At 34.7% G+C, this 72,089-nt stretch overlaps 4 protein-coding genes and 1 non-coding gene across 7 annotated transcripts in view; 2 read left to right on the top strand and 3 right to left on the bottom strand.

Moving 5' to 3' along the window:
* LOC105178527 (putative F-box/FBD/LRR-repeat protein At4g03220) overlaps positions 1-1,967 on the bottom strand; it is a 2,208-nt gene extending 241 nt beyond the window's left edge. The window contains exons 1-3 of the mRNA XM_011102018.3: positions 912-1,967; positions 219-404; positions 1-109 (exon numbers count right to left, since the gene is read on the bottom strand). The exon at positions 1-109 is cut by the window's left edge and continues 241 nt beyond it. Coding sequence (XP_011100320.1) covers positions 1-109; positions 219-404; positions 912-1,967 — 1,351 coding nt within the window. The remainder of the gene's footprint in view (positions 110-218; positions 405-911) is intronic.
* A 2,782-nt stretch (positions 1,968-4,749) lies between these two features.
* Positions 4,750-9,329, bottom strand: LOC105178528 (cytochrome P450 81Q32-like). Its single transcript, XM_011102019.3, has 2 exons — positions 8,357-9,329; positions 4,750-5,591 (listed from the first exon to the last, which is right to left on the bottom strand). Exons 1-2 carry the CDS (start codon positions 9,272-9,274, stop codon positions 4,983-4,985), a joined length of 1,527 nt encoding a protein of 508 aa, XP_011100321.2. The 5' UTR covers positions 9,275-9,329; the 3' UTR covers positions 4,750-4,982.
* A 15,128-nt stretch (positions 9,330-24,457) lies between these two features.
* LOC105178529 (B-box domain protein 30) lies at positions 24,458-25,254 on the top strand. Its single transcript, XM_011102020.3, has one exon. It carries the CDS (start codon positions 24,650-24,652, stop codon positions 25,100-25,102), a length of 453 nt encoding a protein of 150 aa, XP_011100322.1. The 5' UTR covers positions 24,458-24,649; the 3' UTR covers positions 25,103-25,254.
* An 8,373-nt stretch (positions 25,255-33,627) lies between these two features.
* On the bottom strand, positions 33,628-44,956 carry LOC105178530 (universal stress protein PHOS32). 3 transcript variants are annotated; one of them, XR_849147.3, is made up of 3 exons: positions 44,039-44,955; positions 36,917-37,016; positions 33,629-33,875 (listed from the first exon to the last, which is right to left on the bottom strand). It is a non-coding gene; the product is annotated as a universal stress protein PHOS32 (transcript). The 3 variants fall into 3 exon arrangements; XR_016063206.1 differs by lacking the exon at positions 36,917-37,016 and having other exon boundaries at positions 33,628-33,875; positions 44,039-44,956; XR_016063205.1 differs by lacking the exon at positions 33,629-33,875 and having other exon boundaries at positions 36,799-37,016.
* Positions 44,957-65,192: 20,236 nt separating this feature from the next.
* Positions 65,193-68,282, top strand: LOC105178531 (S-locus lectin protein kinase family protein). Its single transcript, XM_088876633.1, has 2 exons — positions 65,193-67,781; positions 67,997-68,282. Exon 1 carries the CDS (start codon positions 65,297-65,299, stop codon positions 67,775-67,777), a length of 2,481 nt encoding a protein of 826 aa, XP_088732759.1. The 5' UTR covers positions 65,193-65,296; the 3' UTR covers positions 67,778-67,781; positions 67,997-68,282.
* The last annotated feature ends 3,807 nt before the right edge of the window (positions 68,283-72,089 follow it).

Here is a 72,089-nt window from a genome sequence, read left to right as displayed (position 1 = left end):
TCTTTACCACCTTTAGATGGTAAAGAAATGGCTTCAAGGATTGAGTTTGCGATTCCCAGTATCGTTCTTCCCCTGAGCTTGGTGATTGCCACAGGTCCTTGTTCCACTGCTGTAATCAAGATATATGTGTGTGTGTGAAAGCCATGCAGAGAAAGAAAATCAAGTTACAAAAGATGCACTTAGCATGAGGGGAAATAGTAGTAGAGTTCTATACTTACTCGCCGTTCAACGTTGTGACCAGCGATAATCTTGATAATGATAGTATGGATTGTGGGAGTACTCCTGAAAAGACTTGCCAGTCCAGGGTTATTGTGCTTGTTTAAGCCTGTACTCAACTCCAAGGACTTTACTTTATTGAAAGGACACAGTGAAACTCCTGCAATTTCATTGTTTTTTGACAGAATCTGTAGCCAGAAAGGATTTTGAGCATGAGTTAAGAGCACAGAAATTAGAAAGAGACACAAGATTTATGTGGTTTGATTGAATCCGGCTATGCACAGAGACGATGGTGAGAGTATTTTACTATAATAGAACGAGGTAGAGAATCAAGAACACATAAATGGCTGTCAAATTAAAGCTAACACAATAGCTGTGAAGATGCCCTACATAGTGACTACAAATCAATCGAAAATATATGGTTATTCGTTATGATTAATTATTATGATCAAATGTAAAAATCATGTCGAACAGTAATTAATAGTTTCTAAGCAATGGCTATTAGCTGTGGTTTCTACACCGAAAGCCTAAACCATGATTTTTAAGCCATAATCACTAATGTAAAGAATAATTCTATGTTTTTTTTTTGGCAATGAATGTAAGACACTGTAGAGGGTAAAGGTCTGAAATATGAAATATATGAGGTTCAAAAGGCCAACTATTTGAAGATAAAATTAGATGAGGGATAGAAGTACCTCAATGCACTGGCTTTGAAGTGTCAAAGAGTGGCAACAGGAGATTCCAGTGAGAAAGTTGGACACGCTTTGAACCTTTGCTGAGGTTAGATCCTCCTGAAGTAGGAAGAATCCGACGTCCACCTCATGCAGTGACGTTAAGTTCTGTAAAATACATTCCTCAGTGATGGCATTATATGACCACGACATGATTTGGAGTGTCGGGGCCTCAATCATCAGACGGGTACTAATACTATAAGCATCGAAACAGCTTGACACCTTCAATCTCTCGAGTTTTTGGACCGTGATTTCCAGGTGCTCCAGCTGAAAACAGTTCTCCAGGCTTAAATCTTCTAACGCGGGGCACTCAACTCTGAGATGCTTCAGACCGTAACAGGCATCCATATGCAACTTCTTAAGCAAAGGAAACGATGAATCTGTGAACAAATTCACAAGTGTAGGCTGATCATGCAAAATGGCCCGTGAAAGCGACAACAATGACAATGATCGAAAGCCACCCTTCATGATTTCCAGAGGAGGCAACCTGAAACCAGGATGCCATGACTTCAATCTCAAAGCTCGTAAAGTTGCACTATTTATAACGCTGCGTGGGAAGTTGAAGTAATCAGACGTAGAAACCTCGACATCTAATTCTTGGACGTTATGCTTAACAGCATGTCGAATCAAACCAACTAATCTAGAGAAGCTCAAGAAAGCTCGAAATCTTAGGACCCTTATGTCGGAATGCTTCTCGAGAAGGCTCAAAATCTGATCAACGTATTCCGCGCCTTTTAAAACATATGAACGAGCCCTTTTTCGCACGGTTGAGCTCATAACAATGGAGTCATTCGAAAGAGAGTTCACGGTGGTAAAGTCGAGATCAGGGAATGAATACCAGAGATTCTTCCACCGTTTCGAAAGCACGCTTGTCTGTGCGATGGATTTGATCGGCAGGAAGAAGAAAACGTGATGAAGAATGTCGTCCGGGAGATCACTGATGCGGTCTTCGGTATCAGTTCTTGGCCTTTCCTTTGCTGCATTCAGAAGTTTTTTCCTCTTCGCCGATCTTGTTTCCATGGATCATAAATTTGGCGTCTGTTTTTCCTGTGATGATGGATCACCGATGTCAATCATGATAAACATTGTGTGCGGCTAGTTTTAGGATTTCTTTTGAGTTTGAAGGTTTCAAATAGCTAACTCCGCTCTTAACACGAGATCAGTGCTAAGGTTGTTGGAATTCAATCAAAGGTTATTTGTTTGATGCAATCATGCAATTGTGAGAGCCCCTCTTAGAATAATTGTTACTTTAGCCCTCAAGCTTGAAAGAAATGTCGTTCTGTCTCCTATAATCGGCATTTCTACAACAAGGGAAAAAATAAAAAATTGGAATGTTGGTAATTTATCCATATTTATAGATAATAATAAAAAAAAAGAGATTATGTTTATTTTTATCAATTGTTATAGAATAGATAAAATCAAAAGAGAGGTTTGAATGGATCATATATTTATATAGGGTAAAATATTTTTTTTAGTCCCATAAAATAAGGATATAATTTTTTTTGGTACCACAACTATAACATGTGATGCTTTAAGTCCTATAAAACTCAAAATTATGTCTTTTTAATCCAAAAAAAAAAAATGTGATTGGGCTTTTTTAGTCCCAAAATTACAATATATTTTTAGTCCCACAACCACAATGCACGTAATTTTTTGGAATAAAAAACACGTAATTATGAATTTTATGGAACTAAAAGCGACACCTATCATAGTTGTGGTACCAAAACAAATTCTATCCTTATTTTGTGAGACTAAAAAAATATTTTGCCTTATTTATATAATTCTATTATATATAAATATTGTAGAATCCACTACCCAAAAAAAAAAAAAAAAGAATAAAAGGCTGATACATTAATTCTTTACTAAAAAAAAATGCAAAAAATTTTATACCTCAAAATTCTTAGCCAAAGATTTGGAGTGTGCCTATTGAGAAAGATATTGGTTGTATCTCAAGATGGATGTAGAATTCATTTGTTAAACTCGAAAAGAGGTTAGATCCAAGGGTGTTTTAAGACATATCAAAAGGAGATTTTAGGGTACTTCAAATTGTACAAGATTCCTAATATTGATGTTCTGCTGCCCACATTAAATTATTTGATGTATTATTCTACATGGCAGAATATGAATTATGCTGTAAATTACAGGAAACATACTTTTTAGTTTTAAAATACAGGTAAATTAATTTTAGAGCATGTATAGAGGTTGGCGAGTTAAAAAAAAAATAAAAATAAAGAATCCTCCACTCATCATGAGATGATTATGAATCCCCTATATCTACAATGTGTATCCTTTTAGTTCATGATCATAACAATTGATCAAGTATAAAATTAAAGGAGTTTCTTGTTTTGATAAATTAGAAATATAAGTGTAGAATGGATACATATTTGTTGAAGTTCAAGATTGAACACCAATCTAATTCTGTGCCCTAAATTACAATCGGGAGATTAGCTGATGAAAGGATCGTATTTGCATTGTATTTGTAACTCATAAGTTCATGAGTATCATATTTTCTCTAGTGCCTTGGACTAGATGCATGGCCACCCATATGCAATTTGTACCTTAAATTAAGAGGTTAATTTCAAGGTGATTAATTAATCTGCACGATATGATCGCCAATTAAATTGTATATGATAGGAAAAATCTCATTTTTTATCCTATAATTTAAGTCATGTTTACTTTTGGTCCTAATGATTACGGAAATATTACTTTAAGGATAATATCTTGATTTTGGTTAAATTAGATTTTCTCAAAATTAAATTTGCCCAAAATTAGTTTGAGAATAGCTTCCAAATAAAAAAAGAATTTGAGTACATTGCAATTTCAGACATATGATTTTCTACTTTTAATTGTGTTTGTGATAATATTGGATGTCATTTCAGTTAATAATAGATGGTCTGTATTATTGTAGCATGATTATGTGGGATGCATAAATGTGTATAATTTGTTAATTCAATTAACAAAAAAGGATGATTTCAAAGCCCATTGATCTTGTGCATGGTTTAGTTTTTGTTGGGTTGGGACATCTCGTACTTCTTACTTTCTCTGCTCTCTTGTTTTTAACTTTGTTATTAAAATCCTTGCTTTTCTCCTTATTTATGTACTTCCCCCAATTTTTTTTTGGGGTTTTTTATTTTTTAAATTGTTATAAGAGTAGATAGATGGGGGTAGTTATTTTCTTTTTATAAATTAAGTATAAGGAGCAAACCCCATAGATTGGCCATATAGGATCCATGGAGAAGAGGCCGGATCCCACGACGGAGAGTCCAAGAAGACGGAAAGGTGTTACAAGGCCCATTATTTATAAATGGGTCAAAAATCTAATGATAGTGTAGGCCTAACCTAGATTGATCATAGACCCATTGCGTGCTCCATGAATCACATAAAATTGAGTTTATGATCATCCAACAGGACGTGCTAAATCAAGGAGCTAGCGGCTGAAGACCTGGCTGCAAGCCTGTCTGTAAGCCAAGAGAGCTACCCGAGCCGAGCATTCCTGAGTTTAAGAAGGAATGCAATAAGGCTCTATTGCTCTATACCGAACTGCACTATTTCACGAAGGGAAATAGAATAGCAGGTCTACCTATCTATCTTCTATGGACTCTGAGCTATGAGTTCTGAGCTCGATGCTTGAGTTAGCTGCTCTGAGTTCTTGACTTATTGAGCTATAGAGCTATTGAGTTCCTTCTTTATGAGCTATGCACATGGGTCGGTCATGATGTGCATACCATTAGAGGATACATCGCTTTGTCTCTGCTTGAATGGTTGGATGAGAGCTCAAACATCGAAAACTCCACACGCTTCAAAGGTATAATTCATAGTTAATTTAACATTTCTTATATATACTATCCACACATTTATTTTTTTACACATTTGAGTGGTTGAACGCCCAAAAAAGGAGGATTCGACCCCATTGGCTTTAAAATCAAATTTGGCCAATATCTATTTCTTTGATGCGTTACTAATCATGTGCAAAAATTTCAGCATAAGCATCACATCATATTCAAAACACAAATAGTGCAGTACCATATTAGTACTTCAAGACAGAAGATCGACAACGAATGGACGTGGAATACATCGAGCCCTCAATGGTTGAACCTTTGGTGTAATAACCCCTTTACCTTCGGACATATCAATTTCACCAATACTTTCCCACTCAAAGCACTGTATGAGAGACCCCAATGCCAGCCCAACCATTTGCTTAGCCATGTTTTCACCAGGACATCCCCTCCTCCCCCACCCGAACGGCAAATATTTGAAGTCATTTTTACCTTCTTCAAGCCCTTCAAATCTCTCAGGCACAAACTTCTCAGGGTCATCCCATGTTCGAGGATCATTTTGAATATCCCATGCATTTACCAATAGTATAGTTCCACGTGGGACATGGAACCCTCCGACGATGCACGTCCGGGATGAACTATGAGGTGTTAGAAGTGGTGCTGCAGGGTGCATCCGTAGGGTTTCGTTGATGATGCCGCGGAGATATGGAATTTTGGTAATGTCAGAATCCCTTATGAGACGGTCTTTCCCTACAAGGTTGTCGATTTCGGCTCTTGCTCTTGTTAGGATGTCTGGATGTTGTAGCAGGAGAGAGAATGCCCACTCCAGTGTGTTGGATGAAGTATGAGATGCTCCTTGGACTAAAACCTATTTAGGTAGGAAGATGAGTTTGAGAAGGAAAATTGTGAAGATTGTAGCTGAAATCAATATATGTACACAATGACTTTGCAACTAGGCAACCAAAGATTGAAATATGGTTTGATTAAAAAGTAGGCAAGTACTGGAAAATAGTATTTTTAATCCCATAAGTTAGGCCCTCATATCATTTTTTGTTCCATTCATTACAGGATTAACACTTTTAGTCCAATAAGTTATAAAAATTAGCACTTTTGACCCTTATGCACTTTTCATATACAATTTAACGATTTAGGTCACGTGTCTAGCACGTTACCTTTAAGTATTTTTGGTTGGAGGAAAAATTGATCATTTTTTCAATAGGAGAAGGATATGATTCAATTTTTGTTAGAAAAGAGAGAAATCACTATGCTTTTTTGCTTTAATTTCCTTCAAAATTTATTTTTTTCCTTCACATGTAGTTATATTTTTCTTCAAAAATGGTCCCAAGTTGAAAACCAAGTCAATTTTCTTTCCAACTAAAAATACTTAAAAACCACATATTAAGCACGTGCTCTACACTCTTAAACTGTAGATAAAAAAGTGGATGTGGACTAAAAGTGCTAATTTTGTAAGTTATGGGACTAAAAGTACTAATCCCGTAATGAATTGAACTAAAAGTAAAACAAACCTAACTTGTGGGATCAAAATATTATTTTCTTGCTAAGTACTATCATGTGTTCATGAGCAATCAACACTCTGTTTGCACAAATCACTATCAAGTATAAAAATTGAAGGAACAAGCCATCTTACCTGATATGAAATATGTGCAAAATATTTACCTAAAGAAAAAAAACCAAATTACCTTTTTATATTTTTTAAAATAAAACAGTTTATCCCCTTGAAAACGATGGTGTATAGTACGCGCCTTGGATACGATTATTTTATAAATAAAATATAGTTTTGTGTTTAAACATATATATATATATACATAATATTATATAAAACATATAATTTTATTTTAATATATATTTTTATTAAAAGATAATAATGAAACCAAACCCTCTCCACCTGCCTCCTACACAACATTCCCCGTCCCCCCACTGTCTTTGTCGCCACCACCTTCTGCCATTCCCGTTGCGGCTAGGGGTGGGCATTCAAGTTCCGATCTGACCCGATCGGATTTGGGTATTTTTTTCAGTTTTTTATATAAAAATATTTCAGGTATTGGAAATTCAAGAACTCGGCTAGGTGTTCGGGTAGGATTCTCATATCCAATCGGATAGCCGAATTTTGTATATAAAAATACAAATAAAAATTATGTATCTTTTTATGTCTGAATCTAGGATTACATTTAATACTATCCTTCTCTTTTCGACTTTCTATTCTTCTTCTTCTCTCCCAAGTCCCAAAACTCCCAACTCCAGCAAAAATCCCTCTTCTTTCTCCCAATTTTAAAATTTTAAAATGTCATAAGAAGCTGATGGAATGGAATTAGACTATCGAATTCAAAGGTTACTATTAATTTTATTTTCTTTTGTTTCTTAGTTAATTATATTTTTAAATTTTTATTACTTATTAAAAACTCAAACATTTAAATTTTAATAAAAATTGAAAAAAAAATCAACAAATTTTATTAATTTTATTAACAACAAAAAAAAGAGGCAAAATTTTGCATCTATTCGTCCTCCATGAATTCAGAGGCAAATTTTGCCTCTAAATTTTTATTTTAATTTTTTTTTAAAAAAAAAGTTTTGGTATTCGACAAAAAATAAGTTCAAATATTTGATCCGAACTACCCAAACTTCCATTATCCAATCTGATGCCCACCCCTAATTGTCACCCCTCCCTTCTCCGTCACCCCCCTCGCAAACAAATAGATTGGGAGTAGATTATTATTTTTATAATATGAAGTTATTAACACCTTTATATGCATTTTAATTACCAAATATTACTATAAATGTAAAATATTATATAGTAGCATATATACCGTATATTATTGTATTTTATGATATGTATGCTAAAGTATGTATACAATAAGTATATATTAAAAAAATTTAATATATAAAAACATCCAACAATATACATTATAAATTTATAATTAATTAATTGAACATTTCAAAATAATATTTTTTATTTAATGAGACATTGCTTAGGTTTTTTATTTTATTTTTTGGTTTTATTCTTTACATATTAAATGTATAAATGGGCAATTTGAAAATTTTTTATTCAATTCATTTTTCATTCTTTTCGTATACTAAACAGATGAATGATATATCAGACAGTAAAGAAGTACGAATAAAAATATAATATTCAAATTTATATACTGAAACGGAAAAATGCAAGGAACCCCCTTATGATATCACAAATGAGCAAATTATCTTCTTATGAATAAATATATACCGATTTATCATCCTATATTTTTTAAAATACAACAATTATCCTCCTATAATTTTTAAAATGAAGCGATTTACCTCCCTATACAAGGAGGTAAATCGCTTCATTTTAAAAATTATAGGGGATAAATTGCTATAATTTTTTTATTAGAGGATAATATACTCATTTTCAATATCATAGAGGATAAATTGCTTTTCACCCCATACTGAAATATTACAAAAAAAAACAGATGAAATGATATATCAAAGTCACTCTATTACTACTTTTATTCCATTTTTAAGTTTATTCAGTCTCCAAATTTCTGAGTACATACCAATCACCCCTGAAATGAGGATAGTACTCAGGTTCTTTACAAAATCTAAAACACGTCACAGCAAAATCAAAATTGAGGAAATTCTTACCAAGAAAAGGTTTCTTATGGTTTCATCAGTATAGTACTCAGGTTCTTCCCTTTGCAAATCCAACAGAACTTCTATCAAGCTTTTCTGCTTTCCACCACCGTCGGATTCCTCCTCCCCGCGACGCTCCTCTATCACATTTTCCATAAACCTGTCTCGCTTCTCCTGTACTACACTCAACTTTCTCTCTACGTTTCCAAACCCAAACCACCGCATAAAGGGCAGAAAATCGGCGACGTTAGCTTCCAGCGTCACCCTCGACATCTCCGCCACAATGTCCTGAAACATCTCCGCTTCCTTTGAGTTCTCGACTCCCACTTTCCCTGTGATCATTCTCGTCACAATGTTGTAGGTATGTTCGAAAAACAGCTTTCTCATGTCAACATTTTTACTGGGATTGTTATTCTCCAACAGTTTCAAGATCAGGGTTCGGGCCTCATTGCACGGAATGCTCGAGAGCAGGTTCAGTTTATGGGAGGACAGGAGTTCCAGAGCTGAAATCCTGCGCAGATTTCTCCAGTGGTCGCCGTAGGATGCCCATGCAAGGCTGGTGAAGTTGTAGCCGAAGTGCTTCCCGTTCAGGAGATTCGGGCGGTTGGCGAAGATGATGTCGTTCTTGGTGAAGCATTCGTGGGCTGCCGAAGGAGATGAAATGAGGAGGACAGGCCGGGAGCCTAGCCGGAGGAAGAGGATCGGGCCGTGCCGCCTGGAGACCTCTGACAGGGCTCGGTGGAAAGGTGTGGATTTTGTGAAGAAGTAGATGTGGCCTATAAAGGGAAGGTTGGGAAAAGGGGTTGGTGGAAGATTGAGAAGTTTGTGAAGGAAATGTTGAGTAATGGTGTAGAGGGCCAAGAAGAGCAGTGGGAGGAATAGGAGGTGAATGGCATCCATGTCTAAATGAGAAAGGGATGCACAATTCATGGATTTGAATTTCTTGCAATTAATATATCTTTTTATCAGCTTAATTAAGATAGGCACCTGGCCGTCAATCAATTGATTGAATTGATATTACTCTTTTTATAATAGAGAAAGTCGTGCATTCAAATTCAAATCGTCCCCATCCCCGACCCCATTGTACTAAAAGAAATAAATATTTAAAGATAGACACCAATATTAAATTAAAAAGTATATGTTAGCAATGATGTATATATATATATAAGTGGCGATGTTAAATTATAACTAACTAATTACATGTATTTAGTAACAAAAATATTTATTTTATCAATATAATGATTAGAGAATTTTATAGTGATAGTATTTAAGTGAATGTTGTCATTATAAAGTTTTTACTAGAAACAATTAGTGATATATATATATAATGACAATATTTATAATGAAAATAAATATAATTTTAATTATATTTATCTATTATAAAATTATTTCTGTAGATATGTTATTTGAGGTGGTAGCAGTGTGGGTCACGGAACCCACCCAGCCAACTCCAGCACGGACTTGCTCCCGTCTAGTACAAAACCCGTCTGGAGGGGTATGGTCTGGTTGACCTGTTTTTCATTGTAACACGATTTAGATAATTCAATAAATTATATCTTTTCACAAATAAAAATAAGGATAATTTAAGAATATATTAATTACAAATAAGATTGTTCCATGGCACAAATATAATAGTCCAAAACTTTTATCTTCCAATCACTAAAGTCAGTATCTTTTTATCTCCGAGATCGAAGTATAAAGAGTATTGTGATTCTAATTATATTTTCTGAGATAAATGACATGTACGTATCTATTGCGTTGGGCATATTCTTCCACTAGGTATCGTGTATTTGTTTTTACGTTGCAAAAGAGGTCATTTTATTGTGATGAAATTACAAAGAAAGAGGGCTAGTGACTAAAAATCGTCGCAAAGGGCTGACAAAACTTTGCGACAAATGTAAAGTGGTCGCAAAATTATGCAGATGTTTGGTGAGGGAGATTCTGTTGCAAATTTGTTGGATGTTATCACCAAGTTTGTTAAATTTGCGAAAATGCAGTTTCGTCACAGGTCATAATAAATTTTGGGGGAAAAATACAAACAACCTCTTATTATATTGCAAAATGAGCAAATTATCCTCTTATGAAAAAAAAATAACAATTTATCCTCCTGCACTGTTTAAAATACAACACTTTACCCTTTGTGTTTTTTAAAATGTAGCAATTTGCCCCCAAAATTTTATAATGAAACAATTTACCTCCTCAGATAGGGAGGTAAGTTGCTTTATTTCAAAAAACACAAGAAGGCTAAATTGCTATTTTTTTATTAGAAGAATAATTTGCTCATTTGCAATATCACCAGAAAATAAATTGCATTAAACACTATGTTTTGTATCGACAAGATTTCTGTCGCAAATTTCCAATAAAATTATGATGGAATTTTGCAAATATATTGATAACAATTTAGTAATAAATGAAATTATCACAAAGTCATCACAAAAAGTTATGACACTTGTGATAAGGGAAGTTAGATAATTACAAAAATACCCCTATATTTTTCAACACCTTTTTATGTATCCATTGACTGCGCGTGTGGGGCCCATTGTACAGGTACGACATCGACAGCAGCAGGCTTTTACAGTAGATGACGTGGCTCACTTTCAGTGGGGCCACATGTCGCATACATAGAGGGTACCGTACAGTTATGAATAGCCTCATTTATGATTATTCAAACACGTTTTCATCACATCCTTTTACCGCCATATTTGTGATCTCATTCGATCTCATTATCCTATTTTCGACCCCACTTTTCTAACTTAAGCATCGGAGGGCCATCGCCGAGGGCTACTCGGCTAGCCTCACGTTTGCTTTATTCTCGGGATCCACTACAGGTAGTTCGAAAGAGGGATTTAGCGACCCAAGGATAGTGATCCGACCCAAAGATCCTGATTTCGTGCGACTACATCAATTTGCCACCAATGTGATCTGTCGTAATTGTTCACTGCTAATTAACTTTTAATTTTTTGCTGCTTAAAACCTGCAGCGAAATTGGCAATGAAAAAGTTGCAGTTGCAATAGTCATGGGACGGATTTGCAACGAATTTTCTAACGAAATTGTTGTTGTCAAAAATTTCTGATAGGGGCATATGTACAAGAAATTACAAGTAATAAAATATTTAGGGGAAAGTATTATTTTAGTCCGCTAAGTATGCCTAATTTTAATTTTAGTCCGATAACTATGTCTATTTTTGTTTAGGTCCAGTAACTTACAAAATTACTTACTTTTAGTCCTCTGGCAGATTTTCGATCAATTTTACCCCTATGAGTGCATATGGACTAAAACTGCCTTTCAAAAATTGCATAGGGTAAAATTGTCCGAAAATCTGCCAGAGGACTAAAAGTAAGCAATTTCGTAAGTTATTGGATCTAAATAAAAATGAACATAGTTATCGAACTAAAATTAAAATTAGGCATACTTCGCGGACTAAAATAATACTTTTCCCAAAATTTATAACACTACAAGAAAATAGAAGAATAGTGATAAGAAAGTCAAGTGACAATCTTAATATTCTTAGGCCATGTTTACTTGTTGTGATGGGATTAAGTGGTAAAATATTAATTTGTAATTGTGTGTATGATTGGCTTCAAATTAACTATTTAGTAATTTGTTTACTAACTTAAGATACTGTCAATGATCAAATTCTTTTGTGTTTACTTGTCTTGTGTTATTTAAGTGATTGAGAACTGCAATTATAAATTTAACCTCAAATAGGAAAAAATTGGGTGTCCAATCAGTGAAACGGCTCATTTCTCCTTCACCTTCTCTCTCCCTTTTTTCATTTCATTTCATCTCACCTTGTGGACTTCCGGCACGGAGCTTCATCGCCGACTGTGCTCCCTTTCATCTCGTGTGCTAAAAATTATATACCAAAATAATATAACTAACAACTGCCTTAAAATGATTTCTTCAATCATAGACGTCATATTATATCTATGTTTACTCTGCTTTTGATTTAGATTTTCCGACCACCACACGAATAAGAAATTGTATGAATTATTTATCTGTCCCGATGTATTCATTGTTAAAAATACCTTATTTCAGTAAAAGTGGAGTTCCCATTTACCTCTGCGAATGGATATAGTTCTGGGTAATAGTATATAAGCTAGATCCTAAAAAACGCATTACAAGTTAGACTAGGAGCGAATGCATGACTTAATCTGCAAAACATAATATCCTGCAAAAATACATATTCGCCCCAACCTAACATAATACCAAATATAATATATCACTTGTCCATTAATTGTGCAATAGCCTAACAAAAGTGTGGTTCAAAATGGAGACTCTGTTCCATGGTACCAATTCTTCCATCAATTACCAGAAGTAGACTAGAGGCAATTGTATTACAATTCAATAACATTCAGTTCAGGCTCCAACTTAAAGCTTGCTACTAATCAAGCATGGCATTTAATATAAAAAAGTATAGTATTTTAAGATCAGAACCTAACCCTCAATATCAATCTCACTAAAAGACCGCGCTTGTGGATTGATAGCCTAAAGAACAAGTCCAGATCTTTAGGATTGTTATGCAAGCGTTGAACGATAATCAATTGTTCATTTTCATCTAGCCCATCAACCTACGAAATTGCATCTTCCACTTGGTCTCTATTTTCGCAATTTCCAAATTCCCTTCCCAGAACCTTTGTTAGCGCACCGATTCGTGAATTTGCATCTTCGCAGAATGTACTTACCATGTCTACCAACCTTTCCTCTGCATCAGCTTCATTCCTCTTTCGCTTCTTTGCGTCAGTACTACTCTCTTTCGGAACATTTGGTGAAGTGGCTGCTGGGTCAATGTTCATATTCGGCGCGGATGAAGGTTCTTCATGGTTTAAGATGAATCCAGAGTCAGGGTTCTAGTCAGGAGTTGGGACATAGTAGTTTTCGGTTTCCTTTTGTGCTTCGCCCTGGCGGCCCTAGCAGTATCCTCGTCATCCTTTGCTTCCTCTCCAGTTGCTCGATCTTTTCCACATATTCACGCCATGCGGGGAAGTACGACCATGATTTATACCGAATTGATTTTTTTGATGGATCCACCTGCGATATATGGGTTATCAATTTTTGTCAAAAGTGTTGTAATCCAGAATCTGCCATTTTACTTTACGTACTAAATATTATTCACGTAATGAAGGAGTGTGAGTTACCTTCGTATACTCATCCTAGATACTGTTCTCATCAACTGTGATCATGTTCCTACTTTCATCCCATCCGGAGCCACTTTTTGCCTTCATACTCACAAGCGTGGAGTATTGCTTCTTCCAAATGTGGACCTTTGAATTGATATGTGGCTCAGCACAAAGTTTGGAAATGCATTTAGCATATAGCCCTCAAGTTGGAGTAAATACCCGTTGCAGAAGCCATTATCGCACTTCCATCCGCTGGTAATAATTGATTTCAATGCATTCACTAGAACTTCCTCTTCCCTAGCCGTCCAGGTCCTTAGAGAACCAACTTTTTCATTTCCTGCACCACGACGTCGTTGTTTACTACGACCCTCATCATCATTGAGGTTCATTTCGTACTACAGTTTAACCAGTTGTATGTCCACAAGAAACCATATAGAAAGTTGGTTACTAAAATCAATGTAGTATTCAACAAACACAGAGTCATATGAACAAACATACAAGATATCGTACAAAGAAACGTAAGGGACATGCCATAGTCATATAAACAACCATAAGGGACATGTCGTTATGGTAGTTTACATTACTCATGGAACGCGTTTTAACACACAAACTCAAATTAAAAAACAGAGAATAAGTGCAGTTAAATCTTTAATTTAATGTCATGCCATAGTGAAATAAATTGGACAATACTTGAGTGAAGGCAATACAACTTTCAAACAAAAATCAAGTCTGTTAAATACAACATAAATCTTATGAATTGGAATTTGCGGTAAAACCTGGCGACCATCTAAAAGTTTTACTAGTCATTCGTAAGAAGTCTACAATGGTTTCATCCTCTATGAGTCAACCATTCTGTGTACATGGTATTTGCGAGCTCATCTCTCCAACTAGTCCAAACTGAATTGGTTTCAATCGTTGACACATATGCCACGTTCGAATCATTGAGTGAGTCGTTGGGTTCTTGAATTTCAACTTCAAATGGATCTTCAGGCATTTTATTACAAATAAAATTATGAAGGAAACAACAAGCCATTATGATTCTATTTTGCACTTTGATAGGATAAAATAATTGGCTTTTCAAGATCGCCCATCGAATTTTAAGGAGTCAAAATGTACGCTCAATGACATTTCTAGCAGATGAATGCTTCAAATTGAACAACTCTTCTTTATTTTGAGGACTTGCGGCGTCGCCGTCCCATTATCTCAAGTGATACCTCACACCTCGGTACGAGGTGAGGAAACTGTCTCTATTAGAATAACCGTTGTCGCATAAATAATAATTACCTGATAAGAATTTTTGAAAAAATAATGATCAAGGGATATACGTATTATTATGATTGGTCAATGCATGTTATATTCTTTTTACAAGAATGTACCTGCGGGGGACACGTAGACCATTGGGCCTGTTTATAGCATCACGTAAAACTCTACTATCAGCAGCACTACCCTCCTAACTAGTCAAGACGTAAATGAATTGCATGTTCATGTTGCAAACTCATAAGACATTAACTGCAATATGACATTTTCATGTACGATAATGACCTTTGTCTTGTTTAGGGACCCTAACATCAATGTACATTCCAAGTGCACCCAAACATCTCTAGGAAGGACCACATAAGACATGTTACACAAATTTAATGACTTAAAAGTTGATCCCATACATTAATAGCCAAAACTATAATTTTACCTTGAACGAACGCCATTGGGAGTCCGTATAATTATCAGTTATAGGTGTTGATCAGGCTAGGAATGTACAGTTAAGTCTGAGTATTGCATTGAGGAAATTGTGGAAGGATTTGCTAATGTTACAACCAGATCGGATGAAATCATATTTGACTACCCAATTCTTCTTGTGATGAGCTATGATACTTAGGAATATAGCTACTTGCTCACTCACAGACAAATTGTTGGTATCATTTAGCCCGGAACTATGTCCCAACAAATAACACAACCGTCCAAAAGCATTTCGTTTATTACGTTGGTTTCTTAGGCAAGATTAGTCGTTGTCGATAACTAGTCTATGCAATTGTTTTACCTGACTTGGGATACGGCTAGTAAAACTATAACGGGGATTACGTTTAGCCATTCTTCTTCTACGTATACGTTTCAAGTGTATATGAACGCATACAAACAACATAAGTGCAACCATTACCTTATTCATTATTTGCTCAATAGCAATAACAACCATAATTATTCTTCTTGAAACCATCCTATCAGCCAAATGAAAAAAAATAAAATTTAATAGAGAATTAAGCTTGTTGTTGGGTAAAGAGTTGTGTACATAACACAATTTTACAAGTTAAAAGATGTCCCATTCAGCATACTGCAAGGTGGTGACAGAATATTTTTAACAATGTGAAGCGCAGTAGATTCTGAAAATTAATTTATTCTAGGTCTTTCGTAGTATGCCAAATAAAAATAATTATAATAGTTTACGAGACAGAAATTAAATAAATTTTAAACACATAAAGCATTAACACTTTACAACTAAATGAAAAAATGTTTACTTCCAATAACGCGACTATCAGATAACTTTATTAACAATTATTGATGAATAAAATTGCTTAAGGTAACACTTTAGAACAAATAAAATCAATATGTTTAACATTTCACAATTAAAATGGGGGAAAGAATGCATTACTTACCTCCCAACAAATAGCAAGCCCCAGAAGTCTACTTATTCACAATTCGCTTTTACTCCACAAATCGCCAATATTGGCACCGATTAAAAAAATAAAATTTAAAATCATTCATCAGAATCGGTGGGTGACAGTGAATAGTAACGCAGACTTCAAAACAAAGTAAAAGCGTCATTTTTTGTAGTGGTGAAAAAAAATGATGGAGAAGCCATTTTTCACCTGCTCTTGGAGGTTGCCGTCCGCTATGAGAGAAATGTTGGGAAAATGAGTGGAATTGAGTAGTATAGCAACCTTTTAATGCACCTGACACATCACCTTTGTAATAACAATAATTAATGAGGGCAACTCGAAAATTGCCTCTCATAGAATCGAGGACTAAAACAGGAAGTTAGGAAAAAGGAAAAAATGGGCCATGTTGGTGACTGTCTAATCAGCAGAAATTTTCAATCACTCAAAAATCACCTCTAATACTGGGCCAGCCTAGGTTATAACGGACTGGCCAAAAAGCAAGTAAACAAGTTACTATGAGAGACTATAAGGGATTTTAATCTTTATCACAAGAAGTAAACATGGCCTTACTAATTATATATATTTAATTAGTGACAAGACAATTTATTTTGTCACAATAAGAAATTTCATGATTTTAATAATTACTATTGATTTGTAAAAATTATTATTAACATGAGTTAATGACAAAAAATATCCACAAAGTTGTCACTAAATATAATTAGTGATTCATATGTAGTGATGATCTAGTGTCAACAAAGAATAGCTGTCACTCTTTTATGTTGTCACTATAGATGTGCCACTAATTATATTTAGTGACATTGTTATACACATTTTTTGTCATTGATAATTATATAGTGATAAGATAAAATTATTGCCACTTAAAATATATTATTAATGATAACTTTAAAATTATACTTGATAGTTTGTCACTAAATATTATATTTTCTTGTAATGTAAAGATTTTGTGAAATCAATCACAAAATTCTCTTCAGATTCAAGAATTTTTGTTTCACCACTCATTTTTGTGATTACATTAACATTTATTTTTTATTTTTTATTTTTATTTTTATTTTTTAATCTACACATGCGCCCACTCACATATGCTTTAAATAGATTTTGAACTTAATATCTCCATAATAAAATATTAAGCCCCAAGTTATTAGAGTCATGTCCTCTCAGAGAGGACATTTACACTAATAAATCTTTTCCCACCAAATAAAAAAATTGATCGATCTATTTATTGGATAAAAATAAATATTAGGAGAATTAAATGTAATTTTTTAAATTATAAAAAATTTAAATATAATTATACCAAATTTCAGGGAAGGGTGGTAGAATTATCTCTTTGTTTGATGTAGTATAGTGCTCTCAATATTTTAAATATATATCGATTAATTTTTCATTTAGAATAATTAGATCATATTTTCTAAATATAATAATTCTGTGGGAGTGTTTGCGAGTGGTTTATAAAAGTGTTTTTCAGTTTTTGGTACTCAAAAAGTATTTTTGACGTGTTTGAAATGTCAGTTTCTAGTTCTAAAACGGCTAAGAAAGGCGTTTTTAGGCCAAAAGTTAGAAGCATCTTGGGGGTGCTTTTAGTTGCTTTGATTTTTTTATAAATAAATCTAACTTTATTTTTTATTATTTTACCTTTATTATATATAATAATTTGAATTCAACTTTATTATTTTTAATTTATTTTTAAAATTATATATTTAAAGTTGATATCTAAGTTTTCAAATGATTTGAATAATTTAACAATAATTAAATTTACACTTTCACATATTTAATATTTTTATATTTTATGAGTTATATCATCGAATTATATTATTAATTTACATATTATTATTTGATTAACTAATAAAATATTTTTTTTTTGCAATCATACAAGTTTAATTATTGAATTGTATGAATCAATAATATACTAGTTAGTGAAATAATTATTAATTAACATGGTCTTTTAATATTTTTTAAAAAATAAATATGAAATATACTAATCAAAATACAATTTGTCATTTTTTGTCAAAAAATAATTATTAATGACAAACAACAAGCGAAATAATAAACAAAACATAGTATCTTTTTAAAACATAAGGATGAAATAGTCTTTAATCAATTAAATTTATTTTAAAAGTGATTTTTTTCTAAATACTATCCAATTTAGCTTTCATCTGCTTTTTACTTTTTTTCAAACATTACCAACTTTTGATTTTACTACAACTTCAAACTTTTTCTCAAAATCACTTCTTTAAAAATGAAAATTTTTGCAAACACTCCCTATCTCTAAAACCATACTTTGATTAAAATAAGGGTTTAATGCAATTTATTTTGTGTGATATTACAAATGAATAAATTACTTCTTACGAAAAAAAAAATTGCCAATTTATCATTTTGTGTTTTTTAAAATAGAGCAACTTATCTCATTGTCTAAAGAAATAGATTATCTTATTTTAAAAAATATTGAGATGTATTTTATTACTTTCTTGCATAGAAAGATAATTTTCTCATTTATAATATGATAAGAGTCATTTGAATTTTTTCCTTTAATTAAAAATAATGATGCAAGATCATTAATTTGTTTATTATTTTCAAAAAATCAATAAAGTTCCTTTTAATTACGATCTAAAACGCAGTGTAAGGTCAAATTGAATTCAGAAAAGAGCCAAATTTTGTGACGCAGAAGCCAACATGTGGCGGCGTGCATGGAAGCTGGTGCGACACCTGCTTGTAATTGCAGGTAATGTAAGAATTTGAGTGCTTTCTGTAAGTCAAAGTAACAGATAGTCAAACAACCTCTCGGAGTTCTGAGTTTATCGGAATTTACGAGTGAAGCGAGCTCAGAGATCAGCTGTCATATTCAGTCTAATACCAATATCTAATGCAGATTTTATATATATTGGATTTGAATTATCCAATTTTGATTCTTTAAGTTTAATCAATTTTGTGTAATTCATGCAAATTTATTAATTTTAGTAGGTAAGATTTTTTAAAATGACGAAAATTAGTCTTCTCTGTCCCTTAAGCGTTTAAACTAATGGAGTCGCGCATGCCATATACAGAAAAGGAACATAAAGTACCAAAATTTATTTAATTACTAACTAGGGCATCAAAATCGAAATTATCCCATGTTAATAATGACTTTTCATTTTACCTTTACTGTAATTTTGTCTTTCAATACGCCTGATTTTGACAACAGTTTAACAATTAGTCTAATTCGTTAGATTTTCGTTTATTTTTTATGGTGTCTCACTTAATTTTGGTACGTATGTCATTTACTTTTAAAATTTTTAATTAATTAATTAATTATTTCTTAATTTCTTCTTTTATTATGATTTAATAACTACCGTTTGATGGTTATTTTCTTCCATGCATTTTTCTAGTTTTCCTACATTATTTATTATCTTTATTTGTCAATTTTTTTTATAAATAAAAATATTTATATTAATTTATTTTCTTAATATATAGTTTTAGGTATTTTTTTAAACTACAAAAACTGATAATATAATTTATTTAAATATTTTTTATTTATTTTTAAAAATTATGCACATATATAGGATGTGCCATACTTATTAGTCTATACTATTATAAAAGAAAACTTTTCGTCGTTTTTTTTCTCATTCACTACTCCATGTTTCTCGCTCTGCTTAAACTTCTCCATGTTTGTTTTTCTTACAAACTTCTATATTTTTAATAAATTTGTAATTACAATATATTTTTTCTCTGTCACCTCACCCCACGTTTCTTTCTTCTTACATACCTTTTTTCTTTCTTATCACAATTTTTTTCTCTTCATCTTACATCATATATTTAAGGGGACCGTATGCAATGACAACTAATAAACTATTGAATGAAGTTGGTTTTGACTAATTTTTCCAGTCTTCTTCTGAAAACACTTTTTGACTTGATGCATTTATGGGTAGATATATATGCATAGCGGAAAAAAAAATAATTTATCTCTCTATATTTTTTAAAATATTGTAATTTACTTTTTATGATTTCTAGAGGTATCTTTTTTATTCAAGATCTTTACAACCTTGCTTCAGTACTCTCTAGAAAACCTCAATGTGTACACTGTGACCATTGGATCATTTCTGTATCTGTGACTCACGTGTGACCATATAATTGGTCAAATTCTATAAATGTCACGCTAAATGCTTCAAATATAACTTATGTTCCTATATTCTTTTTTCGACCATCATTATCTCCTACAATCTACAAATTTAAGGATTTGAGGGTCATTGCCAGACTTTCTCCTTGTGGTTCTAACCGTGATATGTTTTGTAGGTAACTCTTTGATAATCAAAACTTCCCAATTACAGTTGGATTAGCAATCACCCAAAAATCATCCAAAAACATCTTGTTCTATTAGGGTAATAGGATAACATATTTACATAATGTATTTTATTAATTGAATAAGAATGTATTTTAATTTCTCAATATCTAAAAATATGATAATATTCTATTGTTATTTTCATAATATTCCATAACTTAACTTGGTATAAATAAATTTGCACTATTGTATATAGTCGGATGGTTATTAAAATATAATTTATCCTTAGGTAATTTAGAAGTTTTGAAAAATACTATAAAATTTATACGATGCCCAGAATATGCAATTGGCCAAAGTGAATGCCCAATCTCCGTAGAGGCTCTGTAAAAGGCCCCTACACACATGAAGTCTGAAGGGGAATAGCCTCCGGCCCATCGCCAGCTTATGAAACCTGGGAAGGTCGGGCCTTGGCTGAGGTCCGTTGATCCATCAAGTGACAAGCCCATTAAAGTCGTACTGGTTGTCAGGTGTATCGTTCCACATGTGGAAGAAGGCTATTCCTCTAGTACAAAAAGGATGACCATGTAATTGCCACCTAAGTCTGAAGACATGCAAGGATCATATTGACATCCCAATGACCCCCTGTAGATGCGGACATTATCGACTAAGAGGCTTATCTAGCCAAGGTCTCCTCAGTCCACTTGATTTCCTGAAGACCTTTGTTAACAACCTCTGGATTTGGGGGGGACTTATCTGCAGTAACCATCGATCCGAGTTCTAAGGAGGCATGACTTGTCATCCGAGGAGGAACCAGGCTATAAAAACCAACCTTTTTCCTTCTGATATTGCTCAACTAATAATTTATATAAAAATCAACGAGAAGATATGAAAATTACAATTCTATTTGAGTGATTAATCGGGTTACAATCACAGCTATGTTGTGCAGATGAATTCTGTAATATAACGCTCCAAATAAAGAAGAATCTTGCCTTCAACAATGGATATTTTTCCAAAAAGAAAATGATCTCTCCTTCATGCTAGGAAAGAGGTCCTATTTATACTAACCAACTAACTTAAGTAAGTACTGAATCTTTACTATTTCGTCTCTCGTTCCTTAGGATGTGCATACAGATAAAAACTTTATAAGAGATAAAATGTCTTTTCTCGGACTCTCCATTAATGTCATGCTCCCCTTGAGTCGGCCATAATCCCCTCAATCATGGTATAATTGCTATAATCATTCTTTGTCTTCCCAAAGATCAAGTTTCTCATAAAATTGATGGGAGGCGTTAAATGTAGTTTGACCTGTTAATCTTTCCATATCACCTTTAGTTAAGGGTAACGTTTTTTGGCATAAACAAACGTACTAGTTCACCATTCAAACACTTTTAATATCAAGGAATATTACTCTCTCATCTCTTAAGCACCAATTACTACGTACTACATTTTCATTGTGTTTATCTCTCTACAACTATTTACTAACTCGATCATTAGAGTACAAATATCGTTTTTGCAAGTCCCCTTTGTTAGACTTTTAAAATATTCCGTCCAAAAACTCCGAGTCTAAAGACTTCCTTAACAAGCGATTTTTGCTCACATCATTATAAATTTCCATACATAGCATGGAGCGGCAAATATGATAGTTCTTATAATTATATTCAACACCAATCACATTTTTTAAGAGAAATTATATCAGGGTAATAGGATAATATCTTTTACATAATATATTTTATTAATGTTAAGAATATATATACATATAGTATTTGAAACTTATAAAATAATGTTAATTTCTCAACGTGTTAACATATGATAATATTCTATTTTAATTTTCATAATATTTCTTAAATAAACTTATTAAAGAATTTAATATTGAGTTTTGTATAAAATATTTTACCCTATTGTATACAGTAGGACGGTTATTAAAATATAATTTACGGTTATGTAACTTATAGTTTTTGAAGATATTATAAAATTTATAATTTTTTGTCTATAGCTCGGACTCCATACTATATATATACATATATGATAATTTAATTCCCATTGGTGGACCAAAGGGCTGAAAACACCGGATAATTGAAGGCAGGCGTCACTAATATATATACACAACGGAATCAAACAGATAGAGTTGGGAAACCACATCAACCTCAGGCCCAGGCAGGTGGGCATCACGTGGATGCATCTCCCTCATTGGACCCAACACCATCCACCTCAGCAAATCACAATCTGCCCATCCCCAACCCCTCCTCTGCCACGTCACCACAGCCCATCAAGATATCCTCTTCACCCAATCAGAGGCCGCACATGATCGCCCCCCCAAACACACACCACCCACACACAAACGAAAAACAGTCTGTTGCTCCCTCCACTTCCGACACCTGTCATCCATCCTTCCTCAAACGTCGTCGTTTCACGCATTTCCAAAAATATCTCCGAGCCTGTCTGTGTCCACGAATTCCCAACTTTGCCCACAACTCTAGACATTGGAAATTGGGATAATTAATTCCTATTTGCTTTTTTTCCTTTTAATTATTAGAGGAAGAGAGTTGAAATCTTCAATGACCAATTCTTCAAAATATTAAATTAATGTGACAGTAATTTGAGTTGTTTTTAATTATTAAAAGTATATTAAATTTAGGAATAATACAGATATTATTTTAAAAATTATATTTAGTATCTTAATATTTACTTTCTTATAATAAATAGAGGTCCTCTGTTAGTGAAAAATTTACTAAATTTGTTAATATTAACAAAAAAAAAAGAATTAAAGTTTATATTTATTCTCAATTGACTTGTTACTAACTTATTGCAGGTCAAAAATAATTTTTTTCGACTAAACTACCATTATAACGATGAAGAGATACATACCCACATACATTAAAGTGTTAAAACATATGAAGGTAATTTTGTTATAAAAAGATTTATGTAATATATAATAAATCAATTGGAGGTAAATATATAACTTTATCCCATTTTTTTGCTAAAAATCAGTAAATTTGTTGAATTTTGATTAATGGAGGGATTTATTTGTTAGAAAAAAGCAGATCTCAAGAATGCTAGATGTAATTTTCCAAACCACGAGAGGCTTACGTGTAATTACACCAAACCTCAAGAGAGAGAAGTGCAATTATTCCTTAGATTTATTACATAAAGTAAAAAACATACAAATATATTATGTTACGCAAAATTTTTTTTTTTTATGAAACGAATAATAACATCAATATTCGTGGATTGATACCTCAATATAATTCTTAATAGCAATCATAATTCAACATAAAATTAATTACAATAAATTCATATAAAATGAAATATATTTATAAATGTAATTAAATTCATATACAATAACATAATAAATTATAATAAAATTAATCAAAGTGAGATAAATAATAACATGTTTTTAAGATTCCAACCCATAATATTATATTTATTCATAAGATACCTCTTTAGCACAAATTTCCAAATACTAAAGATGTTTTAATCAAGTGATTAAATTTATTTTTAAAATAAAGAAATAATGTTAAAATCAATTAAAATCTAAAAAAGCCGTTACTTCTTCTGATTCCATTTTATTTATATATGGAAGTATTTGGAGGTGGCAATGTAATTATTTTAAATTACAGCGTATCTTTTATTTCATTTAATATACATATTATAGAGACAAAAATTACATTATTCCTCTTTTATATATATATGCATGACATATATATAGTTTAACGTAATTTATTTTTATATAGTATCATAAATGAGCAAATTATCGTTCTAATGATAAAAAAATAACAATTTATCTTTCTATATTTTTTAAAATACAGCAATTTATCCTCTTGTATTTTCTAAAACAAAGCGATTTGCCTTCTTAGACAGATAAGTAAATTAATTTATTTTAAAAAGCAAACGGGATAAATTGCTATTTTATTTTTTATAAAGAGATAATTTTCTCGTATTTATATATATATATATATATATATATATTAAATAGAAAAGAAAGTAGAATAATATTTAAAATAAAAAATTATTGGAGAGTGGCAATTTGATATTATGACAAAAAAAATAAGGTGGTGTTTGGTGTGGTGGAGTGCTACTTGAAATAAAGAAAGTTTGCTTCCGTTTTCTTTTCTTTCTTCCTTATCAGATTCTTCTCTTTATATCCCCTTTTCCTCAACTTCATATTCATCTCTCAGTCTCAGCTCCAAATTTCCCTTTGTTTTTTAATTTTTTTTTCAATTATTTTCGTGGGGTTTTTTTATTGGTTGCTGTACGGTGGTTGGGAAGATGATGAGGGCGTGCGAGTTGTGTAAAGGAGTGGCGCGGATGCACTGCGAGTCGGACCAGGCGAGCTTGTGCTGGGACTGCGACGCCAAGGTTCACTCCGCCAACTTCCTGGTGGCCCGGCATTCCAGGAATTTGCTGTGCCACGTGTGCCAGTCGCCGACGCGGTGGGCCGCCTCCGGCTCTAAGCTGGGGCCCACAGTCTCCGTCTGCCAGCGATGCGTTAGACATGATGAACCCGGTGAAGAAGATGAAGAAGAGGCGCCGGAGGAGGAGGAAGCGGACGAGGAGGAGTTGGAGGAGAATCAGGTGGTGCCGTGGCCGTCGCCATCGCCGCCTCCGTCGGAGGAAAGTTACTCGAGTGGTGACGAGCCCGTGGGCGGCGGCGTGGTGGCGGTCTCGAGGGAACTCTGCAGGCTTGAGACTGCTTCTGCAAATCATCCTTGCGATGTATGAATATAATTTCCACACTTTTTCTGTTCATTTTCTTTGTTTTTTCTAAATCTTTTTCAGAATTTCTCTCTTTTTTTTTTCTTTTACGAGGAAAAATGGAAGAACACAAACGTTCTTTAATTAATTTATTTAACCAGATTTTGGTTTTATTTTCACCATTATTTCCCCTCAGCATGACGAAGTATGAAGATTTTTAGGTGGGATACTGAAGGGTCACGATTTTGTTCTGCAATGGCGGGACGATCGTGGCTGCTCATCATCTCATTTTCGGGCTTAGCCGTTGATCTTGCAGACTTTTCTTGATACTAAAAAAATAGTTTAATTACATTTATTATTGTTTTTGTGGATAGAATTTGGGCTGATGACAGTGAAAACACTATAGCTGCAAAGTTTTCTTGAATAAAAAAGAAAGGTCTTAAACTTTTATAATAGACACTATCTGTTAAGGTCATGAGGTTCGGATTTTTTGACCATATGGCATAAATCTTATGAGAAATTTTGGTTTGGATCAGATTTTATCGAACCAAATTAATATGGAGTTTATCGAACCAAATTTTCAGAAATCTTATGATAATATGTATTTTATCGAACCAAATTATTCATTTTAATAATAGATTGTTATGCTGTTATTTATTATATTTTGTTTTTAGTTTAATGAATATTTCTTTTTAGTGTATAAAAGTTGTAACATTTAATTAATGAATCTCAATCATTAGATCTAAATATATAAAAGATTACGTGCATAAATTTAATTAATTTTGAATATATATTATATGTACAATTATAAAATATTATCAAAAGACTAAATGTAAGTAAATGTAATAAACTTAGCCCCTTCTCCCACCTCCACCACCATATCCTTTGCAAAAGGGGCTACAACAATGCCATCGCCCCCAAATCTAGGCGACGAAAAGTATTCTCTAAGCAACCACACTGTTCTCATCGAGGTCTGCGATATGCGATGTAATGATTGCCCGGATATTACAGACGTGTTCTTTTTTTTTCGCAGCGGAATGTAATTCTCATATATTTTTCGTTTGTGCGGCGTCTAAGGTTACTCTTAATCTTCGACTAGCCTTCACATATATCAGAGTATAGCGACAGTCCGTCGCCTGTCCTCGACACTGAAACTCGCTAGCGCGACATCTGAACACCTCCCTGCACGGACCCCCATGGACGGCTAGAACTCGATAGCGCATCCCATGAGTTGGATCACAAGGTCTTGGAATGTTTGTCTTGACCACCCATTCACACGAGAGGCATTGTCCCTGATATCTCGCAGCCCGTGAGGCAATCTTGCGCGTCACATGGAGCCTCTCGACCGTATCGGCGCCCAGCGTAGGCCATCCTGATCCTACGCTGCCCATCAGGTTTCCAAGCCCTTTGGGGACTCTAGCGCTCCTTGTTGAGCTGCCTAGAGCAGGCTCTTGAAGGCCCCCATCATGCCCCCAAGAGATGCACATTTAGTGCAAACGTTTTCTCAAGCTACTGCCATCGTGCACGGGGAGGGCTGGCTGGAGCTCACCACTGCATGCCCCTCTTATAATAGGTTTAAGAAAATAATCTCTTGTTCCAAGAGTAGAACACTGAAAGGGCCGAGGAGTGCACTTTTTCAGCATCTCCTTCGACCGACATCCAAATCATGTCCCGCTTGAACCGTAGCGTAGCCTACTACTTGCACATCATAACGATAGAGTTTCAGCCTCATCCGATCATCCATGACTGAGGAATTGTCTCCACACTACTCTGAAACTACAGTCTCGCCTCTACACTGGCAGACTCTAACATCATCGTCGTTCCTATCGGAACGGAACCATCTACGTCTGAAACATCTTGGAGGTGCTCCCAACACTCCAAGGATCTCGCCATTGAAACAGTATTGCAAATATCCAAGGATAAAGCACTCTGCTCGAAGACCATTTGCACACCAGCGTGTTGGCCGGCATCCCCTAGCCGCCCGTACGTCCTCCACAAGTCACTGCCGACTGTCTAGCCCAAGGTGCGGCCAGTGACACTCTCCCCCACTCGATCTGTTAATGTCCTCGTCAACACATAACGAAGGATTGAGGTGTATACAGTGCCCAATACTTTTTCTCAGTATCACGCGACACCTGACCGACCTCCTGCTCTTTCGAGCGCTCCAGTTGTGAAGTGCCTCTTTAGCACAGTTGTCTCCTCATAAACGGTGCTAAGCTCCCCCACAAAACATAGTGTCTCTGATGCACTCATTCAATACTGAAACTCAAAGCCAAAGTCTGCGCCTCTCTCTACACTCTCTTCCCAAGGTGGCGGGTAGCTCTCAACAAACAGTGCCTCAGATGTACTGCATGATCGTCTCAAGTTGGAAGTCTGTGTACTCGTCTACACTCTCTTCCCCAATATCGCTCACATTAGAAGTCTGTACCTTTCTCCACACTCTCTTCTCAATGTAGCCTGCTGAAGTCGGAAGCCTGTGCCTAGCTCTACACTCTCTACCCGACTGTTGCTCACTGAAGTTGGAAGTCTGTGCCTGGCTCTACACTCTCTTCCCAACTTTCTCAACTGTGCTCCAAGTCTTATCAAGTGCGCCTCTAAAATCTCCGATGTCCCTCAGGACAGTGCCTCAAATACACCCGAATTGATCTGGAACGAAAGGAGTGTCTGATGTTCCTCAAAATTGTGCCTCATATACACCCGAATTGATCTGGAACGTGCGAAGTGTGGAGTCTGTGCGCACGCTTCGCACTCTCTCCCCCACTCGATGTGTTGCCGTCCTCGGCAAACACGCAAACCCGCCTCTGCGGTAGACTACACTTAAACATTTGCAAACACATAGGTCGGATGCCCAACTGTCGGAACCACGCTGCTCGTGGACCTAACGTCTCTCAAAATGGTTCTCACTCAACCCAACACGAAAATGGGGCCTCAGCCCTCAATCTGGCCGACAACCAAGCTCAAGTCCTAGCTCGACCACAAAACTCAATCTCATGTCTTGGCTCGAGCGCTTGACTGCAACTGCAAGGATATGATTTATGAATCCCCATCCCGCAGCAAAACTCAAACGCAAGTCCCGCATCGGTCCGATCACTAACAAGGTTGGGGTTTCTGTCTCCCCAGCCCGGCCGTAACATCAAGTTCAAATCTGGCGAGCAAAAATCAAACTCGAGTCTCAACCCGAGCGCACCATGCTGCTCATGGCGTCAATAGAGCCTGCTGCTCCCCTCGAATTTTGATATGGTAGGCCCCCTCGGAAATCTTAGACCAAGGAACAGGGTGTCAGAATCCCGTCGAGGAACCTTCTCAATTCAACTCAAACTCGTGCTCTTGATAAACACCCAACACACTGATTAGTGGGCTGCTCCCACTCAAGCTCCGGACAAGTTACCTTTATCACATAACGGATGTCTATGCTTCTTGGTTTTTGAAGCATATCGTTTTTCTCTCTAGACGCACCCTCATCTACCATAATAGCACTTCATCCCATAACTCTGCTCGGCCACATACGGCTCGCACTGAACTGCCCACAAAGGAAGGGGTCTCAAAGTCCACTCCTCGCAACCCCAAGGGTGGCTTGTTCCACACACCTTATGTGCAGCTGTGCTTCGGCACCTGAATGATGCGATGATCGTTAAGGATAAGTATGTGATACCTACTAAATATGTGATTAAGGTCCTTACTGTCCTGAATAGCCCAAATTTTCCCCTTAAGGCCTTCCTCTATTTTTCTTTAGCCCAGCTAGAGGTTGCTTTACGTTTTCCTTTGTTTGATTTTTTTTTGTTGACGTTTCTGCACTTCCCAAAGTTCCCCTGAATAAGTTGATTGGAAGGTTTTATATTTTAGCAAAAAAACTAGGAGAAATTCCATCCACTGCTCAATTTTTGCTCCTTTTTCCTGTTGAAAAAGGCAAGTGTTGGCTTGTTCTCACTGCCTGAGGGGATGTGATGGTTAAATATTTTTTGCTGGAGAGAAAATTGATTTGTCTTTCAGCTTGGGACCATTTTTGGAGTAAATATAATTACATTCGAGAGAAAAAATAAATCTTGAAGAAAATTAGGGCAAAAAAATACCGATTTATCTCTTCTCTCACAAAAATTGAATCCTATTCTTTCCACATTTCTATAAGTTGAAGCCAAGTAGAAGAAATGCAAAGAATCATGTCTTCCACAAGTGAATCATGTAGGACAGATGAGGTACTCATATACTACTATTGAAAAAAGGGCTAATTTTTCCTCCAATAAAAAATACTTAATTGCAACATGCTTGACACGTGACCTGCATCATTAAAATTGTAGATGAAAAAGTGCACGAAGATCAAAAGTGCTAATTTTTGTAAGTTATGAGACTAAAAGTGCTAATCCAATAATGAATGAGACCAAAAGTGACATGTGCATAACTTATGGGACTAAAAATTTTATTTCCCCTAGAAGGGAGCTTCCCTTGTGGGGTTGAGTAAATGTATCTAAACACATTTCAACTCTGTCATACAACAATATATATATATGTACACTACAACTCTCCCAACTTCTCTCCCACATATTCTCTTGCTCTTTTTAATCTAGGATCAAAAGTAGAGTTGCAGAGAATTTTGATAAAGACAATACACTAACTCATAGTATAGTTCTCTTTGATCTTCTTCTAAAAGGATTTTGATTTTTTTTAGTAATGAGATCAAATCGTTCTTCCCTCTTTGTGGTATGGATCATCTCTAGATGGTTTTTAGTTTGGAGCCTAGGGTGAACAAATTGGAGGTACACTTTGCCGGTTGAAGCAAAACACAAAGAGGTAATAATCATTAACGTTATTTATTTCGGTTTGTTCATTTATATATTCTATAGCCTCGTGTATATGGATATTTCTTTTGTTGTAATCCTCATACTACATTGAGCACTCGGATATAAGCAAGGAAAGATCTAAATTTTAATTATAATTATTTCTCTCTATTTTAATGCCTTTTCATGCTTCTGCTGCACATTCCTAAAGTGATCCACTCCTTTCATATGAGTAAATTGTCTAGAAGAATACAAGAAGTCTCTGGATTTCTAGAGCTTGCTAGCTGGTAATGCTTTAAAATATTACTATCATAGGTTCAGGAGTTGTGCCTTGCAATTCATAGTGTTGGCTCTAGAAGGCATTTCCCTCTCCTTCCTGGACATAAATGTTGGGCTGACAAATGCTCCTGAGCCAGAAAGGACATTCCTCTTGAACTGCCAGAAAGTCTGCTACGTGCGTGGCTGGAGATTGTGCCAGGGACTGATCAAGTGATAGAGGATTCCATTCCCTTTAGGACAAAGTTTCCTGCTGGAGGTGGTGATGAGGACGTTCTCCTCCTACTAATAAATGAGCACTGCTCTTCTTCTACACAAACAAACAATTTAGTTTTTAGATACCTCCTGTGACAGGTTTTGGATATATAGGGGTGTAGGCTTGAATATTTTTGGTTCACTGACATATAGATGCCCTATATTCTATCCCCTCCCCCCTCATTCTTTCTACAAATGGTTTATAATATATTTTTTGTTTTAGTTAATTGCTATTAGGTCTTGGCATGCTTCCTTTCAGGTGGACTGTTGGAGGTATATGAATGAATATGCTTATTGTTCCTGCAAGGAAGGATTATAGAATATTGGGGATATCCCAGTGTTATAGCTATAATGAACAAACATTAATTGTTTTTCCTACAAGTGGTTAGTAATAGAAATGCAAGGGAAACTTTGAATCTTATTGTACCAACAAGTCTAGGTCATACTCGTTGTTAGTACCTGGTATATATGCTCCCTTCCTGCTGATAGGGCTTGTTCGTCACCATCCTCTTGCTATCATCAAGGTCGGTTAGGTCTATTTTAGAACCTCTTTACATATAAGCAATGCATAATTATCCGTGTCCAGTAAAGATAGACCATGACCCACTACACCATTGAATAAAAAAGTGAAACAATACTAGAAAATAGAATAGTAATCCATATAACGGGTAAGTGTTTGTAAACCTTAAATGGAAAATCAAGTAAATGTCCCTACTTAAAAAGACAACTTTATTAAAGTTCCTAGCTTATAAAATGAGCAGGAATGCGCCAACTAAGGGAGACTTACTAGGGCTCATAGCCGATAGAAAAAAATGAGCAATAATGCGTGCACCAACTGAGGGCGGCTTATTGGCTCGAAGCTAGCAAGAAATGTGTGCTAGCTGAGGGTAGGTTATTAGGGCTCAAAAGTCAGCAAGAATGCGTGCACCAACTTAGGGCAGCTTATTAGATTAGCAAGGCTCTTAACTTTGTTAACAATACAAAATTAACAAGGGAAAAGAAAACTGTTTATGTTCTAGAATGAATGCCCTTAGCAAGTAAAAGTAGTAAAATCATAAGCAAGAGCAAGGTTTTTAGAATAAAACTTGAGGTTGTAACCATTCCATGGTCGGGAGAGCTTCATGTCATTTGTTTCTTCTAGCTTATATGCTTCGAACTTAATAATTCAGGTTATTTTGTAAAGGCTCTCCAAGTTTGGGGCTAGGTTTTAGAGCACTAACTTGCCTTAGCACAAGATCAACTACCTGGAATTCCCTCCTTCTCACCCTTTTGTTATAAGCGTTCAACACCTTTGCTTGTATTTTCCAATGCGGGTTAAAGCATCTTTTTGAACCTCATCTATTAGGTCTAGGTTAGCACGCAACAAGATGTTGTTACCATCCTGTTCATAATGCTGGACTCTGATGGTTTCTAGCCCTGTTTCAGTAGGGATAACGACTTCTGAACCGTAGACCAAGTTGAAAGAACTTTCTCCTATGTTGCCCTCCTGCTTGCACAAGCTTGGTTTTGATGTCTTATACGAATACCGTATTTGTGACCTCCACTCGCCCATTAGCTTGGGGGTAGGCTCTCGAGAAAAATTGTTGTTGGATGCCTTCGTCGGCTCACTAGTCCTTAATTTTTCAACCTTGAAACCGATGATCATTGTCAAACATAATTTCACGAGGTAAGCCATACTTGAAGACTATATTTTTTAAAAGGAATTTGAGCACTTCATTTTCAGTGATTTTGGTAAGAGGCTCGGCCTCTACCACTTGATGAAGTAGTTCACTACTACCAGCATGCAAATGAATAAATGGTGCCTGCTTTTGGCATTGCTTGTACTTCTTTACCAGTCCACCATGTCTTTCTTAAGGGTAGGCCATCCAGCTTGTAGGATCTTTCCTACTAGGGCCATCCCACCAGTGTAATATTTCAATTAATTTGCGTGCAATCTGAAAACTAAAACCCATTACAAGAAAATGGTTCATAAGCAACAAAAATAAAATTAGTGTCCAGCTAATTAGCAAGTAAAATTATCATTGCTAATCTAAATTATTTAATACGATAAATTTACTTGCTAATGAATTTAGCAACTAAAATTCACTTGCTAACGAATAGTTTAAAATAAATATTAAATTAATAATGCAGATTAGCAACGAAGATTTATTGAGTCAGTTTCTTGTAGTGAACTCGCGACCTACCTAGAAAGGAAAAATGTTATAGTTGGTTCCTTAAATTTGTGTTTGGAGTCACCTTAATTGATCTTCTCTATCTCTTCTCATAGCATTAGGGGGTGGGGGGCTACAATATTTCTCCCGCCTAAAATAAGGACCAATAATATATTTTCTAAATTCAAGGGGTTAAAGTGAGAAAAAGTGTAAAAGTTTCAACCGACCAGATTTTCTTCAGAAAGATTATTGAAACACCTATCAAGTTTAAGGACATGCTAGGAAGATGAACAATTAAAGTGATTATAAATACAAAATTATGGGATCAACTATGATATTTGTAACTGACTAACAGTTCTAATAACCTTCTTTAAAGTTAGAGCTTAATTAACCCCGACCAATTGCCATCGCTATCCACAATGTGAACCTGCACATCAGCATCACACCCTGGTGCATCAACCTAGCTATCTCTCCATTGTGCCTTTGTTATACCTGGTTTTGGACCACATTACCAAGTGCCTTGCCCCTTCCCCTATACACCACAAAAATGGAGCAACTTGTAGCTCCAAATGTTTGATGAACTTTCGGGAAGTTGCAAGTGTTTGAAGTACATAGAAGTTTGAAATGTCTAGTTAGGCATGGTTTTAAGATGGAGTATGTGATATGCCACTGCCATGATAGTTGAAGCAACAATTTACAAAGTAGATAAATTACTACAATCACGTTGTCTTTTAAATCTAAGTGTATATGTTTTTTGAATGCGGAAATCGTATTTTTCGTGCTATAAGTTAGGTCCTTTACATTTTTAATATAATTTTTATAGGATTCTCAAAAATTATCCCATAACTTCAAAAAATTCTCAATTAACATTAACTACAAACTTGATAGAAAAAAATAAATAGCAAGTCACGTGGCCGTCTCCCTCAATTTGAGAAAGATAACGACCACGTGAGTTCCATGCAAGATGACTGAAAATGAGACCTTTAACAAGTTATGAAACTATTTTCAAGAATTCCGTAAACAATGAGATCGAAAATATACTATAACTAAGTTCTAGAATGCAAAATGCAATTTTCGTTTTGCATATAGACATAAGACATAAGAACAACACTGTATGTAAAGAACCATAAATAGAGAGATTATGAAACAACAAAAGTCTGCCATAGAACAGTATATATCCAAGCAGCAACAAGTTTCTCAGATATATATATATATATAAAAGAAGAAAGTAAGACAAAAATGGCTGCCTCAAGATCTACCCCAAAACACATTTCAGGAAAAAGAAAAAGAAAAGAAGAAACAAAATATTCTCTTTGGTTCTATCTGCAACTATTGGCTTCACTGGCACTGCAAAGAAAATGAATTTAGATGCTTCATTAGTTGTACACATAATTTTGCTAACACCACTTACATGTTAACATAAATGTGAATTTCACACTACATCAATCAACAAAAAAGTAATTAAGCAATTTTTTTTGCAAAATGACTAGAGCATTAAAACAAAGTCATGAGGATGATAAACCATGTTCCAGGCATTACTTAGACAGATGACCAAGAAGTGTGTATTATGGATATGTTGAGAATCCAATGATTCTAATTTCCAGTCATTTTTAGTAGAAGAAGAGGAAAGTTACTATTATGAAGTACGAAGCATTAAGAATGGCAAGATAAATATGTATCTTATTGTTAGTTGTTTAACAAGCTCCCTAGCTACAAAGCAGAACCAAGACTTTCTATCGACATTGTTAGAACAAGATGAATGTGTATCTTATTGTTCTGCCTACAAGATCTGTAAGTACATATTTTAATTTGTTTGTGAATATTATCATAGAATCAACTGTATATATGTCTTGTTCACAAGAGATGCCAACGCACCAGCCTGATCACAAAGCCAAGGCTCGACTATAAGAGGAAAACAAAAGGAGGGTGTAAGTTCATCGTAGTGATAATGACGATGTGTTTTCACACTTTATTTCAATCATTAATTCTATAACAGGAAACATTTATAAATCCACCAAACACTTCAACATTTACTAGAGCAAATGAGCCAGTAATGTCCCCAACTCCACTTTCTGTCGAGGAACTAGAGACAAGGAGGCAAGGACAAGCATCAGTGTGTCACTTTGAAGTTCGGCTTCAAAAAAAGAGGCAGGGAGCAGGTTATCTTGACTCCCTCCAAGCTGTAACAAGGTCAAGGCTGCAAAGGTTTGGCTATGGTGGTGATGCAGGCTTTACAGCACAATCCACTCACAATCAAGTCATGCCATGTCAAGAGAAGAGTGAACCTCTTTGTTGGTGTAGTTTCCTCTTGTTATCAGTACTTTTATGTAGTTTGGATGGTGACATTTTTAATTTATTTGGATTAGTTTGAACATTTTGAACTATGCTCAGTGTTTGATGGTTATGTATTGTTAGAGTTGACATACTATGAACATATTTTTGTATCTTGAATATTTTTTTAATGTACATGTGTTGCCATACTTGGCATATTGCAGACAGGTTTTTATTCATTGTTATGGTTGGGGTGAACAGGTTGTTCTTGAGTGTTTGTTTGATTGTTATGTATTATGTTGGATTGTGGTGAGAAATTTGTGTTATGCTAGGCCATGTTGAACAATTGGTTTAATATTGTATTTATTACTAAATAGTTCCAACAGGCCAACAACAAGAAAACGTCCAACGATGTCGTAAAAGTGCAATAAATTAACACGTCGAGTGAAGAACATGGGAAATTTTATTGTGTGTTGATAGTTCCAATATATAGACACCTTGTATATCATTTTTAGGATAAATTACTTTGACATCCTTCAAATTTATATTTCTTGAAAGATTATAACTATATCCTTGGTGGTTGTAATTGTAATTTAACCCCTCTTCAAGGCCAAAAAACTTACACAAGTGGCCATTGAGGAAAATTACATAGAGACCCCTCACAAATTTTACTTGTAATTTTATAAAGAACGGGGGTGTTCATGTAATTTACTCTAATTCTATTTGCCCTGATGAGGGAAAATTATATTTTTTTATCTCTATACTTTTTCACTCAAATGATTTTGGTCGCCATATTCCATGATTTACAGATTTGGTCATTTAGGTTATCAATTTTGCACACATTTGATCCCTGCCATGAAGGCTCAATCCAAAACTAACAGAATAGGAGCACGAGAGCCACAAGTGACGGTGAAAAGAGGGGGGAAGGGGTAATGCGATGGAAGACAACCATTCAGTCATTGTTTCAATTTGCAACCCTAGAAATTAATACCAATCTCTATCATCATAAACCGTCAAACCCACATACCCAAATTCCCAATTCAAACATCCCAAAGTCCACTTTTTTCAGTTTCTTGTAACCCATACCATTTGTCCTAATCCCATAGCTTTTACGGATATCTCAAATTGCACTTGAGAGAAGAGATTTAATAGTATTTTGAGAAACGAAATCTGTAAGTCGTTGAACATGGGGGACCAAAATCGTTTTAATGATGAAATAGAGAGATCAAACGTGTAAAAAATTTATCCTCTCCATAATCATTGATCTAATATTTTATCTCAATTTATATATAGTTCAACTGAGACGTAAAAGAAATCGAATAGTGTGAAGCCATTGTTTCTTAAAGTAGATATTAATTGGAGAAATGGTGATTTTGTAGTAAACTACTTATATGAGCAAATCAATAAAGAAATACCGGAAATGAATAATATTACACCACATCAAGATGGAAGATAGCAAATTTAGGTAGAATAAGATTTTGCTGACGTTTTCATTTTAGTGTGGATGTGTACCACGACTATTTAACATAAAACTAGGACATAGATGCTATTCCAAGACAACCTAAGCACAAACATACAATTCCTCATGAACAGAAAACAAGCGCATGGCTCTATAAGTTTCTATAAACTCTTAGACAAGGATACATATTAGTGTTTGACTGAACTAAAAAGTTTTTATAAACTCGTACATATATTTTTTAAACTTAGAATCTTGTCTAAAATAAGTTTATGACGGGTTTGGATAAAATAAAATGAGGGAGAGTACTTCGTTAAAAATTTTAAAAAATAAGTTTGAAACTCTTTAATTTTTACCAAAAGAGCTTAAAAGCTCCTAGGATGTTATTTTCTTTATTAGTTTATAAGCTCCAATTTTATAAAGTTTATCAAAAACTTTATAACATCCTATAAGCAATCAAATATTCGTACGATAATTTAAAGAGCTTGTAAACTCACGTAAAAAGACTTTCAGAAATATTCAACGAGAGAAAATTAGATTTATGCTGAAATATCCCGAGGTTACACTTAAAAGTTAAAAGATGAAGAAAAGTTTAGACAAACTTGAATGCATTTTAGGAGTTGTAGGAAACACTAGGCTTAGCAAATCAGACTGTAGTTACCTCTAGCTTTAGTCAAGGGATGTGTTAGCAATGCAGGAACTCACTCTTTTCAACGCCAGTTAAGAGAGTTACATGCTACTTACTAGCACAAACTGATTACCTGCAGCAATTCCACGGTTTAGGTTTTACAACACTCGTATTAATAGACAACAAGATGAATGCAAGAACTAAGAACTTCCATATTTCCCCTCTATCCACAAATCACAAATCATCCCACAATCCTTTCCTTAATAATCCTTCACGGAAATAATAATTGCAAAAACCACCTAATAAGTTAGAGATAGTTACCATAACAGGCCCCATATTGTAAAAAATATACTTCACCTTAAAACTTACAATATATGATGTTCTCTACAATAATGTTTTTATGTTAAATAGTCACGACTTTCATACAAAACAAATCTATGATGTAAGACATGACGATAAAAAATAAAATGTGTAACCTTCAAGTTTAGGAAGTATTTTTATAGTTTGTCTATGTAATTATCTCATCATAGTGGATAGTACCAATCAATATTAGATAATATTGGCAATATGTATGTGAATCGGCCTTTCCTGATCCAAGAATATTCATCAGTAACCCATTATTCTCAAAATATATATACATAAATCACCAATAATATTCGATTATATCGTCCATACCATGATAGTACCGATGATCATATCGAACATCATCGGGATAGTACTAATGTTATATCTATTAATAAAATTTATAATTCTTTCTCAGAAAGTCTTTATAATATTATGTATTGGGGTGTTGCCTCCACCAACAGTTTTAGTAGGCAATATTATACGTATATATAATCACTATATGTTATCATACATATATACATATTTAGCAGATCACATATGGCCTCTGTAAATCCCAAATTAGTTAAAAGTAATATAAAACGGATATTAAATGTAAATGTACAAGTTACTTATTAAAATGTACATATTATAGAAAATATAGTATATATTGCTATTGGTCATGATCCTAGTATTTAATTCTACTTTTTTCTTTAGTGATGACTAAGATTTCTATATAGTCATCCAACATGATGTATGAGAGTCCATCCGTCTCTCTGACTTTAAGATCTAATCTTTTGTTGGTAGGATTTTGTTGGGGTTTACGTGTCTCTGGAATTAGGTTGCGGACAACTAACAATCTGCAATCAGTGTTATAGGCTTTGCTCATTTTTGGTACTGTCTCATTTCTTTGACTAACGTTGCCCCTATTATTTCCTTCCTTTACTACATTCCTTTTTGCCATTTCTCGTTCAGAGGTACTCAACTACCATACCGGTTTTGCCATGTTCAGGTCCATGTTCTTTACTACTTGGGCATTTTCTGTGTTCGTCGATCTCAGTTATATTGTCTCCTAGCTGCACTGTATGGATCTGGAATTGGAGAGAATCGATCAAACTTTATCACTCACTCAGGAGGAAGAGGAGGAGGAGGAAGGATTTACTATACCCGCATCTTTGGCATAAAAAAGGTAATCGGGATTTGATTTTGGTTGGACAATTCATAAAATAAAAATCCATCAACTTCCAAGTCTTTAGAAACACCATAAGACACAAGCTTTCAATCCATAAAAGGGAATGCCTATCAAGAGCATCAATTAGGAGAGCATTATCATACATTTAAAGCGTCTAGTTTACTGTGAATATTGGAGAGAGGACCATGGAATTTGAGATTAACATGATAATCCCAAGCAAGATTGGTGGTGGAGAGGATCCCTTACTTATTGATCTGCATACGTGTGACTTTATAGGTATACGGCCTTTCGGTTCTGAAAATCACTAATGAGGTTACTCGGCTTATTGGTAGCAAGTTAAGATTAGTGAACGATGTTGATCTAAGCAGCATAGGGAATGGGCTTAATATAGCAATTAAAATAAAAATATCACCGACGATTCTTGAAATGAGCTACAAAAATACAACCGGAGGGAGCTGAGGAACACAAGTTGGTGTTTACTTACGAGTGACTGGGAAAGTTCTGTTGCATGTGGGATCCTCGAACACATAGCACGTCGTGCGATAAAAAGCACGAGGAAAACTTCTCAGATTCAAGAATCAAAACTCCTTAAGGTTCGTGGATTAGGGCAACTCCGAGTTCTCAATGGAACCTCATGGAGTAGCCTAGAAAATTGTTTACTTTCGGTAATTGGGTGGAATTCAGAATCCAACGCATATAGTTCTCAGGGAACAACACATACAATAAAAGAGCCTCGTAATTTTTCACTTTCCATTAGCAGCGAATCTGTAGAGGTCTTTTTCCCTGTATGCATGCCAACACAACCTAGTAATCTAAGGAGTAATGATGATGAATTATACATGGGCCCTCACTTCTACCTGAACTTGGTAACAAAGGCTAAGTCAAGCCCACTTCTTTGTTGCGATCTCTGAAACAAATGGATGAGCACAATTCTCATTAATTTGATAAACATCCCCTTACATTTGGTAACATACGCTATTGTCCAGTGGAAAGAATGACTGTGCAGTAAATAAGGGTATTTTGAGTGGGGGTAGAATTAAGAATGACCTAGGATGGGAGTCTAATGCAGTGAATTGTGGAAAAGGAAAGCCACGGCTACTATGCAAGATATAGTTAATTGAGAAAAGAACTTATTGTTTATTAAATGCCCCTTATGCAGAATGAGAATATAACAGTGGAGGCTGTTGTTATGCAACCCCACTGACAACCATGAATCCGCTAGCTTGGAACTATCAAGGGGGTTGTCCCCAACCTATTAATTCACCACCTGGAGAAGTTCATGCAAGGTACTATCCCCCTTTGGTGTTCTTTGTAGAAACCAAGTGCAAGAATAAGATAATTGAGCACATTAAATGTAAGTTTCATATGTATAAGGTCAATGTGGATTCAGTTGGAACGGGAGTTAGGTTTGTGTTGTTGTGGTTCAAGGACATGGATGTTGAGTTGCTTAGCTCATTGTGGAACAACATTAACACAATTATCCACTCAGAATCAAGTACGGATAACTGGCGATTTCCTTGCCTCCTTGGAGCACCAGAGTTAAACAATAGAAAACACTCATGGCAACTACTTTACCTGTGCAATTATCAATCGTTGTTTTGGTGGCTTTGCTTGGGTGATTATAACGAGCTTTTACACCATCGCAAGGAAGAGGAAATACATGTCTCGAGTAGCAACTAACTGATTTCACTAATATTTTGAATGCTAGAAACCTCCACGACATCGGCTTCACCAGATTGAAACTCAAGCAGTCAAACAATAGGGAGCACCAGAACATACTGAGGGAACGACTTGACAAGGCATGTGCAAATCTGGGAAGGTGCAATAAGTTCATGAATGTAAAGGCAATCTCGGTGCTAGGTCCCTACTTGGATCACAATCCGCAATTGGTAGAGTTGAACTATGGAACTAATAGGGTGAAGGATCATAATAAAAAATTATTTCAATTTGAGGTATAGTGGATTACGTCGATTGACTGTGAGACCTCAAGGAACACTGGTGAGTAGAAGGGCAGACTGGGTGGAAAAAAGGGTGTTCGGCAGCTTCATGAGGGTTGCATCAGCTTACTAGACTGGAGTAGGAACTTGAATCAATGGGAATAGAGGACATGCAAGTTGGAAGATGAACTAACCAGAATTAGGGGAGGTGCACTAACTGTGGAATGAGAAAAAGCAAGGAGGAAGCTCTATTAGTAGAATTGGTGGAACATCCAGCTAGGGAGGATGTAAAGTTGCAATAGCACGCGAACGCAATAAAGAATCATAGATGGTGCGGGAGATAGGAGTACTAAGTTTTTTTAACACGAGGGCATCGAATTGGCATAGGAAACTATATTTCAGCTTAAAGACGAAAGTGGAGATTGACAGGAAGATCCTGTAGGGTTAGGGACTTCGCCTATTGCTATTTCCCAAACATTTTCCAATCAGACAGACCCACATAAGATGATATGATTTTGAAACATTGAACTTGATCACACTAAGGTTAGCAACGAGATGAATGTTGAGCTGGTAAAACAGTTTATGGGAGATGAAGTACTTTCATCACTCTCACAAATGTCCACCCTTAAATCCCTAAGGGCCTGACGACTTTCCTCCCATTTTTTTTCTAAAAATATTGGCATATATATTGGTACTAATAGAACAAAATTGGTTTTGGATATCTCTAATAGCTAAAAACTTTTTATGTAAATCAAATAATACTCACATTATACTTATACCTAAATGTGCTAACCCCGATGTCATTTCCTTCTTTCGTGTAATTAGCTTATGCAATGTTGTGTATAAATCAGTGTAATAAACGATCACTGGTAGATAATACCTATTCTTAAGGATCTCATTTTGCCCTTTAGTCCTTCATTCTAGATCACCTTATTACTAACAATGTTTTAGCAAAGGATGGGTTCGTGGTTGTCAACTCGACATGTGCAAATCTTATGATAAAATTGAATCGTGAGAAAGTGTTACTTAGACTGGGTTTTCACTTCCGTTTTGTCTCTTATTATTAAATGTTGTCTTCAGTGTCCTACTGTTATAAGTTGCACGATCAATAGTTTAGTCATTTGTGTCCTAAGAGGTGAATCCAACAAAGAGATCTTTTATCACCTTATCGTTTTCATTGTGCAAAGGCTCTCAACTGTCTTCTACATGCTAAAATGGAGCGAGGACAGTTGGAGAGTCTACGTCTGTAGCAAGGAATTTCAAGTATTTTATCTCTTAGTCATAAATGACATGGTTCTCTTTTGTCAGGTAACCACAAAGGCTATAGATTGCATCAGTGACATACTCAATAAATATGAAAAGACGTTACCAAGGCATTTATTGAGAACTTGAGAGCGTCAACTCGGCGGAGGCTAGCTTATATACTTGGTGTACAGGTTGTAGATAATGATGACAGGTTCCTTCAATCAATTGTGAGAAAGATGAAAATTGAGCTTTGCTTGGAAATTATGGAGAACTTCAATGGTGGACAAAAATGGTAGAAGGAGAAACTCTTATCTCATGTAGGGAGAGAAGTTTTTTAAAAGGTTGTACTTCAAGTGATTCCCATGTGTGTAATGTCTTATGTTAGACTCCCAGAGTACTTAGTGAAGCAATTGGAACCTTTAACAACCTGATGTTGGTGGCACAACTCGGAGACTCTGTTCGTTCATTGGCTACGATGGGCATAACTATGCAAACGGAAGAAGATGGAAGGTATGAGGTTCATAGGACACCTGAGCTTTTACCAGAGCACTCCTATCCAAGCAAGCATGGCGATTACTCCAGTAGTTGGATAGTTGGAATTTTGAAGAGTACACGTTATTACCAGAGAACATCCTTTTTAGAAGTAAACGCAGTATGGAGCCCGAGTTTCTTGTCGACAAGCGTTTAGGACATGATGGATGTCATTATAGTAGGATTAATCTAGCAAGTGGGAACAAGTGGTATATCACAATCTAGAGAAAATTGGTGATTGCTTAGGCCGACGTCTTTGAAGGTTGTCTCCCTCTTGGGTATTGTTATCACCTCTTGCTTGGAGAGTGGCATGTTACAATGGAAGAGGAATTTTATTAGAAAGGTTATTTGGTGTTAGGAGGGGGATAAATATGCAGTATCCCGCTTGGATGCTCGATCATCCCTGATAGATTGATATGGTATGATGATATTCATGAGAAGTGTAGCAAATTCACGGTACACTTTTCTTATCACAATGCTAGCATGCTTGGGTGCACCTCCACAGAAGTAGCGATGGGGTTTGCAGGAGTACCCAGGGCCAATCGTGGAGGTTCATCTAGGAGGAAATGGTAGCAAATAAGGTAAAAAAACATTTGTGTTGAGGGCATGTCGTGGTGCATTACCAACAATAGCAAACTTCAGGAGAAAAAGGTTTTAAGGGTAGAGGGTTGCCCTCACTACTCGGTCAACTTGGAAGACATGCTACACAAGCTAATAGGGTACATATAGAAAGGCATATTTTTATTATTCTTTGTCTGTATGGGCTATTTTTGGGTGCAGGAATAAGAAGCTGTAGGAAAATACAGAAGTCGAACCACTCAATTCAGCGACATTTGCATATAGCTACTTGCATTGTTTAGCATAAAAGGGCGACCCCAATTGTTCAAAGGCGCACCCATACAAGGAGATGGGTTTCTCCTCCATGGGGATACATCAAAATATATTTCCAAATAGAGGCCTTTAGGGAGCAAAGAGGCATCGATGTAAGGGTTACATCGATAGACTAGGGTGGCGAATGCGTGAAATGGGACACTTTCTATCTACCAGGATGAATGGACGTGGAGCACATGAAGATGCTAGCAGCAGGACTGGTGGTAGAGCTAACACCACAACAACACTAGGCGAACATCATCCTCAACGAAGATTGTCTGAGTGTTGTTACCAAGTAAAGGACATGCGACAACGATACCTCCTGGGTAGAGGATGTGATTAGGCGGATGCTCAGGTAGATCATCTCAAAAGAGAGGTTAATATGGTTGTTCATAAGCTAGCCAAGAGAGAAAGCAATTCTCAATTGGGTAGGCCTCATCCCCCAACCTTTCTTCTTCCAGGGTTGCAGGAGGACTTGATTCTAGTGCCAAATATTTGGTCCCACAATTCTGAGGCCAAATCAATTACACTAAATCCATCTTAAAATTCCAATAAGTTGATTAATCAACTTCACTGTATTTTTAGAGTAGAAATGATCAAATGAATTTTTTGAAGAAACTAACTAGATAATATTAAAGAAACATAGCACATAGAGACTAAGAAATTTAATAACATTAAAATTATCAAAGAAGCAACATATTTAATCAATCAAAAGACTAAAGGATTTTTTAACTTCATATCACAGTAAATAAGTCTTTTAGAACATATAAAGTAGGTTTCAACTTTAATTGATTATAAAATATTAATTATTTTTATAATTGTCTAATGAAAAGTATATGAAAATCATTAAAACTACTTAGCCCCTCCTAAATCAGTCCCTCTGTACTTCAATTAATTTTGTACCAAATATTAATTTGATCGTAACTTTCAACTACTTACCAATGAAGATAGTCACAATCAAGGTGAAAGTTTCAATATGCATACGCAAATTCAAATGCTGCAAATCTGTGTATACATTGGAAATATGGCATAAAGGAACAAAGAGGGTAAAGACAGAACCTTTTACTTTTTCATATTAGCAGCACCATGATACTCGCGTTTTTCCTTCTTGCCCGCCGCCTTCTCCTCCTTATTATACCTCACCACCACCACTGGACAGGCGCAATGCTGCACGCAATAATCACTCATACTCCCAAGCTTGCCATTGCTGCTCCTCCTCGAGGCCCCAATCCCTCTACTCCCCATTATAACCGCGCTCAATCCCAGCCTCTCAACCTCCAAGCAAAGCCGTTCCTTCATATCATGATCCTTCACAATATGAATCTTGACCGGCATGTGGGCATCCACCAACGGCTGTGCCAAGATGTTTGCTTGTGCCGCCGTGAAGTTATCATATTCTTCTTCCGTTCGTTCCGGTGGTGTTACGGAGAAGGAGTTTTCAGAGGTGGGGGTGGTGGGGGTGGAGGGGCCCCAGTCCGCGCCATAGAGGACGGAGGTAGAGAGGACATGGAGGAGGATTACAGCGTCACCAAGGCGGAGGTAATTGTCGACGGCCCATTTCACTGCGTATGCGCTCTCTTCACTGAGGTCCACGGCGATGCCAATGCGACGGTGGAAGGGAGATGAGGCGGTACTGGATGTTGGGGTCCCGGCGGGTGGAGGGAAGCGTGGGGAGGATGTTTTGACTTGTACAGGACGTAGGTCATGGTTGGGGTGATCCACGACGACGGCAGCGGTGGCGGGTGGTGCTGAAGCCATGGCGGCGGTCAGGTAATGAGGTCCGGTCGTGTGTGGGCACGTTCGTTGAAGGTTTAATTGTTGAAAAAAGAAACAATTTGGGTAATACTGAATCGAGAGAAGCAAGGAGAGATGCAACGAATGACACCGAAGATGAAGGTGGGGAAAGGAGGAGGTGGAGGATCGGTTAAGCTTGTTATCTTCCATTTCTTAGCCAAAATTGCAATTTTTTGCTTTGTTCTACACAAATTTTTAAAATAGTTTTAAAATTGAATTCTTTTCAATGTAATTTAATTTCTATAAAAAAATATATATATACAAAAAAAATTACATGCCATAAATGTGTCCGTTATTTTTCGACGAAAAATAGCTCCCTTGTCTAAAAATTTAATTTTGCGACCAAAAATGTCGGCTCTTCATTGATGCATTTTCATTTCCTTGATACCAATATTTTAAATATTTTGATACATTTAGTTTCAAGAGCTGCTTTTCATTGAAAAATAATTGTCACGTGCAGGATATGTAATTTTACCATCTATATAGTTTTTACAATAAAATTAGGCTATGGAATTAAATGTATTGAAAAAAAATTAAATTTTAAGATTATTTTCAAATATAGGACCAAAAGTGAAGATTCCTGACACAATTTTGCCATTTCTTATTCATACTTTAATTTTCTTGTTGGCTTGGTTATTTCTGTTGACTGGCCGTTCAAATTTTGATCCTTTAATTATAGGTGGGATATGGTATCACTTCACGGTATAGTATGTGACAGTGTATACTTTACTCCCACTAGTTCATAAAATTAATACATATTATGAAATTTTATCCCATATTATCAAAAATATTTGAAAAAAAATGGTGTTAATACATTAAAAATTTAAAATATTTTATTTGAACTTAAAATACCACTAATTTAAACTGGATTGATCCAAAACAGTGTAAGTAAGTTTTGTACTTCATAGTACTATTTTAAAATTTATTTGGTAAATTAATCCCTTTTTTATGATAATGAGTAGTTGTGAAATTGCTGATGATATAACTTTGGAAAATTTAAAAAATGACATGGTGTCAGCGCTCCCAATATGGGAAAAAATTCAATTTACTCTCATGTGATATGATAAATGAATAAAAAATTTATTGTGAAAATAAAATAGTAAATTACCCCATGTATTTTGAAAAATGAAGTAAAATACCCCCTATCTAACCATTGATTGGGAGTAATTTGCTTTAATTTTTGAGACATAAAAATATAATTTGTTAATTTTTTTTACAGGGATTCTTTATCATTTCACATATCACAATATAAATTACATTTAAGCCATCTAATATATATATATATATATATATATATGTGGGGGGGGGGGGTGCGCATATGATGCCTAGCTAGTGCATAAATTATTTTTAGGACAAAGATTAATGAAGCCTGCTCAACAAGAAAGTCTGTATCCACCCTTAAGGATTGACATAATTATGAATATTCTCTCGTTGTTTTGAAAAATTATCAATATCCTCTGATTTTAACTGTCATTTAACAATTAGCTATTTTTTGTAATAAACTGACCAAGTGGGCTAAGAACTATAATTTTATTTATTTTAAATTTTTATGGACTAAATAGATATGTTTTTGTAATTTTTCTCAAAATTTTCCATCCTCTCCGTTCCTTTTTTTATCATAAATTTTTATTTTTTCTCACGGAGACAAAAAAGATACAATTACAGTATAAATAATTCAATATTATCAAGTAAACACCAAAAGATCGATTGCCATAAATGGATACTCACATTTATTCATAACGATAAGATTACATTACATATAAAGTTGTCAAAATAAATTACATAAACACTGATTTAATTAGCTTTCTGATCACTTATTAAAGAGTACAAAAATTGATGAAGATGATAATTCAGGTTAGTTCATAATTTGTATCATTATAATTGTGAAGAAGTAATATTCCTTATTTACTTTTTGCACATTTGATGCAAACAAAAAGTGTTGGAGTCCGATGAATTATATCAAAGCCTTTGGGCTTTCGCAAGATGCTAATGGAGAGTACCTAGAAAACAACTGTGTGTTTATCTGCTTCCGCTGTCTTTAAGAAACATGGCAGGCAGCATCCAATTACTCCACACAGTCGAGGATTCTTGCTTTGTTACCTCAAGGGGTCACAAAAGATGATAACGAACAAGAGTAGGGTTGTCTTCCCTATTGCTGCTGGTAGAGTTTGGCGTCGTGTCAGGTACTACGGGTTCAGTGACGTTGGGTACAAATGTAGCTAACCCAGCTATTCGATTCCGACTCGAAGTTTACGGGTGCCTAAAACTTCAAGGCTTTGTTTGGATTCCACTCTTTGCATTTTCCGAGACAAGATAAAACACATTGAATGTTTGTTTTTGTGTTTTTACACCTTATCTGCGTGTTTTTCTGGTTTTCAACTTTACATATATAATATATATATATATATATGTATATTTATATATATATAATATAAAACAGACATGATTTGACAATAAACAGTAATTTTTGTCTCTCAAAAATACAACATTAAATATAAAATATTTATATATATACATATTTATATATAAAATTATATATAAAAATATATGATTTGACAATGAACAGTGATTTTTGTCTCCCAAATCCCAACATCAAACCTACACCACTTATTTTAAAATATTTTAAATTACCCCAAAACACAAATCCAAATATATCATCTATTTTTAACACACACTAACTTATCTCTATTTTTCTCTCTCTATTTTCAAAACACAAAACAAAACAACTAAAATACAAATCCAAACAGAACGCAATTTTCCTAATTTTTTTTCTAAAAGTCAATTTGAGGCATAAAGATGTGCCTCCGCAGTTCGAAAAGGCCTTTGTGTTGAACTTCAACCATTTGTGTCAAAATTTAATTTTAATTTGAAATTCATAAATTATAAATATTTCAATATACAATTTTAATCATTTAGTATATTAGGAAGAAGCAAAAACTAAAAAGATTGACTTCAATCAACTAAATTAAATAATAAAATATTAAAAAATGAATCAAATAAAACTAAACTAGAAAAATAAGTTAACCCTTATAAACTAAAATGTAAGAAAATTAAACATTGAGTAATAACTTTAGGGTTTGATAATTTATTTCACTTTCTTTTTGAGATATTTTAGTGTTTATAGAAATATTAACAATTCAAAAAAATAAAAAACAAAAATAGACCAATATCTGGAAATGATTTTTTGTTGGGAGGAAGAATTTTTTGAAATATCAGGTGCCTGATCGGATAGTCCTGATAGGACTCCTCGACCCAAGTTTTAAAAGGAATGGATAAAAGAACCTTAACCTGATTAGGAAGAAATACAGTAGGAAGAAATATGAAAGAAAAATGGTAACTAAGAACGGTCAAAATTGAAACGAGATCATTTTGAACGACGAGAATCAGTGTGTAACAAGAATTCAATACAAGAAAATAGAATTTCATTTACTATTTTTTTTAATGAAAATTTTCTTTTAATACTCAAGAAATTTATACCTCACTTTTTTGAGTTTGGTATTTCATAATTTGACTTTCTCCTTTATGCAATGGTCCAATATTTGGCTTGGACAATTCCCAAACATTTGAGCTTGAACAACCCAATGTATAGATATTATTTTGTGGGCCAACCTTACTAAGAAGAAGGGCCGATGAAGCGGATTGACCGTATAATTGGAACACAACTATAAGTACTGCACTTGTTGTTCATTCAAGGTATGCAATCTCATAAGTTTTGGGCCTCTTACTATCTTCTTAGACCTTTATATTAGACCGATTAGCTAATTTGAATATCAGAATGTCTCGTCGAAATGACCTAACTCCCTTAACTTGTGTATTCAAGTTATTTTCGAACTTCAAAATACCAGAGGAAAGTCGACCATGATCTCGATCCCATGACCACGATCATAATTCATACTATTTTTTTTATTCGTACAAATTTAATTGTTTATCTTCCAATGTAATTTTTAATTGGTAAGTGCCTTAAAAAAAATATTGATCGTATACTTAGAGTTTCTGTAAAAAAAAAAGGAATTAGAAGTGTTTTTTTTTTAGATCAATCGATTACAATTATATCGTGAATTTCAATCATAACAATCAATATAATACTCCAAGTATACACTAAAAGAAAATAGAAAATTAACGACAAAGAAAAATTAGCTACAATTTTGATATTATTACTAATTATATATTGTCACAATAATTGATTTTAAAGTTTTATATAACAGATAATTATTTTGTAAAAAAATATAATTAGGAAGAATTAGTGATAAAATATCCTGCATCAATTAGTAACAAAGAATTGTGCAATAAGTTGTCACTAAAAACAATTAATGCATATATATATTGATAATTTAGGATAAAAAAAAATATAACCTACCTCCTGTAATATCCGATATGTGCAAAATATCTCCTTGTGAAAAAAAAAAATTATATTACCTTCCTATCTTTTTCAGAAAAAATAATTTAACACTTGACCCTACTGGTGAACTGCAAGCTCCCCTCACGCAACTATAAATGAATTTTAAGAAAAAATATATTATTTTATACAAATATTTATAATAGATTATATATAATATAGTAATATTTATAATATATAAATACAAATATATAATTATATATTAATATAAAAATTAACCCCATCCTACCCCCACCCACTGTCATCCTGCCTCAGTTAAATTTGAACTTTAGATCGGATCCAATGGCTATTAAATAATATTATAATTATAATTTCATACTTACCAATTTAAAAAAATTAAAAACTAAGAAAAATTCCGTGAACTACACAAAATTGAATGATTGTTGTAATTGCTATATTTTGAAAAACAAACAAGAAGGTCATTTGTTATTATTATTTTTTACATGGGATTAATTTTCTCATTTTCAATATCACAGAATGGTAAATTATATTAAACCCGATAATTTAGCGGCAATAATCACTTATTGTCGTTCTATTTATATTGCCAGTATAAATGTGTTATTTACAGTGACAACTTTGAATAGAATCTTTATTACTGAATAGTGACAATCAATATTGTTGTCACTCCTATATATTTTATGTGACAACTAAAATTATTACTTTATATATATAGTCATTAACATTATATTCTTTTGTATTGATAATAGATCAATAATTACTATTAAAATAAATTAAATCAGATACATTAATAGGGGTTCGAATTCATAATCTTTTAATTATGAGATATCAATTTCGCCAATTATCGTACGCTTCATTAACAATAAAGTTGAATTTCGTCCACCAATAAATTGAATAGATATTTTTATTATAAGTGGAATTGTATATAACGCGTGACGTGTGTATCCATTGATGAAGAACTAGTCAAACGTTGATTTCAAGTGATTATTTTATGTTTAGCTATCAAATCATGTGTAACAATTTTCAAATGTGCACTCCAAATTAATATATATTTTTATGGTGTTTGTGGCTGAGGTTGGGGTTTCAAGGGTTGGCATAAGATATTATGTGAGGAAAACTTGTTCACATTGACCAAAGTGCAGAGCAAATGACATAGATCTCCTTTGCTTTATTTTCTTTTAGGGATGATTACATTTTCTTTTCCGGAGATTTGGTATAACCATATATGAATTTTCTGTAATTTTCTTTGATATTTGTTTCTATCTAACAAATAAGTCTATCCGTTAATCAAATGGATCTGCTGATATGAACAAAAATAAATTGAATGAGTATTGATGCTTACATTGATTGGTTGATTATTTAACTTATTGCAGGTCAAACAATTTTTTCGGGCTAACTTACCCTTATAATGGTGAATTTATATTTGTTCATATACGTTAGAGTGTGAAGACGTGTGAAGGTAATTTGGCCATATAAATAGTTATTTGACCTACAATAAGTCAGTAACAAATTAATCAGGGATTATATGAATAATTGACGGAATCATAAACCTCTTATTTTGAAATTTTATAATCTCTTTAAATGAAATTTACCAAATATTGAAAAACTTATAAATTCTACAGACACCTAAAAACTTATTGTAATTTTTTTACTCAATTAGAGTTTAATAAAAACTCCTTGCTACCTCAAATTTAGATTCATTTTAATGTGCATCTCGATTGAAGAGCATACCACAAAGGATATTGAATGGTACTTTCGGTTTAGGTTTCATAGTTTTTGAGAATATGAATGCATTTTCATGTGAACAATTTAAAAATGACTCTACGCACGGATTGCATGTTGCACTTTTCTAGTACGATAAAAGGTGTCACTATAATGCTAGTCATATGATTAAATTTGCGAATATATATATATATATATATATAAGTTTTTTAATGCTAGAACAATTGTACAAAGAAATGATGATGATGATGATTGCCCTCTTAAATATTTTTCTTAAAACCCAAGTGGCCTCATCGAACAACTCAACAGGTCAGTCCTTGCTGCTTGATGAGCAAAGTATTAATTTAATAATTTTTCTTATCCTTACTAACCTGATAGGTTAAAAAAACAAACCCAATCTAACAGGATGAGTCATCATACTGTAGGAATGACACGTTACACATGTCGTTCACACTAACACCCCCCTACGACAAATGTTGGGGAAGCTAAGACTTCAGTTAGAATGATCAAATGGGTTATAGAGCTTAGCAAGTATGACATCTCTTACCAGCCCAAAATGACCATGAAGGCTCAAGTGCTGATTAAATTCATGTCTGGGGCAATACCGGCTGAGCAAGATGAACAAAGTTGCTACACCACATAAATAACTCCTCCTTCTATGCTAGCATTGGAGGTAGAGTCGTGCTAATTAGCCCAGAAGGAGACAAGCTGGAGTTTGCCTAAGATTTGATTTTAAGGTCTCAAACAATGAGGTTGAGTACAAAGCCCTCACAACAAGTATCAAAATGGCTCTTGATGTAGTAGCAAGGAGTCTAACTGCCTATTCCGATTCCCAGCTAGTGACTAACCAGGTGGAAGGCACATGTGATGTAAAGGATGAAAGAATTAAGGGGTACCTCCAGGGTATAAACGAGCTCAAGAGAAGGTTCAAAAAGCTTCCAACTCATCAAATCCTCCGCATTGAGAACACCAAGGCAGATTACCTTGCCCAGCTAGCTAGCTCTTTAGCCGACTGCATTATTCGTACTACCAATGTATGACACTAGAACTTCTAATGATGTTGACATAAATATCTTGCAAATCAGCACAGAACAGAGAAAACCTGTCCTCGAATACCTGTAGGAAGTAACCCTTCCTACTGATGAGAATGATGCAGCTGCCTAAGGAGTAAGGCAACCGATTTACCTTATTATAAGGAATACTTTCTAAATTCAGTTTTTCTGAGCTCTATCTCTGATGCCTCTAAGTCGAGGAGAGAAAGTTTGTACCACGAGAGATACATGAAGGACCTTGTGAATCCCACATAGGTGGGATGACCGTTGTAGGGAAAACTGTACGAGCTTAATTATTTTGGCCTACTCTCAAGAAAGATGCAGTGGACTAGGTAAGGAAGTGCTAGCTATGGCAGAAGTACGATCCGCTCATCCATGTACCTGCTGAACTTTTTAATGCACTTTCACCCATTTGCCAAATGGGGAATAGACATCCTTGGTCCTTTTCCAGCTGCAAAAGGCCAATGCAAATTGCTGCTAGTAGCAATCTGTTACTTCAGCAATTGGGTGGAAGCTAAACCCCTTTCCAACATTACAGAAAACAAAATGTTCAAATTCTTATGGAGAAACAGAGTCTGCAGGAATGACTTATCCCATGTAATCATTTCTGACAATGGTTGCCAATTTCAAAATTGGAAGATCTAAGACTAGTGTGCGGACCTAAGCATCAAGCAATGCTTCACTTCAATAGCCTATCCCTAAGCTAATGGGAAGTGGAGGTCAGAAATCTCGTATTATGTAAGGCGCTAAAGCTAGACTAGAACAAGTAGGAAGGCAGTAGGTAGATGTTCTCTTGTCAATTTTCGAACGTCAAACGCTCTTCTAGTGAGGACCTTTCCAGGTTTGAGGAGAGCTTTGACCAGAATATAAGTCTGGTTCTCAAAATCTAGAATAATTCTATAATTTCTAAACCAATTGTTATAGTGGGTACCCTTAAATTTGTTTATCTCAAGGATCACTCTAAGGGGATTCTTAAACATCTACATTAAATGTAAAAATAGAAATTAGTAGACTTTCTTAATTTTTAATTCCAGTTAAGACTTGATCTTTAGTCATTAAATGCTCTCACTATTTTTTCAAAAACCTTCCACCCTCCAGTGAGGTTTCGGGAAACCATTTTCTAGTGGGCTTCGAGCGAAAAAAGTACAATTTACGTCCAACAACATACATTATTGCGATTTTGATCTCATTGTTTTACACCTCACCACATTTAGTCCCATAAGTGTAAAAAGAAAATGCAATTTACATCCTACTCAAATTTTTCATTAGAACCGTATCAGTTTGCATGTGCTCCATTAACTTAACCAACATTTACTGCAATAGTGTGGAAAATTATAATTCTCCACACTAAAATTACAGTGTTTGCGATTTTGGTTTCATTGTTTTACCCCTCATCACATTTAGTCCCATAAGTATGGAGTTGTAGTATTGGTTAGTTTTTTATGTTTGTTGTCCTATGGGATTGCTTGGTACTTGTTGTTCATATATATTTTGTTATAGGTTTGAATTGAATTGGAATAGAATATTATTAAACCCATATTTCCAAAGTAATATTGAAATTCCACACTAAAGTATACATTAAATTAAAAATACAACATCTCTAAATTTCCACACTAACAAAAACAAAAATGTAAACTTGAAACTTACCATTTAAAATATATCTAAATTTTCACACTGATATAGACATTAAATTACATTACTTGCTTATACAACTGATACTATGCTCCATCTAGCCTTGCAAAATGATGAAGTTTTCTTCTCCATTCTCATCCACAATCAACTTCACATCCCAACCACATGAACAAAATCATTAACCAAGAAACCAGTAACAAACAAAGAAGAACAGTGTGTTTCTTTTGTAAATTCACCACTTTCTCCTCCAAAATATTGATCTTCTGTAGCAACCCAAGAATAATCATTTTTGATTGGGCACAAATTGGAGGATCTTCCCATACAATGGATACACAATTACCTCGACCTATAGAGCAATTGTAGAACCTCCTACTCGGGTTATTTTTGGTCCATTATGTCTGCAATTTCGCCCTCTTGCCACAATAGCATAACACTTCTTCATCACTATTGTTTATTGCTCCAAAGTTTGAGCTTGTTCTTCTCATGGCTTTGTGGACAACTTCACGCCTTTCCTTTATGCTCTTTATTGCTGCTTTTGCCCTTATGAAAAAGGTGAAAAGACAATAATTTTCCATTCCATGGTAAATGTGGTGAGAGGTAAAATGTGAGTGGGACGTAAATTGTAATTTTTTTAACACTTATGGGACTAAATGTATTGAGGGATAAAATAATGAGACCAAAATTGCAGAATGTGTAAGTTGTGGGACGTAAATTGTAATTTTCCACACTATTGGAGTCAAATGTTGGTTAAGTTAACGGGGCACGTGCTCCTTCCATCAAGAATCTAACGAAAAGTGTGAGTGGGATGTAAAATGCAGTTTCTTTTACACTTATGGGGCTAAATGTGGTGAGGGTACAACAATGGGGCAACATCGCAAACGGTATAAGTTGTGGGACATAAATTGCAATTTTCCCACTTGGAGTCTACAAATGTAGTTCTCATACTATCATACTATTTTATATCTCATTTATCATACATGATGGTAAGATACTGCAAACTTTTTTATTATCCTCATGTCACTACTTAAATGTCAAACACTCTTTAGGCAAGGACCTTTCCAACAAGGCCCTAAAAAATAGCTTATCCAGAATATAAGCTTGGTTCTCGAAATCCAAAGCTTTTCTAAAATTTCTAAGCCTGTTTTTAAAGTTGGTTCTATTAGAATAGGTGATCAAAAAATTAATTGATTTATCGATTTTGAGAACTATTCATCAATCTTTATTAAAATAATATTATCCTAATAAATAGAGTAAGTATTCATCTATGCATATGTATTTGTTGTGCTTACTACTCATGCTGAACGACGTTTGAGACGGAATAGAGGAAAGGAGAAACGAATGTGAGGTCGAACATGTGATTCTGCTGGGAAGAGGACGGTTTCGATGATATTAACAGTGAACTTTCACTTTCACTTTCTTGATTTACAACATGGTGAGACGGGGGAGGAGGGGGGTTTGATGAGGGTTTCTCAGCAGCAATTTGGAGGGTTTTTACAAAATAGAACAAAGATGGGAGGGATAAGGGAATGGGTAATTTTTTATGTTACAATAATACCCTTTTAGTTTCTTTCTAATATCTTTTTATCCTTAAATTTTGGTGTTATGATTATTTTGATAAATAGAAATGTTAGCAATTTTTATTATGAATTAATTGAAAATTTATGTTTTCTGTGTCCTTTCAATTTTGATTTTTAGTGAAAATACATTAAAATTTCATTAACTTTGATTTCTATTATATGTGTGTATATATGTAGGCAACTTAATTTTTAATCCAAATCACTAAATTTTAAATTCTACAATTTAAATTTGTTTACATATATTTGTTGCCAGCCAATGACCTTTGAGACTTGGCATTGAAAGTCCAAATAAAGACTTCCACTGAGTATTGTAGTTTTATTAATGATAGAAGTCGATCGTCTATGCAATTTTAGTAAGTCAGTTCGCTCGGTAGTCGATTAACTTAATGGGCTTGCGAAAATCACTATATAGAAGCCTTGGAGACTTAGTCGGTATAACTGAAATTTTTCTAGTTTCGATAGTATGGGATTAGTTATTGAACTTGAAGTATCATGCAATTGCGTGCATGCACAAACTTTATCTTGGATCTTGCGAAGGTGACCATCACTTTATGTTATGGTTATCTTAAACATTGTCCAGTGTAGTCAGAGTATGTATCAAAGACGGTGGATTCCAAGAAAGAATTTATCCCCTGTCATTATTGTGACAACGAGATCTTGTATGCACTTTGAGATGGTTTGGACTCTTTAAGTCTATGGTCATAGAGATTGGTTAAGTAGGAAGGGATCTTCTATGACGTTCAATAGAGCAAACATATATTAAGTATGAAACATAATTGCCTAGTTATGGATGGGAACCAATGACCAATTCCATGCTCTAGAATCAAATCGGGAGACAGTTGACAAAAGGATCCTAGCCGTATTGAACTAGCAGCTAGAATGTTCATGCCATTATCCACCTACACACTAATAGGCCTTTGCAATACTCTCTTCATTCTTCCGGTTGTCCACCGTGGGCTCGATCTAATGGGTCTTCTGGGATCTCTATCCCCATGGCAGGTGCTTCCACATTTTTGCAAAAATAACTCTCACCTCTATTCTACAGTCATTACGGCTGAAAAGAAAACTCCAACAAAAAGTTGGGGAGAATACAAAAAGCGAGACAAAAGAAAACCTTATTTATCCAAGGCATAAAATGAAAGGAGAGTAATATAAAAAGGCACGTAGATATCACCTAATAAAAATAAACCAACAACACAAAATCTAATGGGCTTTGTGGCACATACATTCTAAATTTTTATATATGCTAACATATACCTAATATATTTAAAACGATATTCAATATCATGATAATCAAACCATGACTTATATGTAAAAGTTCATATTAATAATGCATTTAATAATGAATATTGAAAAATCCCATACATTATTCTACTTTATAGTTGTTTGTTCAAAAACAATTTCCAATTAATTAATGGAAATTTAACTTTGAAAAAATCCAACTTAACAAAAAATAAACTAAGCCATAATTAATAATTTTAGATAAACTGCAGAAATTGAAAAACCAATGTTTTGAATAATAATTGCAAAACCAGTCCAACTATTCGCACACAGCTGGTCGGCCATGCCTAGAAAGCTATGCGTGCATGTAGGCTTTACTACCTGTGCGTTGCATTGTTAGAATAAGTGTCCAAAATACCAATTGGATTAGTCTTTATGTAATCGATTTTGAAAGTTTTTTGGTAATTGTAATATTCTTTATGTATAAAGTGAGTCTTCATTATTGGGTAATTATATTTATTGTGCTTACTAATTATGTTTATATGCATAACATCACAACAAAGCCCACAAACCAAATTGTACAACCTATGTAGTTGGGTTGGGTATTGGACCTTGAAACCCTATGAAATCAACTTCTGAGGGTTAGGATTGAAACGTTCCAAGTCAAGGACTTTGAAACTGGACATCGAGAAACTTGCACTAAATATCGCATTCATTAGATGGGTGTTGTGTTTCATCGGCGACAAACTTTAGATGTTTATGCAATTTTAGTGGATGGTTGAAAAGGTTGTTAAGCCGACTGAACTGCCTCATGGAAAGTCGTCATATGGAAGCCTTGGATGCTTGGTGATTATAATTGGAACTTTCCGACTTTGATATTACAGGATTAGTTCTCGAACTCGAGGAACCATAACAGTCACATGCATAGGATCATTGTATCTTGGATCTGGCGAAAGATGACCATATCTTGGATGTGGTCATTATAAGTCTTGTCTAGTGTAGTCAGAATATGTGGTGAGGACAGTGGGTTTCAAGATAGAATCCATCACTTGTCAGTGTATGACAGTCAAGTTTTCTATGCGCTTTGAGATTGTTCAAGCTCTTAGAATCTGTGGCCATAGCGATTGGTTGAGCAGGGAATGGTTTCCTATGTCAAGCAATAGAGCAAACACATGTTTTTAGCATAGTGTCTAGTATAAAATGAGAATTGACGCGCAAATTCATGCCCTAGACTTAGACCGGGAGATGGATGATGGAAGGAGCATACCCATATTATACTTGGTAGCCTAAATATTCACACCAACACTCACCAAGTCTTTAGTGCCATGGACCATTGCTAGACGGCAACCTATGGTGAAGGAAAATTTTTATTAATGGTTAATTAAAAATAATTAATTAAATTAGATTTAATTAATTATTGCTTTAAACATAAGTCCAAATCTAGCTAAGAGTGAACTTAAAGAGTCACACAGAAATCACTACTGAATTGGTTAAATTAATTTGGAATTAATTCTAGAAGAAATAAATTAAATTATTTGGATTGAATTAATTTAAGGAGAATGTGGATGGCTCAAGACTTAATTAATTGGGTTCATTAATTTTGGGCCCAACACATTTAAATTAATTTGATTGATTTATTAGATTCGGCTTAATTAATTGATTGAATCAATTAATTAGTGCTTGGGCTTAGATTTATTTAATTGGATTAAATGAATCTTTAGACTTAGTTGGATTAAAATTAATTAAATTAACTATTTTCCAATGGACTTTGCTTGGACTTGATTTAATTTAATCAAATCAAGTCCGGTTCATACTTGAAGTCCAAGCCTATTTGAGGGAGGTTGGAGCAAGTTAAGGAGGAGTTCAAACTCCTCACCATGATGAATATTATGGAGAGGTTTTTCCATCATGGTTGGAGATTATATGCATGTGTGTGTATAGGTTGTCTTGGGGGCAAACTTGGTAGTTTGAATTTTGAATTCAATTGTATGTAATATACAAAACTACACATATATCTCACAAGCTCATACAAGCCACGAAATTTTCTCTTTTTTTATAAAAAATATTCTCATTTTTGTTCTATATTGAATTCGATTCAAGTTTAAAATATAAAATAATCCAAAAGCACTAAATAATAGCGTTTGTTTGGAATTACTTTTCTTTTTTTATCTTTGTTCTATCTAGAGAAAGAAAAAGAACAATTCCATTTTATCGTGTGGACAACTTAGAGAAATTTTGGATTGAATTCTCAAGTGAACGTGGGTTCGTAGAGGGAACAACGCACGTTATTGCTAATCTAAAGAAACGAAAAGCTAGTTTCATTTTAAATTGGGAAAATTGTATAAAACCCCCCTGTGTTATGAAAACTTGGCAAAAAACCCCATGTGTTATTTTAATATGCAAAAAATCCCTATAATTGTAAATGTTTCTCACTTTTCAAATTCCATTTTTACCATCTAACGGAGTTAATTCTTTTCTTAATTTCCTATTATGACCTTATTACATATTACTGCAGTAAAAAAAAGGGGGGGGGGAGCTGTTGTTTTCTTTCTTCAGACGCCGCGAACAGAAGTTGGGAGAAGAGGGGAAGACGATGAAACTGACAGGTTAGGGCTTGCACAAGTTTAGTAGTTTTAGCCTTAAGATCGAGTTTTGTGAAGCTATTGGTTGGGAACGAAGTAAAAATTAGGGTATATGAATTCGAATTTCTTGCAGAATTCTCCTATTTTGGTACTTTGTCATCTTAATAAAAGAAAAACAAGAGGTAGTGATACCATTGTTACCATTAGATGAGTGATTTTGAAGGAAAAGGTAAAAAATAAAAACGAGAGTTCTATTGGGAATAGTAAAATTCGAGAGTTATGGTGATAATGGTGACAATGGGAACAATAATAAAAAATCAGAGAGTTCTATTGGGAACAGTAAAAAATAATCAGAGAATTCTACATGGCTGTAAATATATGTGTAGGTATCAGAATGGTCAGGTAGATGCCTGTGAATCGAATTTTCATGTAGAATGTATTATATAATTTGAAGTGGTACTGAAAACCGCAGACTTGAACAATGTGGGGATGTGCATTCACCTATTAAAAAATTGTTGGTTGAACACTTAAGAAATTGAGGTATGCAATGCAAATTTGAGCTCCTCTAGATTTGCCAAAATCTCTTAGTTGTGGACAGAAATGTCTTAAGTTGGAACATCACATGCTTCATCACTTTAGAAATAAAGCTTGTTTAAAACTTTTAAATTATTTAGTATGTGTCATAAGTTGATAATCATAAGTTTATTTGTGTAGCAAATCATACGTTAAAAATTGAGCTATTGAGACAACACATTCAGAGGCATAACAGTGTGAAAAGGTATGGTGTCCTATCTTTCTAATAGAATATTTATTGAAAATTTGCACCGAATACTTGGAACAGTGGATTCTTCCACTGTTGGTCCCCACATCCTAACTCCATTTGCTTGAAAAGTTGTATTCAATATTTATTCATTTAATTATGCAAAGGGGTTGCCTGCAAAGGGGTTGTGTCCCCACTTGTTGTTGGTTGCTGATTTTTTTGTTTGTATATTTAACTGCAGAATGGTGTTGGTTGATTATGCTGATTTTGATATATGCTTTGGTGGTGTAACTGAATGGGTGCCTATAATTAAATATGTAGGTGGTAGTAGAGTATGGATTTCAAATGTGGATAAGGAGAGATTATGTTATGGGAACTTAATAGAAATGTATGTTAGGGCAAGGGGTAAGTTGCTAAATGTGGTGATTTATTATTGACTATCTGGACACACTTTAGATAATGGACATAGGATGTTGAATGGGGATGAGGGTATTAGAGAACTACTAAGAGATTATAAGGGGTTGAGTGTAATTCTTATATATTTTGAAAAAAAACAGGGCCCTCTAGTAGCTATTAATACTCAGGGTAATATCATTTCTATAGAAGAATAGATACCCTTACTCCCTTTTTATGATGACTTTGAACTCTTAAACTCAGAAGCTGAATTTAATGCCCCAATTCTTGATGAAAGCATAAATGCCACTGAATTTGACTTTGATACTTCTGAACATACAAATAACACAGCCTCTCGACATAATTCTGAATGTATACACCATCCGGATAATATTTCACCTTTGTTTGAGGATATACAAACTAACATAAGTGAAGAGGTTGAGAGGGAACAAGGAATTAATGGTGGTGAGAGGGAACAGGTTGGAGTTGAAGGGGGTGAGGGAGCAGGGAGTTGAAGAAGGGGATGAGAATGGTTCCAGTTCTAGGGGGTCAACAGCATCTGAATGTCCTTCTTGGATATTAGAAGATCTAGAAGGTCTTCTAGATGATGATATATTTGAAAATAGACCACCTGACCATGCATGAAAAATATTCAGAACAATAAGAGCATTTGTGAGAGAACAAAAAAAAAAAAGGAAAAGGGCAGCGGAGCAACAGAGGCAGGAAGATGAGAGGAATATTGGGGTTGATGGTTGGTTTACTGATGCATAAGAGGAGGATGAGTTAGTTTAACTTTGGGGTTCAGATGACGAGGGACCTAGCGACCCAGTGTGGAATGAGAGGACAGACTTGGGGAATGAGGACTTAACAGTTGGAATGAAATTTCCAACTAGGAAAAATTACAGGGAGGTGTTGAAGGATTGGGCCGTTAGAAGGGGTTAGGACTTAAAATTCCAACATAATGAGACAAAAAAGATAACAGCCACTTGCAAGCGGGGATGTGATTGGAGGATCCATGCATCTGAAGTGATGAAAACAACCACATTTCAGATAAAATCAATCAAAGGCAAATACACTTGTGCACACTTGACTGAAAACAAGAAGGCAAACTACAAGTACTTGGGTAAGAGGATTGAGAATATCATTCGTGACAATCCTAATGAAGGCTTAATCTCATTACAAAACAAAATAAGGAGATGTGTTCTGATTGATTGCAGTTTGCACAAAGTGTACAGAGCTAAAAGATATGCACTCCAATTGATAAAAGATAACAAAAAACTGCAATTTGAAAGGTTGTATGATTATTGTGCAACTGTGGATAAGTATAATCCTGGAAGTATTTTGGTATTGAAGGTGGATAGAGAATTATGTCCACCTGTACTCCAAAGGATGTACTTTTGTCTGTCTGCTCTTAAAGAGGGGTTTTTAGATGGATGTGGGCCAATCATTGGCCTTGATGGGTATTTCTTAAAGAGTATTTACAGTGGGCAATTTTTGACTGCAGTAGGCAGAGATGGAATGACAATATTTACCCAATTGCTATGGCTTATGTTGAAATAAAAAAGTATGATTCTTGGGAATAGTTTCTGAATCTTTTGTTAAGGGATAAAAGATCACCTGATGAGAATGGATGGGCTTTCATTTCTGATAGACAAAAGGAACTGGTTGAGGTAGTCAGTTCTCTGGCACCAAATGCAGAGCACAGATTTTGCTTAAGGCACATTTACAATAATTACAAAGCAAAATTTAAGGGCCAACAGTTGAAAAAACTTTTCTGAAAAGTAGTCTCTAATTATAATGTGAAGCAACATTTGAGAATAATGTCATAAATTGAAAGAGTGTCTCTAAAGGTAGGATCACTATAGACTGCTTGTGAGTGGTTGTCTGAGGTGTCTGCTCAACGTCAGACAAGATGTTTCTTTCCAACAAGAACTAAGTGTGACACAGTAGTTAACAACTTGTGTGAGTCTTTCAACAGCTACATTCTTGAGGCAAGAGAGCAGCCAATAATTGATATGTTTGAAACTATAATAATAAAATGTATGGCCAGACTTCAAATTAAGAGAACAGGCATGGAAAGTATGATGGTGATGTGTGTCCAAACATCCGTAGAAAAATTAAGAAGCAAAGGCTTGAAAGCAAACATTGTTTCCCTACTTGGGCTGGTCAAGATAAGTATTAGGACATGCACTTTATGGAGAATCATATAGTACACTTGAATGACAGACATTGTAGCTGCGGTATGCTTCAATTGGTGGGATATCCATGTTGTCATGCAATTGCAGCAATCAACTACCACAGACTGAATGTAGAGGACTATGTAGACACATAGTTGAAGAAGGAAACATATCTAAAAGTCTAATCACATGATAAATTCTGTGCCTGGTATGTATGATTTTGAAGTGTCAACACTTGGTAAAGTGGCTCCTCCAACAGTGAGTCCAAGGTGGGTAGGTAAAAAAAGGTCAGGAGAAGGGATGCAAATGATATCAGAGAGACTGGAAGAGTGTCAAGAAAGGGATTAACACACACATGTGGTATCTGCCTCATAACAGGACACAATAAAAGAAGCTGCACCAACCCCCCTCATCCAAACTCAAGAGAAACACAGGCATTGTAACTTTATATACTAATATAATACATAATTTCATAGTAATTTTTAACAGTTTTTCTATATTTTTTCAGCATCCACATGTTCCAATAGATGGAGCAGGAACATCACATATAGCAGAAATGCCACAATCAAGTGAAGGGATTAACCTAAATGAGGTATATTTTACATATAACTTACACATAAATTATGATTATTTTAACTTAAACATATCATATGCAGATTCCTGCTCCTAATAGTCATAACCAATTTCACAGTCTGAACTACTGTTTCCTTCAGAAGAGGTGCTTTTCAACAATCTTCAATATGAATTTTGGTAATTATAATTGATTTAAACTTACATATATCTTTTGTAGCTTGCACAGTCACAAACTAAACCACTATTTCCCCTTCATGAGGTATGTATTCGTGTAAAATAATACTTTTATTATGCACTAAATGTAATGAAAATTCATTTCCTACAGATACCACAAGCATCTGAGGTGCCAGCATCAACTCAAGCTTCAAAATCAAGGACAAATGAGGTATATTTGTTATAATTTTCATATCAATCATTTACTCAACATTCATACATCAATTATCATATCCTACAGATGCATGGAGTTTTTCAAAGGTTAAGAAGGCCATTTTTTGTGCCACCAAGGTCTACACAATTCAGTTCACCGTTTGAGGTAAGTAGATTTATAAAACTTGATTTTTCCTTTCATTCATAATAATATTCTACTTGTAAATTAATCAAATTATTGTTGGTTTAGATACCCTAAGGACATGAACAAAGACCTGCAACTAGCCAATCACTATCCAACAACAATGTGCCGGTGTCTAATGCTCCAAGAAGGAGAAAACAACTAGTTCTGATATCTACATCAACAAACATATACAAAATATCTGAAGGTTCAATTACAAGTACTGATTTCCAAAGAGAGTGTTGTCGATCTAGCAAGCCGACTTTTAAAAATAAATTAAAAAGCCTTTCTGCCTCGTATAGGCCAAGTACTGGGTCAAGCTCATCCAAGGAGTAGGATGCATCTAGGAAGAAAGATTGAAATGACCGCAGAATTGTATGCACATCATGTAAGTGTTTTGGTATGAACATCGGAGGAATTTAAGTCTTTTGTTATGTTATGCACAATATATGTTATAACTAAGTATTTTGGCAGCAACTTTTGCAATGTAAGATGGGCTTTATTTAAGTTGTGGTACAGTGAAGTGTGGTTTTTTGTGGTACAATGAAGTATTAAGTATTTTTGAAGTATTAAGTGTTCTGACGAAGTACTAGTAATCTAACATGACACTGTATAAGTGTTTTGTTGTGCTACAATGAATTATTATTTAAATAAGTGTTTTGTTATGCTACCGGGAATGTAATTGTTCATATTTTTTGTTTGTTTTTTGTGCTACTTTGTTCTTCAAGTATATATTACAAGGAAGCAACTTAAATACATCCAAAATGGAATCAACTTCAATTGCGAACATCCAAAATACATCAGTTAAATTACAACATATAACTACTTGAATAATATTGCAACAAACAAAACAACAAGAACTAAAAAAAACGCCTTCATCATTCGTTCATTTGCTTCAAGTCTCTTGATATTAGATGTTAAATCCTTGCATATAGACAATACTTCATCAAAATCGTCCTCCATTTTCATCTGTCTGGACTGGGCTTCTTTTTCAAATTTAATGGATTGTGTTGATGTTGACTGTGAAAATTTTTCAGAAATACTAATAGGGTCCAACCAATAAAAAAAATTAACTAACTAAATCAAGCCAAATTAAATTTATTGTGCTAGAATAAAATTTAATTAATCCAACTAATTAAATTTTGAATCATCCACCAAATGAGGTTTCCTATCAAATAATGGTTGTGTATTATGTATGTGTACCGACTAAACTACAATTCCCTTCTCTCATGATCTTCTTTTCTTTTTCTTTTTTTCTCTATATTGTATTGTACACTTTATTCTAAATTTCACACTACTCTTCCTAAGTACATTCATTGAATTTTAATAACTACTATTTTTATTCATTTGATTTTAAAAAAAATTATAACAAAAGATTATATTTAACATACCAGATTAATTTAATATAATTATATAAATAATAAGTAAATTTTCTCTATTTTGCACAGTTATCAAATATGCAAACATCGCTAGCTGTTAAAAACGCAAAAGCAATACAATATAGAAGGGTTTAATATATCTATCTAATGTGATATTATAAATGAACAAATTACTCTTTTATAAAAAAAATTAATAATTTATCTTCTGTGTATTATAAAATAAAGTAATTACCTTTCTAAATATGAAGATAAATTGCTATTTTTTTTTATAATAAAATATAATTTACTAATTTGCAATTTCACGAGGGGTTGGTTACGTATTTTCTCTAGTACAAAGGACCAATTCTTCTGGTAAATGGTACAATGGTAATTCAACATAATTTAGTTGACTTGACGAAAGACGAAGAATACAGTTTTCGGTCATTGAATGAGTGATGATGAACAACTGTCGTGGACATCTTTTCACTTAAACAGAACGCGTTCTGAGAGGAACGATGTAAACTATCTTCTCTCTCTCTCCTCTGCATTTATCTCTCATCTTCTGCCGTACAGCCATGACCCTCAGAAACCATTTTTATACTATGATTCATCTTGTCTTTCTCTGTTTCTGCATCACCTCTTTTTCCTGCCTTGCAGCCGACACCATTTCAAGGAACGCAACGCTCTCTGGGGATCAAACCATTGTTTCTTCAGGTGGGAACTTTGAGCTGGGATTCTTCAGCCCAGGTAATTCTTCAAAACACTACATAGGCATATGGTACAAGAAAGTCGGCAAACTAACTGTAGTCTGGGTGGCGAACAGAGAAACCCCAGTTTTAGACAAGAATTCTGCTCAACTCAAGATTTTGGATGGTAACTTAGTGCTCCTAAATGAGTCACAGACCAAGATTTGGTCCACTGATACAAATTCCACAGCTTCAGATGTAGTTGCCGTGCTTCTTGATGATGGGAACTTAGTTCTGAGAGATGGGTCAGAGTCAAATTCTTCAATTGGTCAACCTTTGTGGGAAAGTTTTGATAATCCGGCGGATACATGGTTGCCTGGGGGAAAGATTGCTTATAACAAAAGAACACGCACGAAGCAACTTTTAACTTCTTGGAGAAATTCTGAGGATCCTGCGCCTGGGCTGTTTTCTCTCGAGCTTGATCCAAACGGGAGTCAGTATATTATAAGGTGGAATGGGAGTGAGGAGTATTGGACTAGTGGGGCTTGGAATGGTCATATTTTTAGTCTAGTCCCTGAAATGAGGTTGAATTACATCTATAATTTTAGCTATATTGATAATGAGAACGAGAGTTATTTCACGTATTCTCTCTATAATCCGTCTATTATATCAAGATTCATTATGGATGTTTCCGGGCAGATTAAGCAGTTGTCGTGGGATAACACGGACTGGAACCTGTTTTGGTCTCAGCCGAGGCAGCAGTGCGAGGTGTATGCTTATTGTGGGCCGTTTGGTACCTGCAATCAGAATTCATTGCCGTTCTGTGATTGTTTGGGGGGATTTCAGCCTAAGTCGGAAAACGATTGGAATTTGAAGGATTATTCGGGTGGCTGTGTGAGGGAGATGAATTTGCAGTGTGGAAATAACAGTACTAATTCTAATGGGAGAAGAGATGCATTTCTTGTGAGGCCCTATATGAGCTTACTTGACAATTCTCCAACGATGACGGTTAGGAGTGCAGGCGAATGTGAATCTGCTTGCTTGAATAATTGCTCTTGCACAGCTTATGCCTATGATGGAAATCAATGTTCTATTTGGAATGAGGAACTATTGAATCTGCAGCAACTGAGCCAGGGAGATGGTAATGCGAAAACCATATATATAAGACTTTCTGCTTCTTCGTCTGTGTTTTCTAGTGCCAAGAAAAGTAAGGGGCCAATTGTTGGTGCTGTCATTGGTTCCATTGCTGCTATAGTCCTACTTCTGGCAATCGTAATGGCAGTAATTTGGAGACGCCGGAGGCAAATAGTTGGGAGTTCCAAGCCAGTGGAAGGTTCTTTGATGGCATTTGCATACAAAGATTTGCAAAATGCAACGAAAAATTTCTCGGAAAAGTTGGGAGGAGGTGGTTTTGGATCTGTTTTTAAAGGGACTTTACCCGACTCATCTGTCGTTGCTGTGAAGAAGCTCGAAAGCATCAGCCAAGGAGAGAAGCAATTCAGGACAGAGGTCAGCACAATCGGGACAATTCAACACATGAATCTTGTTAGGCTTCGTGGGTTTTGCTCCGAAGGTAGTAAAAAGCTGTTGGTTTATGACTACATGGCAAATAGCTCCTTGGACTCCCATCTTTTCCGTGCCAATGAATCCAAGGTTTTGGAGTGGAAGACGAGATACGAAATTGCATTGGGAGTAGCTAGGGGGTTGTCGTATCTCCATGAAAAGTGCCGGGACTGCATCATTCATTGTGATATAAAGCCTGAAAATATATTACTAGATGCTGAATTCTGTCCTAAAGTGGCAGATTTTGGCTTGGCAAAGCTCGTCGGGCGTGATTTTAGTCGGGTTCTGACGACCATGAGAGGAACGAGGGGTTACCTTGCTCCTGAATGGATATCTGGAGTTGCTATTACAGCCAAAGCAGATGTATACAGCTATGGAATGATGCTCTTTGAACTAGTATCAGGAAGGCGAAACTCTGAGAGCTCTGAAGATGGGAAAGTTAAATTTTTCCCAGCGGTGGCTGCTAGAGTGACGGTAGATGGAGGGGACGTGCTTGGCCTGTTAGATCCTCTACTGGATGGAAACGCCGATGTAGAGGAGGTCTTAAAGGTATGCAAAGTTGCTTGTTGGTGCATCCAGGATGACGAAAACACTAGGCCATCAATGGGTCAGGTAGTTCAAATCCTTGAAGGCCTCATGGATGTGAACTTGCCTTCAATTCCTCGTTCACTCCAAGTCTTCGTTGAAAGTGAGGAGCACATAATCTTCTTCACTGATTCCTCATCTGCTGACCAGAGTTCACAGACGAAAAGCAACACCTCAAGTGCTTCGGCTCACTCCAAGACCAGCACATCATCAGCTAATTAGCTGTGTAAGTCTTAAACAGTTCAGAATACATATTTTCAGCATTTCCTGGAAGCAATGCAAAAAATAGATCAATAAATTGTACTAAGCTAGTAGATTATTTTGCATAGGCAGGTAAATACTTAATCAAGTAATTGTTAGTTTCTTGATTATATTTGTTCTGTTCCTCGTCTGTATCTTGCTTCGAGCACTGTTTTTGACAGCGTGTAATGAAAATTTAAGGCGTGGAAGCTTGTTGAATTGAGAGGTGAAAGAAATATGGAAGTGGAGTGCCTGAAATGTTCAGCAAATCAGGTTTTTATCCAAGTGTTGCTATATGATTCAGTTGTTAACTGGTGTTTACATATGGAGTTTTTCCTTGTTTAGCTGCAGCTCTATCTGGTACTTATTTTGTTTTTCTCTATTGTATTTTGTAACAATGATTCTTGAAAATCACTGCATAGCACGGGTAATATGCTATATTGTATATGTAAGTTGTCATCGATCAAATGTGAAGCAGTGTTCAACCCTCGCGCCTCGTTAGCCCACCGTTGTTGCAGAGGCGCCCATTTCTGGGGGCCTCGCTAGCCCACCGTTGTTCCCCCTTGAACACATAGCCTTCGAACATTGCATTTTTCTTTCCCTTTCCCTATAGACTTGCATAAAGAGACAGCAGACGTTTCGTGGCCTTGTAATCCCCTGAGAAAGGGGTTGAAGTAGAACTGAATGCCTGTGAAAAGTTTTAGAATAAATTACATATACACTCTAAATTTATCATAATTACAAATAAATTCCCGTTAGATCAAAATTACAATTAGTTTTCGAGGTTTAAACAACATTACTAACTGTAGAAGTAGAAAACTAAAATACCCTCAATGCTTTTCAGCAGGAAACAATGAAAAAAATAAAAATAAAATTTGGTGAAAAGATGAAACTGCCCACAAGAGATCAAGAGCATCGGAAACGAAATATGTTCAGTAAAATTTTTGGTGGTATCAGGTTTGATCAAATTAAACCAATTACAGAACTAATATATCCTACTTTTATGCGATTGATCATTTATCTTTAAAATGAATACCTATTAAATTGGCTTGTCATATGATTGATTCAAATTTAATCGGATCGAATTCAAGTTAAAATTTTCAGTTAAGTAAAATGAGGGGGGGGGGGAGATCACGTAAGATAGCCAAGCATTTCCCCTCTTGGTAGCGGTTCCTTAGTGTATATATATGATGACACGCCCAATAATGCTTTGGACTTGCGTAATGTGACTAGCACAAGTTTAGTGGCATAATTAGATCGTCAAAGCTGGGGACCACTGCACGAGCCTCCTTGGAAGATAGCAACTTAGTGCAAAATGGTTGAAGTAGATCATGAAGCTCATCATCAAAAGTTAAGAGAATGTAAATTTAGGGATATTGACATAATTATACGTAATTTTTTTGTAATTTAAAAAATTACATGTAACACTCTTAAAGTTTGTTTTCTTCTTACAAATGAGTCCCTTCGTTAATCAAAATTTACCAAATTTATTTATATTAACAAAAAAATTAGAGAAAATCTGTATTTACTCTTGATTGACTCATTATTTATTTATTGTATGTCAAATAAATCTTTTTTATGATCGAATTTTAAGAGTGTTAGATGTAATTTTTTAAACTACAAGAAATTAATGTATAATTACATCAAATTTGAAAGAAAAAGGTGTAACTATCCCTAAATTTTAATAGCTAGACAATACTTTCACAAGATCTAGAAATAATGGTCAAGAATAACAGCAAGATTGTTTTCAAAGAAAATTTTGTTTTCAAATATAAAAAGTCATGATGTAAGAAAAAGTCGATTTTAAGCCAGAAATATGACCAAATAAAAAGGGGTAAATTGCATTCACCTCACCTAACCTCATGTTTTGCATAATAAAAAATACCTTCTAATTATTTGAAAAATTATAAATATCTTTCTGATATTAAAATTCGTTTAACAAGAAGCCCATTTCGTTAGGTTTTTACTCAATTTTTATGGTGAATTGATCAAAATACCCTTTTGAATTATAAATTATAATTTTATATATATTTATAATTTTTAAAATATTTTTATGAACTAATATTCTCTATTGATTATTTATTTTGTCCATCTCCGACTTTTTTATATTTTTCGAAATGCTGTTTTAAAAAAATTCAGTATGGGTAGAATAGTAATGTCCGTTTCACTGTTTAGGGACTACATAATTATTTTTAATGAGGGAAGTATTTGTAATTTTTTAAATAACGAGAATATATCGTAATTATGTCACACCTCTGAAGAGGTTGTTGTGATTTACCTAAAAAAAAATAGTAACAAAGTATTGAAATATATATAATATTGATATTTTGTCAAAATCTACAGAATTTTCAATTGGCCTGGATGGCACACAAGATAAAATCCAACATGGACTACTTCACCAAGTTTATTGTGCTCATCTTCTTTTCTTTTCCTCTTTTTTTCCTATAGAATCATCCAGGGATGGGGAGCTTTATTAAATCATAGAAGGGTCAAAAGTACAATAGGGAGTATTAACTCCCTAATATCCCAAGAAAAGCAAAAAATAAGGAGTACTATTCCCGTACAATGATAATCTGATAAAGTATAAATAAAGAGTACTACTACCTTACAGTAAAATATGACCTAAGCTTTCTAAGGGTCAACTTGAGTTGGATCAAAAAGTTTGACGTTTCAAAAAGTGTCTGCCACTCCGCTATTACTGTGGTGGGAATGTCCAACATTAACCTTGCAAAAAAAAAAAAAAAATCATAATAAAGATATTCCAAGGAAGCAATGGAAGGATTTTAATCCTTCCTAACCAATCCACAAAAAAGATAAATATTTAACTATAGCCTTCCATGATTACCTTCTCCGTTTAGAAGAATTGTAATATTTAACTAGAGTTAATTGTTATGATTAATAACAATGGTTGTTGGTCGTGATTTTTGCGATAAGGGTAAATATTTGTCATGGCTAAAAGCCACAACAATGTTTTGAACATGACTCTTAGCTTTGATAGATAATCTTTTCATGATAGAAAAGTTAATTGTTTGCATCGATTTTATTTAATCATAGTTAATAATTATCGTTACCATGGATTTTAACTATAGCCATTAATATTATAGGTAAAATAGTAATATTTTTTCTAGTGTGGAAGAGCTTGGTTTCAGCTTGAGACATGAGCAGTCTAATTTTTAGATTTTCGTAATTCCAAGCTGGTTGATAAGGTGTGGAGAGAAGTTTGATGATGCTTAAAGAATCAGTTTTCAATCCAGATTTTCTGGATGCCCTTTTCTATACAGATTTGGAGGACTCTAAAGAGGGCTTTCAATTCAGTTTGTATGTTGGAGGTGATGCCGACCGGTTCTTGAAAGGCAAAGATAACCTAGCCAAGATGAACTCTAAGAATACCTCCAACAACTAAGATACCTACACTGTGTTTGGATTTGTAGTTTGAGTATTTTGTTTTGTGTTTTGGAGATAGATAGAGAAAAATAGAGATAAATAAGTGTGTTGAAAATAGATGAAATGTTTGGATTTGTATTTTTGGTTAATTTAAATTATTTTTAAATAAGTGGTGTAGGTTTGATATTGAGATTTGGGAGACAAAAATCACTGTTTATTGTCAAATCATATATATTTATATATATAAATATTTTATGTTTAATGTTGTATTTTTTAGAGAGAAAAATTACTGTTTATTATCAAATTATGTCTGTTTTATATTATGTATATATATAAATGCATATATATATTATACATAGAAAGTTGAAAAATAGAAAAACACGCAAATAAGGTGTAAAAACACAAAAACAAACATTGAGTGTTTTATCTTATTTCAAAAAATGCAAAGACACAAATCCAAACACAGCCCTAGATTTTCTTTGGATGCCCCATCTATTTGTGGCTTTTCCCATTGAACCATAATTGACTTTGTGCACTGGTTCCTTAGTGGAAGTGCAATTTTGAAATGATGAGGCAACAAATCTGCGACATTTCCGATACTCAGGATTCAGCAGCTTGGTTTTCTAAAGAATCTGAAGATAATTCTGTAAAGAATGTAGCATTCATGAAATTTACAGAAGCGGTCCAACGTATGAAGAAGTAGCAGCAAGCGTATTCTGTTCCACTTTATCGAAGGAAGAAACGCAAATTTGAGGAACACGCGTTTAAGCTTGACTGCGGAATGCGATTTTATTTATTGTAAAATGAGAGACCTTAGAAGAGTGAATGCGCCTCCTCCTTTAAGCATAATTGCCAGTTAGTTATTGTAGTTAAAGAAGGTTAATTAGTGAATGGTAGTTATGGTCATATA

Source organism: Sesamum indicum, linkage group LG12 (assembly GCF_026168435.1).
Source record: "Sesamum indicum cultivar Baizhima isolate 11 linkage group LG12, ASM2616843v1, whole genome shotgun sequence".
NCBI classification, from domain to species: Eukaryota; Viridiplantae; Streptophyta; class Magnoliopsida; order Lamiales; family Pedaliaceae; genus Sesamum; species Sesamum indicum.
The sequence above is the reverse complement of the archived record's forward strand: the minus strand, read 5'-3'. Positions and strand labels throughout refer to the sequence as shown.

Coding starts and splice junctions, on each gene's coding strand:
- LOC105178528 (XM_011102019.3), bottom strand. CDS start 9,274: ATGAATTGTGCATCCCTTTCTCATTTAGACATGGATGCCATTCACCTC. Junction 5,592..8,356: donor CCATAAGAAACCTTTTCTTG/GTAAGAATTTCC, acceptor CTACCTAAATAG/GTTTTAGTCCAAGGAGCATC.
- LOC105178529 (XM_011102020.3), top strand. CDS start 24,650: ATGATGAGGGCGTGCGAGTTGTGTAAAGGAGTGGCGCGGATGCACTGC.
- LOC105178531 (XM_088876633.1), top strand. CDS start 65,297: ATGACCCTCAGAAACCATTTTTATACTATGATTCATCTTGTCTTTCTC.